At 34.7% G+C, this 72,089-nt stretch overlaps 3 protein-coding genes and 1 pseudogene across 3 annotated transcripts; 1 reads left to right on the forward strand and 3 right to left on the reverse strand.

Annotated features, from left to right (window-relative positions):
- The first annotated feature begins 11,050 nt into the window (after positions 1-11,050).
- Positions 11,051-15,175, forward strand: LOC140883005 (cellulose synthase-like protein D5). Its single transcript, XM_073289293.1, has 3 exons — positions 11,051-12,030; positions 12,274-13,084; positions 13,233-15,175. The coding sequence occupies exons 1-3, from the start codon at positions 11,105-11,107 to the stop codon at positions 15,009-15,011; spliced, it is 3,516 nt and encodes a 1,171-aa protein (XP_073145394.1). The 5' UTR covers positions 11,051-11,104; the 3' UTR covers positions 15,012-15,175.
- A 1,118-nt stretch (positions 15,176-16,293) lies between these two features.
- LOC140883006 (probable galacturonosyltransferase-like 7) lies at positions 16,294-18,061 on the reverse strand. The gene has a single exon (XM_073289294.1). It carries the CDS (start codon positions 17,674-17,676, stop codon positions 16,585-16,587), a length of 1,092 nt encoding a protein of 363 aa, XP_073145395.1. The 5' UTR covers positions 17,677-18,061; the 3' UTR covers positions 16,294-16,584.
- A 15,045-nt stretch (positions 18,062-33,106) lies between these two features.
- LOC140878659 (uncharacterized) lies at positions 33,107-45,709 on the reverse strand (annotated as a pseudogene).
- Positions 45,710-62,943: 17,234 nt separating this feature from the next.
- Positions 62,944-63,881, reverse strand: LOC140885056 (uncharacterized). Its single transcript, XM_073291970.1, has one exon. The coding sequence runs from the start codon at positions 63,549-63,551 to the stop codon at positions 63,105-63,107; it is 447 nt and encodes a 148-aa protein (XP_073148071.1). The 5' UTR covers positions 63,552-63,881; the 3' UTR covers positions 62,944-63,104.
- Positions 63,882-72,089: the final 8,208 nt, after the last annotated feature.

The raw sequence follows: 72,089 nt of genomic DNA on the forward strand, positions 1-72,089 counted from the left end.
GAAATAGCTAGGCCTATGACTATATTGACGCAAAAAGATCGACGTTTTGTGTGGACTGAGGAATGTGAAGCTAGTTTCCATACTTTGAAAAAAAAAAACTGACTACGGCTCCAGTACTAGCATTACCTTCAGGCTCAGGTGGCTTTGTTGTTTGTACAGATGCTTCTTTGAATGGACTGGGTTGTGTTTTGATGCAAAATGGACGCGTTATTGCGTATGCATCTTGTCAATTGAAACCACATGAGACTCGGTATCCAGTTCATGATTTAGAATTGGCTGTCATTATGCATGCATTGAAAATATGGCGTCATTATCTGTACGGTGAACAGTTTGTGATTTATTCCGATCATAAGAGTCTGAAATATTTATTCACACAGTCTGATTTGAATATGAGACAACGTCGATGGTTAGAATTGCTTAAGGATTTTGACTGTGATATTCAATACCAGCCAGGAAATGTGAATCAAGTTGCAGATGCTTTGAGCAGAAAAGTTCATACTAAGATGTTAGCATCTTTAACTATTTCTAAAGTTCATGAGCATTTGGGAACTTCAGGATGGACTTATCGAGCTAAAGGTAATCATTTCATAGTTTCATCTATTCAAGTTGAACCACGAATAATTTCGAAAATCAAAGCAGCACAAAAGACTGATCCATATATTCATCACTTGAAAGAATTAACTCCAGCTGGTCAGTCAGGGAAATTCCTTGTTGCTTCTGATGGATGTTTGCGTTATACTGGTAGACTTGTGGTTCCGAATTTGATAGATTTGAAAGAAGATATACTACGAAAAGCTCATTGTAGTCGACATAGTATACATCCTGGAATTCGAAAGATGTATCATATTTTGAAAGCCCATTATTGGTGGGAAGGTATGAAGAAAGATATTTATGACTTTGTGGCTAAGTGTCTGACGTGTCAACAAGTGAAGGCTGAAAGAATGAGACCAGGTGGTATGTTACTTAGTCTTGAAGTACCACAGTGGAATTGGAAACACATTACTATGGATTTCGTGACACACCTACCTCGATCTAATCGTGGTTGTGATGCCATTTGGGTTATTGTGGATAGATTGTCTAAATCTGCCCATTTTATTCCATATGATCGTACTTGGACATATACAAAAATGGTGAAAATGTACATTGATCAGATAGTGCGATTGCATGGTGTGCCAGTTACTATAGTATCAGACCGTGATCCCAGATTTACTTCTAAGTTTTGGTCTAGTTTGCAATCAGCTTTGGGTTCTAAATTGGCCATGAGTACTGCCTATCATCCACAGACAGATGGTCAATCTGAAAGAACTATTCAGACACTCGAAGATTTATTACGAGCTGTTGTGATGGATTTTAGTCGTGGTTGGCAAAAATCTTTAGCTTTGGTGGAATTCTCTTACAATAATAGTTATCAAGTATCTATCGGGATGGCACCATTTGAAGACTTGTATGGCAGAAAATGTAGATCTCCGATATGTTGGGAAGAAGTAGGAGAACGACAGTTGTCAGGACCAGAGTTTATTCAAGATATGAAAGAAAAAGTTGAACTGATCAGGAAAATAATGAAAGCAGCCCAGGATCGTCAAGCCAGCTATGCTAATAACAGGCGTAGACCTTTAGAATTTCAGGTTGGCGATTTTGTTTTCTTGAAAGTATCACCATTTCGTGGTACTATGAGATTTGGGCGTAAAGGGAAATTAGCTCCTCGTTATATCGGTCCGTACGAGATTGTTGAGAAGATTGGTATTTTGGCGTATCATTTGAACTTGCCGCAGAGTTTGTCTGCGATACATGATGTATTTCACGTATCTATGCTGCGGAAGTATGAACCAGATCCTTCTCATATCTTGAGGGCTGATGATGTGGAGTTGGATAGTTCCCTTAGCTATGTTGAGTATCCAGTGCAAATCCTTGATCGTAAAGAAAAGCAACTTAGGAACAAGACGATTCCTTTGGTTATGGTGGAATGGAGTAGACATGAGAGAGAAGAAGCTACATGAGAATTGGAGTCTAGAATGCGTCAAGAATGGCCTCACTTGTTTGAAAATGTGATGACTTATTCCATGTACTCCGATTTTCCTATGTACTATCAGTGGTAGATGTTTAATCCCTTTGTATATACGTTTGATGTGTGTTTGATTTCGAGGACGAAATCTTGTTTTTAGATGGGGAGAAATGTACCTGAATTTACTATGTTAATTAATTTGTGTGTTACAAATATGTATTAATAAATATCGGTTTTTAGATGATATTAAAATGCATATTTTATTTATAGAGCACACATGAGTTAAAATAACTCGAACCGGGCCAAGTTTTAACCCCGAATAAAATAAAAGAATACACACGATTAAACAAGATATATATTAAATATATATATATCGGATAATCTCTCTCCTCTCTTTAACGTCATCTTCACAGATTCTTCATCTTCATCCGTCGTCTTCTTTCTTTTGTTTTTTAAAACTTTTCCCATCACTTTAAATGCCCGTATCTCCTTTGTTTTTGGCCGGATTTCAAAAGTAAATATAGTTCTGGAATCCTCGCAACGTAAACTTTAATTTGATACTGATATCGTAAGTTTTCTCGCGATCTGTTCGAACTCAACTCCGACCAGCCGCCGTCTTCGCCGCCCCTAGGCGCCGTCCGATCGCCGCCTGAGCGAGGAGGAGTGTTGTTCCGGTTGTTTAGACCTTTAATTCGAAGTCTTGAGGTATATTTCGAGTTTAGGATTTCGAATTTTGGGTATTTCGATTCAATTGACATCCGATAATTGATATTTGATTTATTATTGGTTGTAGGTATTATATTGGATTTGATTGAAGGTATTCGATAATTTTCAGAATTTAATTGGGAATATTTCGAATTTCCATATTTTTATTTATTGGGATTTTTGAATTTTAAGGTTACTTAAATCGCTATTTAGATGTTAAGATGTGTTAGAATTGATATATATACATTTCAGAATTTTTAGGAATTTTCTGGGAAAATTCAGAATCTGAATATGTTGGTATTTCGACTTTTAGAGTCGTTTATTCGATAGTTGGTCATTTATAGGATGATTTAATATGAAATATGGATAATTGGAAATGTTAGTTTGATTTTTAGATTTAGTTTTAATAATATTCAGATTTGTAAACGAAAATAGGAATTGATGTGAAATAAATGGTTTTTCACAGGATTGGAGTATTCGAATATTACTTGAGATATTCTGTGGTAAATTAAGTGTTGGTTGAGGTACGTATGAGCTGTTTATATTACGATGCCTATAATGGCATGTAATGATATTAAGTATTTTTTTTAACGTGTTTTAGGTGCTTATGTGGATTATATGATTGCATTCACTCATTTAATATTTTTTATAGCACGTTGAGCCTTGACTCTTTTGATTGCTATTGATATTGATATCTTGAGATGTATGGAGTCATCATGGAGCGAGTGACATTGTTTAGTGCACTCCTGAGATAGCATGAGTCACGGACAGGTAGCTCTTGTCGCCCTCCGATGCTACGTACGACACTCCTGATGACAGCATGAGGCTGGACGGGTCGCTCCTGTCACCCTCCGATGCTACGTGTATGGATTAGAAGTGATGATTCGAGGTCTGCTGCGTTCCTGGCACGGGTGGCCACTGAGATTATTGTGATACGTTTCGTTTTGACTCCATTTGGTATCCCTTATTTTATTGATACCTGTCACGCATTACATTGCATTTCATTGCATTGTACTTGATTTTATTCATGTCAGTTATATTTGTCGTAATTTTTCTAGTTCGTCGTACTTGGGTCCGACCCCTGTTTTCTTTTTATGTTGTGTTTGTTTGTGATTCCATAGCAGGTTATCCAGGGGGATTTGACGCATCTGGTGGAGCGTCATCTAGTGGTACCCAGTGAGTCGAGCGTGGCGTCGAGTTCCCAGATATATGTATATATCAGTTTAGCGAGTTTTATATTTGCCGGGGTGATGCCCTGTGTACCTGTATCGATAGTTTTGGACTTTGTTTTGGATTTTTATTTGTGTGATCGACCTTGCCGGCTCTGCATGTGTTTAGTCCTGGCCAGTGCGACTATAGGTGTGTAAATTGGTGTTGTGTCTCTATTTTTGAGTATATATTGTTGGTTGTGTTGTACAGATTTTTGGGATGTCCTATTTACGAATAGGTTATGCCGAATTTTCTGTAGGCCCAAAACGCAAATTTTTAACTCGTTTTCGCTGTTTACATTAATTAATCCTGGTTGTTTGATCATTAAATATTAAATCAGGACACGGGCCCTTTCACAAGCGCTATTTTGGAGGCAACCCAAATCTTTTTTTCTTCTTTGCACCTCTGTTTCTTTCGTTTCTTTTGTCATTTTTTTTTTAGTTTTTACTGTACTAATTTTGCTTGACTTGAGAATTGATTTGGTTTTACTTTTCCACAGGTTTTGTCACACAAAATTGGGCAGATTCGATGCCCAGGCGCACGCGCCCCATTCCACTGGGCGCCCGCGCAGCTTCAAAGTCAGAAAACATACTTTTTGCGAAGGCCAGGAGCGGGCGCGCGACTAAACCGCGCGCCCGCGCGATTTCTCATTTCCGAAAAATATAAAAAGACGTCAAGCAGACGCGCGCGCGCCATTATACCGAGCGCCCGCGCGAGTCCTGGGCACCAATTCGTAGAAACTTGATGTGCAAGCGCGCGCCCCACTACACTGAGCGCCCGCGCGATGGGTTTTTAAAGAATCCGAGGATCGATACAACCTTTACTTTCTCATCTATCCTACATTCTAAAGCCCTAAATCCCTAAAACCCTCCCACTCTCACTCAATATTCCTCTCCAAATTGTTTCCTTCTTTGAGAAATTGTCTACTACATCCCACATACCTATCACCAAATTCTTTCCCCAATTTCTCTCAACCCATCGAAGACGCGTGAATTTGGGTCGAGTTGCTCATCTCGTTCGTGGGAATTGTTTGGAGCTTTTCAAAGTCGGACATTGAGTTCTATCTTATATTGGGTAAGTGTTGGCTTTCATCTCCGGGTTTGAAGCTCTTCTTCAAGCCGAAATTAATATTGTGAAGTTGTGAAGTGTGGATTTTGTTGAAGTTTGGGGGGAATATTATTTCTGAATCGTTTGGTTGGTGATTGTGGTGAAGTTGTGCAGTGTGTATTGTTGAAATTTAGAGGGAAGAAAAGAGTGGTATATTGGCATATTTGAATACGTTTACAGGAGTGCACCCCAAGTGTTTGCAAGATGGCGCCCAAGAAGAAAACTAAGTTTGTTGCTTCTTCTTCTTCTGCTCCCGCTCCTACCGAAGCTAATAGGAGTTTCTGGAATGCCCCGGCTGCTGCATATTATCAAGAATGTCTTGGGAAAAACATCCTAGCCGAGCGAGGATTCGACGCATCTGTTGGTTTTGAGCCAAGTGTTTTTACGACGAGTATTGGTCGGGAAATTGTTGCCCGACAATGGCAGGAGTTTGCGAAGCAACCTCAGGACGCAGTTGTTCCTTTGGTTAGAGAGTTCTACGCCAACCTAAAAGTGAAACATGTTCAGTTGAAGGGACTCGTGCATGGGAAGATGGTCCCATTCGACTCTCACTCCATCAATACTCTTTTTAAGATTCTCCCGGTGTATCACGATGAATATCTGGAATTCAAAAACAGTGACATTGATTACGAAGCTGTTATTCGTCGCATCTGTCGACCGGGGGCTGAGTGGCGCTATGGGCGTGATGGTATGCCATCAAAGTTGAAGAAGACTGAACTGCAATATGAGGTCAATCTGTGGTATAACTTTATTTGCGCTCGCCTGAAGCCGACCGACCATGAGCACGAGGTTACACGGGATCGAGCTCTATTGCTCTATTGCATTGTGGAGGGGAAGTCCATTGATTTGGGACTAGTTTGTCAGGAGACTATTCTGCACGTGGTGCAAGGAAAGACGAGTGGTGGTCTTGCCTTGCCTGTTATTATTTCTGACCTTTGTGAGGAGGCCGGGGTGGAATGGAGCCCCACGGAGGAGATTTTGAAGCCCATCGCCGCCATTGCATTTAACTGCAACACCCGCTTGGTAACTCCAGCGGAGCAGCGAGCAAGAGAAGAGAGAGCTACAGCATGTAGAGCACAGGCACCCCAGCATCAGTCGGCTCCTTCTGCGACTGATCGATTGACTAGACTAGAGGAGGAGGTGCGACTGTCACGACAGGAGCAGCAACAGCAAAGAGAGGAGATTCGAGCTATGCAGCAGACGTCTGGTGTCTTTATGAACTATATGATGGACCTCTCTGCAGCTGTTCTCCCGCACTACTTTCCTGATGGTGCCAGCTTCCTACCTCCGCGACCACAGTGGCCTCCGATGTTTGGCCCGACTGACCCTCCTACTGATCCACATCCTAATGGTAATGGTGGTGACCACTGACGGTCATCACCCGAGGTACATGTCCTGTTTCTGTTCTTTTATACTGTCATATCATTGAGGACAATGTATGTACCTAAGTTTGGGGGGAGTTCAGTAGGTTGTTGGATTTTATTGTGTTTGGTCTTGTTTATTTGAGTGTCAGTATGGTTGTTTTTATGTGTCGAGTTAGTTTGTTTGTTTGTTTGCTTGAGTTGTAAGAGTTGCATAACTTTTGAGAAAAAATTAAGAAGTGAAAATATAGCCGATGATGATTTTTAGTTGTGTTAATTGGAAAAAAAATTGACTCCTTGAATATCTGCCTCCCTACAAAAATTGTTTTTGAAACTTTGACCAAGTGGACTTCAAACTCCTATATACTCTGTGAATTTTGTTTGATCCTGAGTTTGAAACAGACAGATATAGATAGGATTGAGGCGTTGTTTGGATCATTTGGGCCTTTACTGATTAATTCATGCAATATCCTTAGTTGCCCTTTGAGCTTTCACATATACATGAGTACATGAGGTGCATTTGCTGAGTATTTTTTGTGCAAAATCACCGTTTACTGTTGGTGATTCTTCTTTTTCTGCACTGGTTGAATTCATGTGAGTTAATTGTGGAGAGATATTAATCTAGAACTAGCTTAAACATCCCTCGAGGCGCAATACGGGTATACTGTGACTTAGGAATGAGATAGGCAATTTTTCTGAATTAGATTGAGCCTTTCAAGCCACCCTTAATGCATTGTGTCCCTAGTATCTCTTTTGAGCCTAATTGAAAGCGAATGGCATGCGTGAAAACGTGTGATAAACCCCCATTCGACATTATTTCAAGGTCCTACAACTACTACCTGCAGCTTAAACACTATTTCCTACCTTTAGGGAGTAATTGCATGTTTGATTTTTATGCTCTTGATTTGAATGCTAATAAATGGATAGTGTGTTGAGAAGTGCAACGAAAAAATCGAAAGAAGTGTAGTAGTGGAGGGGATGAGAAATAAAAGAAAGAAATAGATTGGGTGGAAGGAAGAAATCTGGAAAACAAAAAAAAAAGAAAAAAAAGAAGAGAAAACCGTGAATAAAAGGCGAGTTGAAAATGAAAAAAGAAAAAAAATGGAGTTGAAAGAATGAAAAGGAGTGGATTTGAGGGATAAGATCATATTTTACTCCCTCTTTGAATTCTTTCCTTCGTTTGTAGCCATAAGCCCAGCCTTACATTATAAGCCGAATAAGACCTATAGACCGAGTCACAGTCGCCTAATATACTTGTGGAGAGGGGTTGTGAGAGTTTAGCTTATGGATTGTCGATTGACATTTTTGATGAATATGAATTTTGATCAAAACACGCACACACTATATTCTTTCTTGAGCTAATTTCATTGTGAGTGTTTTTGATTGAATACCCTTCATGTTGATCCCGAGTTACCTTGAAAGTCCTCATGATCTATAGATGTTTGAATTGAGTTTGGGGGAGAATTTTGTGAACGTGAGTTGCGGAGTCTAAAAGTCTATGAGGTTGAGCTATGTTTCTTGCTTAAACAATTTTCCAATGTTAGGAGGATGTGATGTGATTGGATTTGAAAAATTGTGATTTCGTTGCTGAGGCTATTGATACACGATAATTATTGATGATTCTCTTATATTGTGTATACTTATTTTTATTAGGTGTTTTGTTTTGTTCGGGACGAACAAGAGTTCAAGTTTGGGAGAATTTGATAAGTGCATTTTATGCGCTTATATTGCTTAGTATTTAGCTTGAATCTTGTGTTTGATTGGTAGGTATTATGTGATGTTATGTTGTTTTTGTTGGATGAAGGCAAGAAGAGCCTTGGATTTGATTTGATGGATTTAAGCTAGAAAGAATGGAAGAAAAATCAAAGATCAAGACTTGAAAGATGAAGATAAGAAGAAAATACGAAGCGAAGGCGCGCCAGCGCATCAATATCGAGCGCCCGCGCCGCTCTGAATATTGTGAAAAGCGTACATCAGGCGCGCTCGCGCAGTAATACCGAGCATCCGCGCGATGGTCTGTAGCAAACAAGGAATTTATGTGTGGGAGTGGAGCGCCCGCGCAGGAATTTGGCGCGCCCGCGCCACTCTGAAGAATGCAAGATGCAAAGAAGCTGCGCGCCCGCGCCATTCCATTGAGCGCCCGCGCCGTCGTGCGCAGAATTATTTTTGGAAGAGTTTTATGTTTTGGAAACTCTTGTTTTAATTCCGAGGCTTATCTTTGGACGATTTGTTGCCAAGATATAAGTCTTTTATTAAGTTTAAAAAAGAAAAGAAAGAAAAAACGCAGACTTTCAATTGGAGTTGAAGATTTATCTCTTGCAAAGACTAGGTTTTTTCTGAGAATTCTAGAATTCCGTCTTTTATTATTATTTTTATTTTTTTCTTCATGAATTGTGTTGGCTAGTTCTTAATACTTGGTTAAGGAAGACGAAGCCCTTGATTAATTTATTCGTAAGATTTATGTTTTACAGAGCTTGATTATTGTTGAGTATCAATAATTATTCGGAGTGCTATTAACATTTTGGAAGTGTAAATAACATGTTGTTCTAATATAATCTTAGTTGTTTACTAAATTATTTTTTTTTAAAAAAAAGAATATTTATTAAATTTTAAATTTTTTTGCAACCTAAGACAAGTAAAATATCTTTTGTAAACAAGCGTACGTATGATTATAGTCAACAATCTTGAAGACATCTTGTAATCAAAATATATATCATTTTTCTTATTCTTGTAATTAAAACATTTTGAGTACTATATATTTTAATAAATCGAGTCTATGTATCAATATTAAGCAAATACTAACGAGTTGTCCATGAATTTTTTTAAAATATAATATGTTTTAATTTGTCCCAAAAAATATCATTTTGGAGCCATGCTTTAATTAGTCATCGGTTGTTTTATGTCTGCTACAAAGATAATTGTAAGATCAATTAATAATATCAGTTTATTTGGATAACTACAACACTTAAAGCTCATTTGACTAACATCTTATACAGCCAAATCAAATCAGAACAAAATGACTCAAGCTTATCATATTTTTGTACCAATTCAGAGAACAAAATCAGCATTCTTCAATATCAAAAGCTCAGCAGAACAGGCTAGCTCTAGATTCATCATTAGATCATAGCATCAAAATAATATTGATCAATTTGAATCATTAATTGATGAATCAAATGTTTAGATTATTTACAAGTCATAATATATATAATAGAGTTATAATTCAGAAGATCAGATCAGAGAAAACATATCTCAAATAAAGAGCAGCTTGATATATAGCTGACTCATGTCCGTACTCAATGGCTTGTATTAATGTTTATCAGCTATCAGATGAAGATCAACTTATTTATTTGATTTTGAAATATTGTTGTATTTATAAAATAGATTCGAAGCTAAAATTATTTAAAATTGAATCAAATGTTTAGATACAATCTATTCACCTGATCTTGACCATATTTATTGTTTATTCGAACCTAACAATTTTGAATCGAGAAAGCAAGTACTAGAAATTAAATATGAATGTAATGTATACAACTAAAAAATTTATGGAAAAAAAGTAATACTAATGGCAAGAATGTTGTCCTTTTTTCTGCTTTATGGCAGATTTTTACTTTATGAAATACAAATTTTAAGGGGCAAATTGCATTAATCTCCCCTGTGAAAAGTCTAAAAGTCATCAAACCCTCTAAGAAATATTAATAGGCTAATGCATCCTTCAGTTTTTTAAAATGTAGCACATTTCACCCCTATGTTATACAAATTCGGGCACATTTATACCCTCTCATAGGGGTTTTTATGCTAAATTTTTTAAAACATAGGGTCTAACATGCTATTAATTTTACATAGGATGTTTTATGTTTTTTAGACTTTTCACATGGGGTGTGGATGCAATTAGCCCAATTTTAAGTGATGCCTTCAATTATTTAGTTTTGGATGAGGACTAAATATACAATAAACTTAAAATTAAAATATATATATTATTTTTATTTTAAAAAAAATTATATGGAGTTATTATAGATGAAATCTCTAACAAAAGAATGGTAGAAACGAATAATAAAATTAAAATTTCTGTGATTTTAGTTATTGATATTTCTGGTAATCCAAGATTTGCATGGGAATTATTTACTAAGGCATGCGTAATCATATGCATGCAATTTAATTAATTTATAAACGAGATTACAATAATAATTATGTAATAATATGCCCCAAATATTAATCCTATGTTACTTTATGTTATGTTATTTATTCTATTTCAATTCGTATGTTAATTCGACCGTTGAAGTTAATTTTTTATTTTTTTAGAATTATTTATTATTTTCTCTTTGTTTGACTTTGGGCTTAAAAGAAAGTAATTTATAATTATGCCATGCAGGATACAGCAAAAGGGTAAAGGATATTCCAAAATAAAGTAGCTAGGGTCCAATATTGCTTTTACGAAAACTGGCCGTTTTAGATTTAACATCAACGGCCAGATTTCTCCTCATCGACGGATCTCATCACTCGACCGTTAATCCTACACCCTTCATTTAAGAAGCCACCCAAGTTATTCCCTGAAAAATATTTCAAATTTGAAACATCTTCCAGGTTTTTATCTTTCATTCTACAAAATTTATTTCTTTCCATTTCGATTTGTTCTTCCTTTCTTTACCTGGGGAATTTCCTGTTTCAACTTCGATATACTGGGTTTTCTTGTTTCCGATTGAGGAAAAAACTAGCGAACAAGATGGTGAAAATGGCTGCTAATTCACCGGATTCGTCTCCGGTGACGATCACGGTCACTTCCTCTGGTGGATCCAGAAACGTAGGATTAACGAGCCCGAAGCCACGCCACTCGATTTCTCACAACCCCAATTCTCCGCTCAGCGGCGGCAGCCGTGAAAATCGCAGAGCTTCTTCCAGTGGCGGTGGAAGATATCTTTCTTTCTCGAAAGACAGCACCGAAGAATTCGTAGCGTACACAGTCCACATTCCTCCAACCCCAGATCATCGGGTGTTTTCTAACTCACAAAACAGCCCTGTGCTTGAATATAGCAAAAGTAGAGGAAAGAATGGAAAAACCCCTAGTGAAGGGTTCATCAAGGACACGATCTTCACAGGGGGTTTCAAGTCAGAAACGAAAGCTCATGTTAGAAAAAGCTCAGAAGATGAGCATGCGACTGAGAAATCTAAATTGCTTTGCGGAATGGAAGGCTGTGATGAAAAGGCCGTAAATGGAAAATTCAAGAATTATTGCGAGTGTGGATTTAGAATTTGCCCGGATTGTTACTTAGATTGTATGAGAAATGATGGAGGACGTTGCCCCGGATGCAAAGAGACATACAAAGAAGTTAGCGATGGCGAAAGTGAGGACGAACTACAGTCTGAGGAGAAGGATCGGGCAAATCCCCTGCCTTCTTGGAGCAAGGGAGTTAAGCTGGAGAAGAATTTCTCTTTGGTTCAGTCCTTCAAGAATCCGAACCACGATTTTGATCACACGCGGTGGCTGTTTGAGACAAAAGGCACTTATGGATATGGGAATGCGTTGTGGCCAAGGGATTATGAGTTGGGAAGAGGGACTGGGTATGAAAACCCCCCAGATTTTAGTGACAGGAGGAACAAGCCTTTGACAAGGAAAATTGGGGTTTCTGCAGCAATAATTAGCCCATACAGGTATCCAGGTTTATTGTTTTCTTTATTTCTGTTGTTTGGTAACCTTTTCTTGCTGCTATACAGATAGATTTTTATGCATACTGGAATGATGTTATACTCAGTTTGTCAACTCCCTTGCTCACTGTTCTAAGTAGGCCAATATTTAAAGAAATCTGCTAGTTGGTCCTTTAATTTCATGAAAATGATTTATCTTTTAGTAGGCTGTAGAATTATAAGTTGATGGTACGAGCTGTTATTATGCAGATTGCTGATTATTCTTCGTCTTGGAGCTCTTGCTTGCTTCCTAGCATGGAGGATAATGCATCCTAATCATGAAGCTATTTGGTTGTGGTTAATGTCCGTTATTTGTGAATGTTGGTTTGCGTTTTCCTGGCTTCTTGATCAACTTCCTAAGCTTTGCCCGGTGAGAAGGGTGACTGACCTCTCCGTCCTGAAAGAGCGGTTCGAATCCTCTGAACCAAATCTAAGGAACCCCAAAAACTTATCTGATCTGCCGGGAATTGATATCTTTGTTTCCACGGCTGATCCAGAAAAAGAGCCACCACTTGTGACTGCAAATACAATTCTATCTATTCTTGCTGTTGATTATCCAGTTGAAAAGGTGGCATGTTACTTGTCAGATGATGGAGGCTCTCTTGTAACATTTGAAGCCCTGGCTGAGGCTGCTAGTTTTGCAAAAATATGGGTTCCTTTCTGTAGGAAGCATAAGATAGAACCTAGGAATCCCGAGGCATACTTCAGCCAAAAACGCGACCCGCTTAAGAACAAAGTGAGACTTGACTTTGTGAGGGACAGGAGACGGGTTAAGAGAGAATATGATGAATTTAAAGTCAGGATTAATGCCTTGCCTGAATCCATCAGGAGAAGATCAGATGCTTATAATGCTCAAACAGAGCTACGAGCAAAGAAGAAACAGTTCGAACTTGGGATAAATCCAACCGAACCTCTGAAGGTACCGAAGGCTACTTGGATGGCCGATGGAAGCCACTGGCATGGAACTTGGTCGTCAGCAGAGGAAGGCCACTCGAGAGGCGATCATGAGGGCATCATACAGGTACCATTTCCCTCTGAAATCATTTCTTTCAGACTTACCTGTTTAGGCATTATATGATTTATTATTAACTTGAAGAAAACTATACATGGGCTAACTTATGTTGTCTTGGTTCAAGTTTGAGGTCCTAACATCACTTCTGTAAATGCAGATAATGCTAGTCCCCGCAGGTCCAGAACCACTTTTTGGTAATGAAGCCGATGAGGAAAACATGATTGACATGACAGATGTGGACATCAGGATGCCGATGCTAGTTTACGTGTCTCGTGAGAAACGGCCTGGTTTTGATCACAACAAGAAAGCTGGTGCAATGAATGCTTTAGTACGCTCAAGTGCAATAATGTCAAATGGTGCCTTCATTCTAAATCTTGATTGTGACCACTACATCTACAACTCAGTGGCTGTGAGAGAAGGAATGTGCTTTATGCTGGACAGAGGTGGTGACAAAATTTGCTATGTTCAGTTCCCACAGAGGTTTGAAGGCATTGATCCGAATGATCGTTATGCAAACCACAACACCGTGTTCTTTGATGTTAGCATGAGAGCCCTTGATGGATTACAAGGTCCCATGTATGTGGGGACAGGCTGCATTTTCAGGAGAATAGCTCTGTACGGATTTAGTCCCCCTAGAGCCACGGAACATCATGGATGGTTCGGTAGAAATAAGACAAGGAAACTTCTGAGAAAATCCAAGGAGAAAGGGGATCAAATAGATGATGAAATGCTCTTGCCTATCAACGGGGATCAAAACGATGAAGAAGACGATGCTGCCAGAGCCTCACTTGCAAAGCAGTTTGGGAACTCTACTTCTCTTATCGACTCGATTGCTGTAGCTGAATTCGGGGGAAGGCTACTTCATGATCTGAGAGGAAAAAGTTGCCTTGGAAGGCCTGCTGGTTCTCTTGCTGTGCAACGTGAACCATTGGATGCTTCAGCTCTTTCTGAGGCAGTGAGCGTTATTAGTTGTTTCTATGAGGATAGAACCGAGTGGGGAAACAGGGTAGGATGGATATACGGTTCTGTGACAGAAGATGTTGTTACAGGTTACAGGATGCACAATAGAGGTTGGAGATCGGTGTACTGCGTTACTAAGAGAGATGCATTCAGAGGTACAGCTCCCATCAATTTAACCGACAGGCTCAACCAAGTTCTTCGTTGGGCGACTGGTTCAGTTGAGATCTTTTTCTCTCGGAACAATGCTCTATTCGCGAGTCCAAGAATGAAGTTTCTTCAAAGGGTGGCATATTTCAATGTTGGAATGTACCCATTCACTTCGATTTTCCTACTCGTCTACTGCATTCTTCCCGCACTTTCACTCTTCTCAGGAAAGTTCATCGTCCAGTCCTTGGACATCACATTTCTAACATTTTTATTGGCCATCACACTCACTCTCTGCATGCTGGCGGTCCTGGAAATCAAATGGTCAGGGATCACTCTACACGACTGGTGGCGAAACGAGCAGTTCTGGTTGATTGGTGGAACCAGCGCACACCCTGCGGCCGTGGTTCAAGGGTTACTCAAAGTCATAGCAGGCATCGACATCTCATTCACGTTGACATCCAAATCTTCAGCACCAGACGAAGGGGAAGACGAGTTTGCTGAGCTATACGAGTTCAGGTGGACTACTCTGATGATCCCACCAATTACAATCATCATGTTTAATATGCTTGCCATCGGAGTAGCCATCTCCAGGACGGTCTATAGTCCTTTCCCTCAATGGAGCAAGCTACTGGGAGGTGTGTTCTTCAGCTTCTGGGTGCTTTCTCATCTATACCCGTTCGCAAAGGGACTGATGGGGAGAAAAGGAAAGATCCCAACAATCGTGTACTTGTGGTCAGGACTCATCTGCATCGTCATTTCATTGCTAACAGTTTACATATACCCTCCATTGGGAAGCCAAGTAGGCAACTTTAAATTCGAGATACCTTGAAGCGCGGTAGTACTATAAGTTGCAGTTCTTTTTTCCGCCAGGTGAAGTTACCTCCGCTTCATCGCATCGCGCTAAGCAAAATTGTTTCATTTTTAAAACATATGCTGCATTGTTGTGTGATTGATTACATTTTCTTTAAATCCAGTTGGGGTGATGTATTTGTAGCCAAACATGCTTTCTTTCAAGTGAATGTAATATCTTTTTAGTTCTCTCATATTGTTGTCTGAAACATATTATTATAGTAAAGGAGCATCTTCTTATGTTTGTGGGGGTGGGCAGCCACTTTCATCGTCCCATGTGTGTGCATTCAGCTGGATAAAAGGGGGGCTAGTGTTTATTCAGGAATCGGTCCCCTCATCTTTGGCAATTGATGTTTTTGTAGCTGTAAAGTTTGGGCATTTTGGCCTATGCATTTTTCACCTTTTTCCTTTTTTTGTTGCTATCCCCACCCATCCTTCTTCGGGCCCCATTATCATTGAATTTAATTTCTTGAGCGTTAGTTTCACAAAAAAAATCCCGTAAAAATCTACCAATATGCAAAATTTTTAGCTATTTTTGTATAATGGGAACAAAATCAAAGGAAAATGGTGCATTCCACATGAACCACCTACTTATGTAAACCAAACCAACCCATGCCGTCCATTCATCCATCACATTCTTGTATAATAATATATTATTAGTTATTTGAATCTCTCATTTATATGATTAAATTAAATTAAACAAAAAAATGAAACTACTCATGGCCCTCCAAAAATGCCCAACTCGGAACCAATTAATTTTGATTGTTCATTCATTTATAGAGGGGGGAAGAGGTCCCCCCATTTTTCAAAGTATGAACATTTCTGTAAGCAACAATCTAAATCTGGGCCCCTCACTTAATGCCACTCGACATTCATCGATGTATACATCGCAATCCATTTGTTATTTGTTTCAATCAAAACTAATCACGTATCTTTATTATAATCAAAACCAAATTTAGAAAACGGAATCCACACGAGTAAAAATAATCGATCGTAAAAAATAAAAATAATGAAAATTTGAAAATAAAATAAAATAAAATACGCACAAACACGTACCAAGTACTGATAGGACACATGTGGACCGACAACATTGAAACTTGTCCTTATTTCTTTTGTGCTTTCCCCCTCTTCAAAACTTTAAATCGATTTTATTAATTAAAAAACCATTAAACGGAGTATTTAATTTGTAATCCATCAAATCAAATCAAATATACAAAATGCATGCTGTAATATACATGTTTGACTTTGACCCAATATATATTTTTGTTTCCCTCGTTTTATTTTATTTCCAATGGACGAGAATAATAATAAAAAAAGAATACAAATTTCACACACAGACCGTGAGTACTCATCAATCAATCAAAATAAACAGAAGTTTACAAGAGGGAATTAATTAGCAATGAAATAATTATCGACAAAGTAAATTTTTTTAACTAGAAAAAAAAATTTAAGAGAAATGTGGAGAGAAAATAATAGGTAAAAGTAACTTTAAAGGAATTTACCAATGGAGGAAGTGGAGGTGTTGCGGAGGAGGAGATGAAGAGCAAAACTTTTCACGTGGAGTGTTCGTACAAATCGAATGCGGCCCACAAGGAATCTAATGGGCACGGCCGTCTGGAGTCGAGCCGCCGCCACGGTTTCCCGCTGCCGCTCCAGTGGAGGAGGCTCACCGGGCCGGGGTGGAGGTCGCGGCAGCTCCCCCGGACGTTATCCCCTCCTAATCCGTGTTGATTCCACCTATGCTCGATCGGAGCCACGTCTCCGGCGAACACCAGTAAAAACGGTGGCAGCGAGCCCAACTCGTAGATCCGATTGACGCTTGTTTTCTGAATCTCCATCCACTTCTCGATCCGGTGCGTGTACCCGAACTTCCTCCATTTGGCCAGATCCATTACCATCACTCCCGTGTTGAAATAGCAAGGGTTCCGCCCGGAGAACACGCCGGAGAATGAAGGGTCGGACCAGAAATGGGCGGTGAAGTATTTGGTGAAATTGGCGTGGCAGTATTCGGGTGCGCCGATCGTTTTCCTACCTAAGCTAGTTCTCCAGAGCTTCGATATATCATCGACCACTACAAGATCTGAATCCAAGTATATCACTCTCGTCACACAACTCTCCAGAATATCTGCCAAATAATTCCGAGCATAATTCAATGGCTGCTCCAGCGCTTGCCTAACGGAGCTCGATATCAGGCTCCGCACTCTCTCGGGGTCGAAATAATACACTTTAAACTTCAATTCAGGGAAAGTAGAACGAACCAGAGCCTCGAGTCCAGTCTCCGAGACCAGAAAATGGAAAAAAACGCTTTCAGGACACTTGGAATGCTGGAGAACTGAATGCACAGCCGCAACCGAGCCACGCAAATACTCGACATCGAGCGTAATCGCCACATGAACGAGAGACGGGTGGCAGACGCCGGGTTCCTCCAACTTGGAGGAGCGGCAGTCGTCGGCATTGCGGAATGCGGGGGCTTTTCTGAAGGAAAATTCATGGAACGAATGGGTGTCGGTGGGCAATCTGAGATGGGTATCGACGTGAGAGGATCTAATAGCTTCCGCAGGAGGAAATGATTGCAGCGAAGGGGATAACACAATCATCACCATCGCCGCAGAGAAAAAACCAGAGAACTTCATTATCCACAGCATTTTCCTTCCCGGGAAGAAGAATCTATGCCTTGTTTTCCTCGTCGGCTGGCAAGAAGAAATGGAGGAGAGGAGGAACGCTAAGGTTCCTCTGAGTTCCGCCAGAATCACAATTGTTCTAATCCAAAAATCCAATGGCAGATCGAAGATATATATATATATATATATATATAATTTCTCGATCTCTAATGGAAGCTAGAAGAATAAAAGAACGGGGCTCGGCGCTAACATGCGCCGACGTGCGTTGCAGTCAGGCATTCACTCAGCCCTCTCTCTCTCTCTCTCTGTCTCTTTATCTTTGTTTTGGAGAAAGGCTAATAAGGAACACGAGATTCTGGAGATGGAGAGAGATTACATAAATATAAATAAATATTACTGATATTTTTCCCATTTTATTTTACCTTTTTTCCACCAGCGCAGCACGTAAATTTAAATTCCAAGTATTTATTGATATTTATTCTAGTACCAATTAAATGTCACCCTGATATTATGCATTTATTATTTTATTTATATCAATATTATATACTTTTTATTTGTCCCAATTTTATTTTATCTTTCAAAAGTGAAGAATATCTCCTTATTATTTTTATCGGATTTAATAATATTTTTTCTTAGGGTTTTATTAATATATCTCACCAATCACATCTTACAAAATTACAATAAATTTTTCATAAAGAGTCAGCTTAAATATAAGAAGTGTAACTTAAAAAAATGTTTAAATAAATATATTTTTTAAATGATTTTATTATTTTTAAAAAAGTTAAAAAAATAGCAAGATTTATTTATTTATTTTGAAACTGTTTTATAACTAAACATCAATTTGAAGAAAAGTGTTTTTTTTCTTGTAAAAAAAACAAAAGAAAAGTGTTTTTTTTAAAAATAATCATAATAATTATTGTTATTATTATTATTATTTTTATTTTACTTCAATGGCCTCTCAACCAAGTAACGTGCGATTAAGAAAATAGGAAGTTGATTTTACTTTGAAATATGATAAATCTATATATTTAAGGAGGATGGAGTAATGAATATTACAGATCATATCATACTCATTTAATTTAAAATGGAAAATAAAATGGAAGAAGATTAATAATTTAATTTAATTTAATTTAATTAAATTTAAGGAGGAAGGCCAGCTGTCATTGTCTGGTGTCGCCATAAACAATTTACTTCCCACCACGTCCAATGTCTGAAAACTCCCAGAAAGAACCTCACTGTACACATGGTCCCTCTTTTTCTAATTTTATATATATTTGTACATTTCATGTACTGTACTTCATCTGATTAATTTATTTTACTTATATTTTTTCTCCCGATGATTTGATGATGTATAAATGGTGTAGCATAAACTAAATCGCGGTAAAATATATTACAAATAATAAAAAATCATATTTATTGTGAGATGATTTGGCAAGTATTTATTTATATTCAATTTTTATGTATAGAACGAAAAATAATATCTTTTTTATGAATTAAGTTGATTAAGAGATTATCTTATTCACAAAATTAACTCATGATATGTCATATGAGTTTTGTTATCAATTGTTTTTAAATTACATTTTTATTATTTTTCTTTCACAAGTATATAAATAAAATAAAAATAATAAAAGGTCGGAAAGTGAGCAAATGAAATCATGATTTATTTTATTTTTAACATTAAAAAAATCATGATTTGTATTACTATTCAACAAAATTAGATCAAATTATAATTAATATACTATGTTCCAATTTTGTCCGATGTCCCCGAATAGACATTGTAATTTATATACTCGGTAGACCTAAAGATTATCATTGAGTTAAATTTTTATGTGGGATCCAACATAGGGCCTATGTATTTGTGTCAATGACCATTTCATCTATAGTGGTTAAAATTTTATCAGTGGTGTCGATCTAAATAAGAACGACCACATTACAATTTCGATCTTATATTGTAAAATGTGGTTTTAAATTGATTCTAAAAAACGTGAAGCGTGTCGAAACTTGGGAGTCAAGCTTCAAGCTTTTTAAGTTTAAGCGCGATTACTGCGAGCTTAAGCATACACTTAAGCATAAAAAAGATTTTTTAATTGAAACTATAATTTTAGTCATCTCAAACAAATCAAGTGTAATGCATTAATTCTTTGTGAGATTCTAATTCAATTTATTTCATCATTCATTACATATCTCGTGTCATCGAACACAAACTGAATAAATTGGTCTAATTTAAAACATTAGCTCTAAAATTCCTCAATATGTACTGCATTCACATTATCGCTACACTTAGTCATACAATATTATACATTTATAACATTGCTAAATTTATGTTCTATTTTCGTCTTATTAATCAATTTTGGTTTTTTTAAAAAATCACATTTATGCGTATTTAATGACACTTGATATGGTTAACCTATGTCTAACCTTTTTTTTACCGCTTTTGGTTGAAGCGAAGCGTTTTAGATAAGTTTCAAGCTTAAGCGAGATTAAGCGAGACTTAATCAAGCTTTTTAGAACATTGATTTTAATCATGCATCTTCTTAATGTTTTTATATTTTTTTTATCAAGAATGTTGATGGTTGATATGTTCATCGCATGTGAGCATTATGCCGAAAAAAAGACGACTTATACAAAAAACAAGAAAAATAAGTATGATAGTTTACATTGCATAACTCGATCACAAAAGGACAAATATATAAAAGAATAAATTGCAATCTCCCCATTGAAGAACATTTATTCTTTTAATAGAAAGGTATATATTTTTCGCAACCAAGTCCACCCACGATTGTTGAGAGGCTAACATCATGGAACTTCGACTTTCTTATTCATTTAGTAAATAATAATACGTAATGATACGAGATCAATCATTGAAGACCAAATTATATGCAATCATTCTTTATAATAATAATAATAGTAATTATTATTATTATTATTATTATTATTATTATTATTATTATTATTATATTGTTGTTGTTATTATTGTTATTATTATTATTATTTAGATTTGAAAGGAGGTATTTTGTTATAATCGAGTCTCGAACATGAAATCTTATCTTAAATTTGATGTTTTAGTGTCAAATAAACTACGAATCATCGTAAATTATATGTCATCATTCTAAGAGTAAGCGGCAATATCCGATATTTGTGTGAATGAGCAGATTATTTTGATTTGTTTCTCAAGTTTTGGGGGGAAATAATTAGTACAAACAATTTTAAATTAACTTTAAAATTTTAAGTATTGTATGTTTTGTATTATAATCAGTGTTCTAAAAGTCGGCGCTTATGACCGCCTAGGCGCTAGGCGGTTGTCCATCGCCGCGATTTTTAGAAAATTGAAGCTTCAGAAAGTTATTACATTAATTGGTCGTTTAGACCGCCTAATCGTCGCCTAGACGCCTAAAAATCCACCTAGGCGACCCCCTAGATTAACATATAATTTTTTTATATTTTTAATTTTAATTTTTTTTAAAAAAAATTATTGGCATTTTTGTCCATCAATTTGTATCGGATGCAAACGAGAAATATGTCATGTATTTTGAGTTGAATTCGCTAACGATAAATTATTAAAAAAAATTAAGGTGAACAATAATAATTAGATATTTAGACTTAAAAAAACACCACTTAGGCAGGTGAATTAAATTATTGGAGAAATATTAAGATGAATCAGACTATAATAATTAGATATTTAAGCTAAAAAGAAAAAAACACATATGTGGTCGTCTAAGCATCTAGGTGTTAAGTGGTGGGTGACCGCCCGCTTACCGTCTACCGCTTTTTAGAATATTGATTATAACATAAAAATTGGTAAAAAAAATTATTCAAAAATATGGGGAAACGTGTTAACTGTCAATTGATTGAAATAAAAGTGGAATAAAATGACTACTCTCTGATTTTATTTATATTTTATGGAAAAAAATGACGACAAAATAAGGCCAATTCCTTTCGGGCTTGTTTGGTAGGGTCTTCGTAATGAAGGGCCCAATCAAGTTCCAACATGAAAATTCAATATATATTTTACTATAATATTTTGAAAAAGACATTTTAAACGATTTTTGAGTGTACCAATGTTGAAGCATATATGGGATTCGGGAATTAGTTGCACAAGATTCGAATTGGTTCCACCATAAGTGTCTTACTTGTTTAAATACATTTTTTTTCACTTTTTTAATAATCAATTAAAAGATTATATAAATCAAATTATGCTAGTTTTCGGAGTTTCATCTATTCCCAACTTGGTGTAATTCTCCTGGTATTTTAATATCATTGAATAACGTGGGTCTTTATATTTTGTGAAAGTTGACATGATATGCTGATGATCTAAGAACTAAAATGTTAATACATCGTAAGTGTATAAATACTTCAAGTGTGGCGTATAAAAATCATATTTTTTTGTAATAGTGTTGGGATTGACTATAATGTGTGTAGATGGGGACTAAATACACCTTTTTAAAATATTTTGAGATATAATAGTTCGTTCATAAAATGTTCAAAAATGAATCGAACATCGAAGCTTATATTGAATTTGGTTATAAAACCAAGAGCAAGACACTCAACATAACCTTCTAAAAACTGATTAAGCATTTTGAAAATCGTTTGAAAGATTGCAAGTTGAAATAATAAAAAATTTAGTTGAAGCATTTTATCAAACACATGGTAGGCAAGATTTTGGTATTTTAGAAAACACATAAAATGCTTCAACAAATCATTCAAAAACAGTAGCAATACAAAGATTACACATTGTTTAATATATTTGTACAAAGACTCTCACTCAACTATTCCAACTATTCTATGAAATACATATCTCTTTTGTGTGAGTGAGCTCTCTTCAAATGATTTTTTCTTCTATTCTTGAACAAGGAAGAGTGTTCTATAAACTCATTTTGGTATGTATGATTTATCTCTCAAAACTCAACTCTTGTATTTTTTCACACCTCACTGTCTTGAGTTTGCTCTCATTCTAGCTTGTTTTTCTTGTATAATATGTTCATGCTTTAGATCTACATCCAAAAGCTCTTGCTTGATCTTCAAGATGTTGTATTTATAGCCTCCAACAGTGATATAGACGTTAGATACAAAAATATGACCATTGAAAAAGGTTATGTTCTGTTTCTGTCATCAAAACAGTCATATTTGTGTTTCTGTACAGTTGCTGGCCGGTGGAGAAGAAAACAGGTGAAAGCACCAGGTGACAGGTTGAGAGACCAGGTGACAACACCTCGATTGGTTGAATAGTTGTTGTCTGATCCGGTGCTTATAACTCTTGATTTGTTGATTTCTGGGCAACATGTTGAACATGAAAATTGTATCCTTTTGTCTTGTCTTTTCAATGCATCAATAATAACTCAATTTAAAGATCATATGAGAGAGTTATGCTCAAAATACCAAACCGGCTAAAAAAACAGGTGAGTGAACTCTTCACTGGGCGAGGGAATGTTGTCCGATCGAGAGCTTATAGATCTTGATTCATTGATTTCTGAGCAAAGTGATGAACATAATTTATAGACATTTGTCTTGGATTTCCAATGAATCAAGAATCAATCAATTTTGATTTCGTATGAGAAAGTTATGCTCGAAATACTAGGCCTGCTCAAAAACAACCGCGAACAAATGGGCGAGTGAATGTGGTCCGGTCGAGTGATTATATCTCTTGATTCTTCGATTTCTAGGAAAAGTGGGCAACATAAAAGTTGTATATCTTCGTATTTATTTCCACGAAATCAAGAATCACTCAATTTCGAGTATGTATAAGGGATATATGCTCAAAATACCGGACTATGTACAATATTGAGCTCTGTCAGCAACCTGTGCAAAACCAGCAAAGTCAAAGTGATTTATCAGCTTTTTAAGCTCAGATTTAGCTTTTACTTGTGAAGAGAATTTTTAGATCTTCTTTGTAGCTTTGTAACGCATACTGAATCATTCTATTTGGATGCCGGATCAAATAGTTATGACCATTAAACTAGAGTTGGTCTGTCAATATATTTACTGCTACAATTTTGTCCGACTATATCTTGAAATGATGGTTTGACCTTGAAACACATCCGAATAGGTCCACCTGGTCTAAGTATGACTTTAAGTCTCCCTGTGTTGGTTGTTCAACAGTTTGGTGACTGGTCATTTGGATCAACAAGCTATGAGTTATGCTTGAAATAAACAACTGCGCCAGAAGCTAAGTTATGCTGAAATTATATTTCAACACCTTAGCACTTCCAAAATATGATCTATTAATTGCACATTTGAATAAATATATTATAAATACAATAACAAGTTTTATTAACATTAAAATCAAGATTGCTTGCATTTTCGGACCCAAAAATAGTTAATATTAAGTATAACTCTTATTGAAGTCAATCACCATATGTATATGAAAAAAAATACTATAACGCAAATTTTTACAGATATTATCTTGTCATATTTATCTTGATCACAAATCTAACTGTAAAAGTTATCTATAATGCTCTTTCTATGATTTTTACACAAAAATCATCAAAATCTCAATTTCGTAAGATGGATGCATGGAAAATTCATAGGGACTCGAGTGTTGCCTCATTAAAATCTTGACAATATAACAATATAGGAAAAACCTGACTGAAAGAAAAAAAAATGCAATAATAAATACTTCTTTGGACGTCATCCCGATGGATGAATGTGTCTCGTTAAAACCCTACTAAAACAATTCAATGAGCAAAAACCTAGTGAAAGAAAAAGAGTACGATATTTTGCTACTTGTTAACTAGGGGTGGAAGAGGGTCGAGACCCGTCCCGTAACCCTCCTACCCAACTCTCGTTCCGAAAAGAATCGAAAAATTTTTATCTCTCGATCTCATACCCGACACATGTCGGGACCCAAATATTCGGGATCCCGAACATTCGGGATCCCGTCGGTTAGGAAAAGGAAATCTCGATTTTTTTTCAAATTCACTATTTCTTTATAAAAACAAAAAATGTGATTATTTTATAAAAAAAATGTTATTTAGAAACTTATATTTCTAAATAAAAATAAATATTCAACTTAAATCATATAATATTAAAATATTCCGAATATATTCCGGATAATGCTTCAAGGTTTTGCTAAGAAAAAAAAGTGCATCGGATAATTATTAATAAAATATTCGGATACAATTAGTAAATAAATTTTGTTAAATATATAGTCCAATTGATCTCTTGTTCTACATATTTATTCTAAATAAATAATTATAAATATGAATTAATTAAATTATTAATTTATTTTTTTAAAAAAATACACAATAATAAAATGTCATTTCTTGATTTCACGATTCGATCGTTCCAACAATAAAAATTATATCAATTAAATCCATAATTAATTGTTATATGAGTTGAAACATAATAATATTTAGCTTCATATATTAATAAAATTATTAATAAAATATATTATTATATTATTTCGGGACGGGTCGGAATCCCGTCGGGATAAAGTTTTTTTCCCGATCCCTCTCTCGATATTAATCTGGATGAAAAAAATCCCGAAAGTTCGGGTCGGAAAAATGTTTTCCTGCTCTGTCTTCTCTACGATTTTCGGCCGGATTTTTTTTTATTGAAGCGACCTTCGCTTACGGGAAATGATTATTTGAACAGAACAGACACGTGAAATCAATGCAAACGGTAGACGGTTCTCACAGGGGAAGAAAGCAAGCAAAGCAAGTCCCTCCATAAGTACCAAATGCGCGAGCAAGAGCGCCAATCCCAGGCAAGAAAGAGAAAAAGTCCCATTTAGGATTGCTTGCAGTAACCTAGGATATCTTCCAACCCTGACGTGTGACAAGCCTCTCCCTTCCATTTCTGTTACAGAAGACGGTGCTTACTATAGAATACCTTCTTTGTATGGATTTTTTCGGGACGAAAATAGGATGAGATTCGGGAAGGGTTGGGATTTCGGAAATTTTTGTCACCCTTATTTTTAACTGCCTCATTAAAAATTCGATATGAAAAATCGCATGGAGCAAACCATGGACAAGGAAAACAAATTATAACTTTGATTACTCCACATGTTGTAATCATCACGTGGAATTATTCACTCTTCGTATTCCAATCTTATATATTCATTAATTTTCTCAAAGTGGATGCAAGTGATGACTTTGTAAAAAGATCAGTCGCATTATCTTCATTTGTTACTAATCGCTTTATGTAAGTTCATAGTCTCGATCGTTAGTATAATTTGTGATACATGATGATGTATATATGAATTGCCCTTAAAAATTATAATTCAAGATCAAATATTTTTTCATCTTCAAGTAAGCGAAAAAGATATTTTGAATATCAAAATTTTCAATAATTTTCTATCTGAGTAGGTCTATTGTGAGACGGTCTCACAGATCTTTATCCATGAGATGAGTCAATCATGTTCATATTTATTATTTACAATAAAAAGTAATACTTGTAAGCTTGTAGCATCAAAATTAGTATATTATAAATGACTGAGTTAATTAGGAGATCCATCTCATAAAATTTAACTCATGAGACCATCTCACAAGAAATTTTATGTTTATATATATATATATCATCTCAAATCCACACATCCATGACAAATGAAAATATTTTCAAATAATAAGCTTCAAATATTTTGAGAAGATTTGTTAAAGTTATCTATTATTGACCCATGTTATTCATCAATAATTTTTTATTGAAAAATTATACGAATTATAATTCTAAATACTCATCATCTTGTATAATAACAAAAAAAACACAAATTAATTGTTGATAATTATACCATTTCTATCCCAAAATTCACAAGATAAAAAATAATTTGTTGCGATATTATTTTTATATGTTCATTATTCTTCAAGAATAATATCATCTAAATTAGATTCATTGAATTAATTGTGTATTTTATGTTTACTTACAAGTAGAATAATATATGGTCCTACAGAACATCATTTTTTCTTAAAAGAGAACACTCTCTATTATTTTTGACATTTGAGATATTCAATTTTTAGTGATCCTAGTTCCGTTTTGCATGTTTAAAATGACATTAAATGTTAAAAGTGGTAAAAAAAAATTAGTAAAGAGTCATTATTTGAGAAAAAAAACAAGTAAAAAAACCAGCTCCATAACATCCGAAAATGGTCAGTGGTGTCTTAGGGGTCCAAACAGTTCCGAAGTAGCCGAATCGGTTCGGAAGGGGCAGAACCAATTCGAACCATCTAAACCACTTCGGACCCTCCGAACCAATTCGGACCTTCCAGTCTAGTTCGACCGTTCCGAACTCAGCAGAGACAACATGTGTCGATTTGGGTTGGACAAGTGTCAGTTCGGACCTTTGGAACTCGAGGTGAAATGTAGTCACCCGCTCCTGAATCACCTACTTAATGAATAAAAGCATGCAATTAACTTAATATAAACGAAAACAGATAAATCCTGCGGACATTATACCAAAATAACAGTACAACCGGCAGAATAAAACCGACGCTAAAACCCAAGTGATAAAGTTATACAACCAATTCGAAATAGTACGAGAATATCCTCAAATAATACCAAAGAAAAAACATCGATCCTCAAAAACAGCTGCAACCTCAGCCTCAACGACCGCTCTCACTGGATCCATCTAACCTAAGTCATGCCCCGTGTGGTGGGGTGTCCAAACAAAACCGAGGACATGAGCGATAAGAGCGCTCAGTATAGAAATATGAGTATATACATGCTATGAGTGCGTGAATGCAAATGTACAGGGTACCGAAAACCTATCACGGTCAAACTTTTCTCAGTCTGGAAAGACAAAATGGTGTGTAGTACTCTGGGTCGTCGTGGCTAACACACCATAAAGAATATGCGGATATAGATGACATGATCATGTACTAATAGGTCCAACTATCCACCAAAGAATAAGGGACTGAGCGACCCCACTAAAGGCTATAACAAGGCAAATGCTCAACATGATAGCATCATAACGATCATGGCATAATATATGCACATAAGACATGCTAGATAAACATGCGACACATAGAACATGCACACTCAATCAGGATATCTCGGATAGTACGTCCGTACCTCTAAACAGCAACCTAGCAACTCTGGCTCACAAGTCCAAGTCTATAAGCAAGTAATTTAATTAATATATCAATTATTGCTTATTAAAAGCCTTGAATAGACTAATAACTACTCCCAAAATCTATGTAGAGTCTAGACTTATAATTACGTTCGTCGTTAGTCCTTTGAAGTCGAAGACCCCGCCTTTTGGACACAGCTCCACCGCTATTCCGTAAATGCCCCGCTAGTGCCCAAGCCTCAATTGAATGGCTAGAACGCCCAAGAAACCATTGAATATAAGAGAGAAGGGTTGTAAATGAGCAAAGAGAAGTGAACTCGGATGCCATATTATAGGTGTCGATTGGAATCTCTGATCCTTGCATGCATGCCACGTTCTGAATTGTGCACTTTGGAATATCCTATTTCCATTTTGGACCTTCCGATCCAAAGCATGCATCGACATGTCTAAAGCCTCTTGACACATAAGTGGCTGGCTAAGTTCGGACCTTCTGAACCCTAGTTCAGACCTTTCGAACTTCCACATGTCTGTGTATAGTTGACATCTCAAACTCTGCATGGACTAACATAGATCGGACATTACGATCATATTTTGTTTTCCCTAGTCAAGATTTCGAGGATGAAATATCTTAAGGTAGGGAGAATGTAGTAGCCCAATTTCCTAGTTAAGCTAATAAACTGACTGATCATGTTTAATTGGTCAAAACATGGTTATGAGATCCTTTTTTGGGTAATTAGAGTTAATAATCGGATTCAAAACGATAAGAAATAGTACAAAGGAGCCCTAGTGTTGGGACAGTTTGGAAGCTCGAAAGAGCAGTTCGGAAGCTCCGAACATCATCAAAGGAAATGAAAAAGATCGGAAGCACCGAGGAGTTCGGAAGTTTCAAACTACAGATCGGTGGTTTCGAATACTACACTGACAGCTAAGAATGGGCTTCTGGCTGGTTATTTGACAAGGGTGAGTTCAGAAGCTCCGAACCCTCAGTTGAAAAATCTGAACTCTGTCAACAGCTTGTGTTGTCTAATCAAAGACACGCGTTTGGTGGTGAGAGTTCGGAAGGACGATCGAAAGCTCCAAAGTACGTTCGGAAGCTCCGAACTAGAGATCAGAAGTTCCGATCATTGCCTATAAATAAAGGTCAAAATTTCCATTTTCATTTGCCAATTCCCCTTTTCTCTCTCTCTCGTTCTAGTTTTTTTCCGTGGGTTTCGGGCGTAGTTTTGAGAGGCAGGCAGTGACGAAGCGCTACCGGGATTGTGACAAAGTTGTGCCTAGAGTTTGAGGCTATCTTCATCAAAGGGCTGACGACGAGCACATGCATAATGTTATACTCTGATTAGATTCTGTGAATAAATATTAGTCTAGTTGAGACTTTTAATAATCAATAAGTGATATGGTGATTATCTTATTATAGGCTTGAAATTGAGTACCAGTGTTGCTAGGTTGCTTGAATTTCTTGAATAGAGATACTGACGTACTATTCGAGATATCTTGGTTGAGTATGAATGTTCTATCTTTGCATGATTATATGACATGGATTATATGCATATATTATGTCACGATTCTTCATGCATTATCATGTTGAGCTTGTACCTTGATATTACCCATAGTGGGGTTGCTCAACCCCGAGTTATTGAGTGGATGGTTGGACCCATTGGATTACGTGGTCAGGTCACCTATATCCAAAATTTCCTTCTGGTATGTGAGTCACCTCCTGATGCGACGGTCTACTATGTTACATATCATGACACCACTTGACTGAGCAGTGATTCTACCGTGATAGGTTTTTGGTACCCGTTCACTTGCATTAGCATTCATAGAATGTGTATACTCATACTTCTGTACTGAGCGTTATTGCTCACGTACTTGGTATTTTGTTTGGACACCCCATTCCACGGGACATGGCTTAGGTTGGATGGACTAGGTAGTAGAGGTCGTTGAGTTGCAGTTGTCTCGGTGTTGGTGTTGTTCCCATTTCAAGTTTGGATTTGAGGATTCGAAGTAGGCACCCAAACCTCATTTTCAACCATATGTTCCCTGTATTATAAATAGGCATCAAAACCTCATTTTCGAAGTAAAAATTGAGGGATTTTTGATCTATTAAACTAAATTGAGTGTTTTGGGTAATACAGTAGTGGGTCGGGTATTAGCGAGGTCCTACTGGAGTTGTAGCGGGGCGGTGCCTGAATTTTGGGCCTTCGACATCAATGTCTTGACTACGGATGCATGTATAAGTATGGTCTCTTAGTATCTTTGTGGAGTAGCTAGTGATCTAGTTAAGACTTTTAGATAAGTTATAGTGATATGGTATTCACTTGACTTGTAGGCTTGGACTTTAGATAGTTGTACTGCTAGACCAGTGAGTTGAGGTAGGTAAGTACAGACTGAGATAGCCTGCTGAATATGCATGTTTATGTGTTGTATTATTATCTGTTTCATTATTACCTATCATGTGATGCATGATTATAATATTCATGTATGCGGAATTTGCATACCACGTTGCGCCTGTTATCCTTTCAAAATAGCCTGTTGTGCCTAGGGTCACTCACCCTTAGTTTTTCCTTGTACGGTCGGATAACATGTTGACAATAACTGGATCAATAGAACAGTGTAAGCGGTTACCTAGGATGGTGATAGTCCAAGATCAGAGTCAATATGTGTGGCGTCCACTGAATCTTTAGAGCAACGTGCACATACTGGTGGCGCTTACATTCTGAGCATGATTGTTCCAAAGTTTGATCCCTAGTTTCCAGTTCATTCATATATCATGATCGCATGCATTGCATAAAGCTGTATGCTCATTCACATACTGGGCGTTAGTGCTCACGTCCTTGCTTTTAGCTCGAAAATCCTATTCAGCGGGGTAGGTTTGCAGGTTGACCAAGGTTTGGTTCAGATATTGATCGGTGACCAAGGCTTAGGAGCAGAGGTTTTTATGACTTAGTTTAAGTGTATTTGTGGTATTTATTTTATTCGATTGTGTTGTTTAATTTGTTTATTGGGTTTTCAGTTTTGTTCCGATTGTATACTGTTGGGTTAGTATTTTAATCCAGTTTTACGCAGTTTTCTCTGATTATGTATCTGTTTAAGTTAATTGCATGCCTAAGTTTTTTATTAGTAGATGATCTGGGTCGGATCACTACACAATCATTTTTATTTGAAGACGTTATTATTAGGATCAGGAATGTGTTTAGAGCGGAGATGAATAAACACTTTTAAAATTTATCTAAAACACTATCAAATAACTGATCGGTTTTGTTAAGGTTAGATATAAAAAAAAAATCAAATTTATCAAGTCTTAAAAAACGGTCGAATCATAAATAATGTGAAAAAATAGTCCGATATATTTTTACGAATTTTTATACTCAATTCAGGCAATGGAAACAAGATATGAAGAAGCAATAAAGTAAATTACAAAAGATATATGAAAGTTCGAAAGTAAAATCATTCTACGTCTCTCTTTTTCCATTTAAAAAAATGCACTAGAAGATTTTGGCTTATACAACTTCTATATACAACTCACTCCAAATTTTGGACTTATCCACTGCCTAAGTCGAAACTCCTAATTAACACTTGGTTAAGACAACCAAAACAACACAAGTAAGCTAGAAGTGTGAATCCTTAAACAACTCCTCAAATGATCTTTGACAGATACGGTCGAGTAGTTGACAAAAACCATAGAAGATCCATGGTGATCTAATGTAGTTCTTTGAATTGAGGGTTTGTTGAGCAGTAGAAGGTATAAAGCTTTAGAGTTCTCAGAGAGTTCTTTGAGGATGCAAGCTTTGAAAGATTCTTTGCAAGTTTTGAAATATCGAGTGTTCGTTTTTTGGTTTGATCTCTCTCTTGTCATCCATTTTTATAATGCATTTTTCATTGTCTTATTTGAAGCTCGATTGTGGCCTCATTAATTCAAAAGAACTTGTTGGGAATCAGATGCATGTATAGAGAGGGGGTGAATTCACACTATAAAATATTTTGGAGCCAAAATAGCTCGTTCTTGAAATGTTCAAAAATGAACCGAGCAGCGAGAAATTATATCGAGTTTGGTTACAAAACCAAGCAAAAACACTCGAAATAATCCCTCTAAAAACTGATTAAGAGTTTGAGAAATCATTTGAAAAGATTGCAAGTTGAGATGATAAAAACATTTTGGTTGAAGAATTTTATCAAATACTTTGCATGCAAAATTTTGGTATTTTAAAGAACACATAAAATGCTTCAACAAACCATCTAAAAACAGCAACAATAAGTAAATGCGACAAATTAAAGGGGTACAAATTTTTTTATGGATGTTCGGAGATAAAAATCCTACGTCACCCCTTCTTCCACTTGGAAGGATACACTAGAAGACTTTGACTATTATAACGTCTTGTAATACACCCACTCCAACCTTAAGACTTACCCCATCGCCTAAGTCGGAACTCCTAGATTCTCAATCTCTTTCCAGTGACATAACACTGAAGATGCAAAGTTTACATAATTTTTAACGTCTTTGTGCAAAGACAGTTACTCAACTCATCAATACAAATCATCTAACAAATGTATGTGAGTTAGTTAGGGTTGGGTGTAAAGAACTTGACTGTGAAAGCTCAAGAAAACTGTTGTGTTCTTCACACTAGGTGTTAGCTCTTGACTTAGCTTAATAATATGTTTTGACGCCCTCTTTATGTGAAAAAGCTCTAACTAGATGAATAATCTTTTGGTTGTCCACTCTCTGTCCTCCTCAATTTCCAGATCTTGTATTTATATCCTCCAAGAATGATATAGACGTTAGATACAAGAATATGACTGTTGGAAAAGGTTTTGTACTGTTTCTGACAACACAATGGTCATATTTGTGCTTCTGGATAGTTTCTGGCCGGTTGAGAAGAATTCAAACAGGTGAGTACTCAAACGGTTGAGAAGGCACACCAGTCGAGTAGAGCTAAAATAGGTGAGTGAATACTGTTTGTTCAGGTGCTTATAATTCTTGTTGCGTTGATTTATGGGCAATTTTATGAACCTGAAAGTTCTAGCCCTTCATCTTGGCTTTCCAACGCATAAAGAATCACTCAATTCGGAGTTCATATGAAAACGTTCTGCTCGAAATACCAGAGCTGCTCAAAACGGTCGAGGGGACTTTTCACCGATCGAAGAGCTCAACGGTCGAGGGATTGTGGACCGATCGAGCGATTATAGATGTAGCAACCCGGTCCTATTTTACAAGATTAATTGATTAAAAATTATTAAGAATGGATTAAGGTTTTAATTTGGATTAAAATATGAAAATTTAGGATTTTTGGCTCGGTGAGTTTGGATGATCCGAACCCAGTTCGGAAGCTCTGAAGTTATGGAGTTCGGAGGCAGCTAAGCATGTTTGGAAGGGGGACGAGTTCGGATGATCCGAACTTTTGTATGAAATGTTTTAGAATTTCATGTTTAATTCATGTATCAAATTTGTTTAGTCCGGGATCAAGATTTGAAGCTTGAAGATTTGAATAACAGCAAAAAGTAGTAGCAGAGATGCTTAGAAGCACAGCAGGCTACGCCTCTGCGCAAGTGTGCGAGAGCACCCTTGCGCAGAAGCGCAAGGTTGTGTGCCTCTGCGCAAGAGTGCCTCGCACCCTTGCATAGAAACACATAGCTTCTGCGCTTCTGCGCAAGAGTGCGAGGGCACTCTTGCGCAGAAACGCAAGATGTTGCGCCTCTGCGCAAGAGTTTGAGAAGCTCTTGCGCAGAAGCGCAAGGTGATTGCGCAGTTGCACGATCACTGTAGCTTTAAAAAAAATTGTTTTGACTTGGCTCTTGGTTGCTTATTGAATGTATTAATTTCGATTAGATGATTAGAACCGAGGTCCTCACACATCCTCATCAGAAGAGGAACTTCCATCTTCGGACTCCGCGGCAGCAGTACCAAAGGTCTTTGGCCTAGCCACAACCTCAAAGTCTTGATCACCATAATCATCTCTAGAGGAGAAATTTGTGTCGTTTAGCAACGAGCGAGAGGGCCCCCTTTTATTTGGAATCTCTTTGAAGGAGTAGGTAAACTAGGGTGCTTAGTATGTTGTCCAACTTTCTTTTTGTCCCTCATCCTTTTGAGATAATCACCAAACTTTCTGGTAAGCAAGACTATGGATTCATTCCCTAGATCAGAGTCAATGACATCTTGCGTAAATTCAACAGTGATAAATTCATCATGTCAAAACACAAAAAAAAAAAACAGAATCACACTTAGTATCGTCAAGTGAATGTCTCTGATGCCACTTGAAAGGGTTTTGAAAGTTTCGATCAGGAAATACCAACTAATCAATTTCAGAGTAAATGTTTGCTCTTAGTATTTTCAACACTTCAAGACAAACAATGCAGCGGAATGATTAAATAAAAGTAATAACATGAAGATATTCATGCACAAGTACTAAGTACTTGCACGATGCCTAATGGCAAAATAATCACTAGAAAATAAATCAATTTACAAAAACCAACTAGTGCTTGTATATGAAAAACTATTTTTCTCAACAAGTTAAGAAAATAAACAACATCATACAAACTAGTAGAAACTAGAATAGAAAAACCAATATGATGTTGAACACATGTGCCGAAAACAAAAACCAAGGAACCACTCTCGAATCAACACTTCACTCGCGTGATTCTTCAAATGTCTCCAACACTTCACGGCAACACGGTTATTCAGCAACGATCGACGATAAAGCTTCTTCAAGAAAAATCTCGATCAACTCTCAAATATGTTCTGAACTATACTCAGTTGATCTCGCTTCGTTGCTCTCGTCCTTCTCTTCTTTTCTATACGTGCACTAATCCTTATATAGATAATAGATAAATCTTCAAGCCATAATATGATTCCTTAATTAGATTCCTACACAACAAGGAAACCAAGTTAATTAGGAAACAAACTATTTTAAATACAAAGAAATCATATGTTATTAATCAAAGATAATTATAAATCTAGAAAATAACAAGTCTAGAAAGGCAAAACTCATAAATAAAATCTCATTAAAATTAGGAAAATATCATTAAGGAATTTATGTCTTGCAAGGCAAATCATATTCCTTTCAAAATCAATAAAATGAGTCAAAATTTTACCCACAACAATGGTCGTGCACGTACCATAATTATCGTTTTTTTTACAGCCATACCATAATTATCGTTATCCAATATAAAAGATTATATTAATTCACCGAGTTTAACATTATTTTTTCAATTAATGATATTTTTTGGTCTCGCTGTCACGTATTCACACATATACACACACGTATAATATTCAATAGCCTATATAGTTTATCATGGGGCTTCAAATCATTATTCATCATAAACAGTGATAAATAATGGATTATGCTCATTCAAGATCAACAACAATAAATATATTATTTGAATCAATATCAAATCAATATTTTTTTATAATTCTTAGATTTTTAATAATATTCTTTAATGATATTGACAATTTTAGAATTTATATCAATATTATTAATTTTTTTAAAAATGAATTTGCCTATTTGGAAGATTCTCAAAACTCATTGATTAAATTAATATTTTTCCTAGAATATTGCTAAATTGGATCTTATGTTAATATTATTCATGAATTTTATATCTTATCATGAATTTTTTTTTTATATAAATATTTATATAATTTGGTATTAGAGCTATATCTTTCAAGAATATTTATTGATTTTAGATTTCATATTAGATTTTAATCTCTTTAGATTTTCAATATACTAGATCGCATATTAGATTTTAATAATGAATCTCTTATGATTCACAATATATTTTTTTATTGACGTGAGAACCCGCCGCCGCCATTTTTCGATGCGCACTGGATAAACATCGGAGTAACGAAATAGTCTGCTTGCCTACAAACTATGCTAGCCAGGTAAACTGCACAAGGCAAGTCCTGCACGGTAGACTATTTCAAGAAAGTGTTGGTAGGGAGAATCAAATTCCTGACTTCAGGTCAAGTGCCCACTTATTTCACCAATTAAGACACACATTGGAGCTGATTCACAATATATTACATCTTATATCAGATGTTAATCATAATATCTTTATATTTTTTATATAAAATTATGTCGTGCTACTTTGGAGACATCAACATCATCAAATTATCATGGTACTTCGTGAACATCAATGTATAAATAATTGTAATTGTGTTATTTCCAGAGCACCAACGAATACACTATAAAATCAAGTATTGACAACATGTTATGGTACTTTATGATCATCAACAGAATGAGATTTATTTTAATTCTCAATTGATTATTGTATCATGTTGATTATTTGTTTTACATCACAAGAGAAAAGATGGATGGATATAGATAATTCATAAGATTCAATGTTCGAGTGCAAACACAATCACATTATTTATAGGATAAAATTGCAGTAAAAATCTCTATAAATTTTATTTATCATATTTATCTTATCACAAATTTAACTAAACAAAAATAATTAAGCATCGACATCAAAGTTTCTTTTTTTTTCCAAGAAGCATCAAGAAATTATCTATAACATAAATATAATTTTTCAACCACAAAAATTAATAGTGATTTAGAAATAAGTTGTAAAACATAGATGGAGAGGACAACATATTTCGAATTTTAAATTGCATTTTTTTTTCATTTTTTAAATTATTATCGGTTAATTCTCAGTTAAGTCCACTAGCTTGCACATTTTTTTTAAAAAAATATTTTGGTCATTTTATATCAGAACGATGACGTAGCATCAGAAAATGGTGACATGATATCGAATATTGCTGGTGTGTTCCCTGATATTGCTGACATGCCGGTGACATGTCAGCATTTTGATTAAAAATAATCAAAATTGAAAAATGTGAATTAATATACTAAAACTAAGAATTTATCAATAACAAGACAAAAAAATAAAAAATATTCAAATTACATGACTAAAAATATCATTGTTCTTATCAAAATGACTTTTTTCCCCCACAAAATTCTGTAAAATGTGGTGTTTGTTGATCCTAAAGGTAAAGTCGAACGCTTATATTATTAATTTTTTGGAAATAGGTGTTTGTTGATCCTAAAGGTAAAGTCGAACGCTTGCCTATATCGTAACTCAAGCGTTCTATTGCTAGTGGGTCTGTTGTTGTTCTTCAATAATCTCGTAAATAATTGCATTATTTTGTAATTGAAACTATCCAAATGCACTTATTATATTCTACTTAAAATTTTAATCGCTTGCAGCGTTATATTAATAAAAATTTTAAAACAATTTAAAAAATTGTGTTTCGACCATCTTACCAACTGTATTGTCGTGCACGTGCACATGTTGCGTTCTTGTAAAGTTCATTTTTTTAAGAAAAAAAATTGTACAATAAAAAAAAAAATTATAGTGTTTTCGTAAATAAATTGTCACAAAAACCCACAAATAATCAATTTTACATATGAGTGACATTTTGATAAATAAAAAGACACTAAGGTCACATAGTTAATGTCAATTTGGTAAATAAAAAAAATCTAATGGCTAACAAAAGATAATATCATATAAAATGACTAATTTATCTAGTAATTTTGGTTTTGTTGTAAATTAAATTAAGATATAATTATAATTTTATCTCAAGTTTTATCAATAGTTAAATAGTTTCTACTATAATATATATATATATATATATATGTATATATATATATGTATTTATTATAAGATGAGGATAATTTTATTGTCGGTAATGAAAGGGAAAAAAAACTGTAATGGAAAAGCATGAAAAAATTATAGGAATCCAGGCTTAGGGATGTAAACGAGTCGAGCCGAGTCGAGCTTCTGAATATTCAAGCTCGGTTCATTTATAACCAAGCCGAGCCCGATCTTATTTAACGAATATATTCATGGCTCACGAGCTTATTCGAGCTTTTATCGAGCCTAAACGAGCTTAATATATTTAAACTATAAATTTAAATATTCATTAAATTAATTAAAAAATAAATTATATATTTGAAAAAAATATAATATTATTATTAAAATTTGTAATTTTATTCTAATAAATTAATTTTTATAGATTTTTCAATATTTTTCATAAGTAAAGTGTAAATTTATAAATTAAATATCAAGACTATTATTTTTTCGTCTAAGAGATGACTTACGAGCTTGTTAACGAGTCTGTTCATGAGCTAACGAACCTGTTAACGAGCATGTTCACGAGCTAACGAGCCGAATATTGTAAAGCTCGAACTTGGTTCGTTTGCCTTAACGAGCCTCGTTAAACGAGCTCGAACGAGATTTTAATGAACCGAAATCTAAACAGCTCGCGAACTGTTCGGCTCATTTTTATCCCACTCCTTGCTGCTTTTGGATCAGAGATATGAAGATTTGAAAGCCCCATTAAAATTCGTGGGCCGGCCCCACCACTTCTCACCCATCAGTTTTTACCATTTCTACTTATTTTGTTTGCTGTAAATTGGAATTGAACAGGTTCGTCAAAGCAGTCAAATGTATTCTCAACTACTTCAGTACTTTCAGCCAATCAAAGTTGTGCTTCTGAGAAACAAATTATTTATTTTCTTAAATTTTCTCACAAAAAGGATACTTGAAATGATATTTCATCATAAAAAATCATAAAAACTCTGATGAATTTAATTATTTATTACCACTTTGAAATCTGTACCTGTACTTGGTACGTCACAACGATTTCAAGTTGGGTAGGGGGGAAAATAGGCACATGCAACCAAAGGTGGTGACCGTGAGATGACCCCCATGGATGCATATCGAAATTTTATATATATGACACGATTCAATCGGTTAATGAAAAGTAATAATTTTGGTATAAAAAATGAGTTGAGTCAAATTGGAGATCTATGTTGCAAAATGATTTGTGAGACGATCTCATGAAAAATTTTTGTGTCGAGAGAATTACTATCTTTTCACTTTTTTCACTCATGGATAGCTTTTGTGATACGGATTTCCTAATTGGATCACTCATTAAATATTATCCTCGTTCTGCATAACGTATGGATTTTCTCTTCCTCCATGAGAATATTATCCTGGTTCTACATAAAACTTTAATATTTACTTTTGTATGCAAAACTATTCTGTGTGATTATAGAAAGAAAGACATTACCCTGGCTATAGCCCGGATGCACATTTGTTTTTTCTATTTTTCATACATTAAATTTATATCAATTTCCCAATAGCCTCGTGGTTTAAGTTTAAAAATAAAAAATTCACATCTCAACTCTTTTTTTTTTTTGAAAAATACATCTCAACTCTTTTAAGAAGAAAGAAATTAGAAAATTCTAATCTGGACAACAATAAAAACCTAGCAATTAGTACATCAACCTACTCAAAACGTACCTACCACCAAATTCAAATATTATTATTGATTATAATGGTCATGTTATATATATATATATACACGGTTATACGTAGTTTTTTAAATTATAAAATTATTCTGAACATACTAATGGAAAGATCTCTTCATTGAGATAATTTTATAATTTTAAAGATAATATATGTAATCGTGTATGTAATCTTGTGTGTAATATATAAGGAAAACATTGTTTTAAATCCACAAGATCAAACATACTTTTGCATTCAATTCTTGTCGGAAAAAAAATATGTATGAGATCTCATATCCGTACAAAAACTTTTTTTCATTATCTGAGCCCACATGTTTTTAGGGGTGAAAATCAGTACAAAACATTTAAATATGACATTAATGTATGATATTTGAGCACTAACTGATTTATATATGATACAAAAGATAAAATTTTGAGTAAAATTTTTTAGCAACTTTATTAACATCAACACTTGTAAGTTGCAACCATGTTTGGATACTCAATAATCATATATTAGCACCACATCTAAAATAATTGGTACTCCAATATCATATATTTATACCATATTTTCAATGTATTATAACGTTATTCAATCAAAAATAGACAAATATGTAATTAATATCAATATTTGCATACATATTTGAGTTTTTAAAAATCATATATATTAGTACCAAATTTAAAACAATTTGCGCTCAAATATCACGAATTTCAATATTTTATACTTTGTACCTACTTTCATCCGAAAAAATATGTGGACCCAAGGAGTGCAGAAATATTTTTTTTATTGATCAAGAAGTTCAAACATATTTTTTCTTATTGTGAACCAATACAAAGTTATATTTTGATTTAAAAATTTATATTAAATTTAATCTATATATAACATATTCTAATTTATTATATGTATGTCAATGTTAGGGAGCTTTTATGATCCACCGAGTGAAATTCACCCGGTAGATCTGGGCTATTCATGGCTCAGGCCCCACATCCAGGGGACGGGCCCCACACACAATTGTGTGGGCATCGAGCCCCATGAATGGTGAATGCTGCACCAGGTGAATTTCACTCGATGTAGCAGAGAATGACCCGTCAATGTTATGTCATATCTCAAAAAAAAAAATGTTATGTCGTATCCAACTTCCAGATAGACGAGAACAGGTGCAGTGCAGGCGGTACGGAGGGCATTAAATTCGAGTTCGAAGTCCGGCTAGATTTGGGGCTTAACGGAAGTTGGACCCCCAAATCAAATAAAATGGAGTGAATCTATGTGGGAATCCAATGTTATATCAAATGTAACTTATTGTCGTTTTTGTAAAAATAAAAAAATATTTTCCATCTTTGCATCATATAAAATCTCACTCTTTTTTAGCTGATATATATTTTATTACACATCTTGTTTCTTGTATTATTGAATCACTTAACTTTAGTGAACCTTTTGTTACCATGGTTAAGTTTTTTATTTTGATATAATTTATAGATTATCAATATCACACACACACCCCACCCAATAACAATAAAAGCATAGTTTGCAAGCTATTGCGTTAGTCCGGAGATTTAGATTTCTTGATTAAGATTGATTAACCAAGGTATCACTAGAACTTTGTCTTGGCCTTCATGGCTCTAAGTAAGTCGATACAACAATAAGACAATCACCACGTCTCTTGGCCTTGAGGGCTCCAAGGATAGCCTCACAACAACTCGAAACACTTGGCCTTAAGGGCTCCAAGGATAGCCACAACAACTCTATAAACTCGGTTTCACACTCGAGCATACACAACTACAATTTTCTAGCACTTATACAACTCGATACAAAAATATATATTGAGAAACTTTGAAATGGGCTTGAAATGCTTGAATAATTGCACAAAAGATACTTGAATACTTGAGAGAGTTGGAAGTGTGAGTTGTGTTTGAAATGACCTCGGAATGACTCTATTTATAGTGTTGAATTGGGTGAGATTGGACCGTCCGATCTGGACTTCGGAGCCTCCGAACTGTGCTGATTCAAATCCAAAAATATGCGGCTGTGGCACTGTTTGGACCGTCCGAACTGAGATCGGATCGTCCGATCGGCTGCATTAAATTCACTGTTAGAAAAAAGTATTCGGACAAGATCTATAATCGCCGTAAAGAGATCGGACCGTCCGATCTGGTCTTCGGATCCTCCGAACATGGACTTTGTGGCCTTCGAACTTGACTCCGAAGAATAAAATAATTGATGAAATTCATCGAACAGTCCGAACTACTTGACTTCGAAACATCCGAAATAGCCTCCGAATAATAAAATATTCAAGGAAATACTTCGGACCATCCAATCCTGGATTGGATCGTCTGAACTCTGCCTTCACAACATCCGAACTAGCTTCCGAAATTTTTAAATAATTCATAGAAAATCTTCGGACCATCCGAACCTTCTTCGGACCATCCGAACTCTGCAATTTCGAACACTTCAAATTCTTCTTCAATTTTTAGCTATCGGTACTTGCTTCCAATATTTTTCTTTGACGATAATTTTTAATATCTGCAAATTTATCACTTTAAAATATTAGTAACAATTAACCTAGTTTTTAATCATCAAAACATAATATTGGAGACTTGTTAATCATTAAAAACATTAATCTCACAACACGAGATTTGTATGCGTTTAAGACGTAACAATCTCCACCTTTTTTATGATCACAAAACTTGATTAAATAGGAGAAATAAATATGCATTAAAATAAATATCATAAAAATTTAAATAAACATTTAAATAACTCCCCCTTAAATAAACAACGTGTTTTAATTTAATCAATTTTATTATTTAACCAATTTTATTCTCCCCTTTTTGCGATAATCAAAAAGACTAATAATTTAACAGAGAGAAATAAAACATAAACTAATTTCATTAAAAAACTTAAAAAAAATTACATTGAAATTTAAAAAATTACAACTTAAATGAAAAAATAAAATCTAAAAGTCGTCTTCATTCCGCGGCGGAGGATGAGCTATGAAGTGGTCAAATCGAGACTCCAACAGAGCAACTCGAGAAGTCAAAGCATCGATAGACGCTGTAGAAGTGGCAAAGTGGTTGGCCATGCTACCCTCAATGCAGTTAACATTCGACTCAATACGATGTAGAGTTTAAAAGAGACGATCAGAAGGAAATTCGTTTTGAGGAGTTGGGGGAACTTCAGAAGGAAGAAAAGGAAGATCACCAATATTAGGTGGACTATGGTGATGACCAGAATAAGAAGGAACTTCTTCAGGAGGAGGTCCAGAAGAAAATTGATATGAATCTTATGTATGAAAGGCAACACGATTTTAACGAATCGCACCTCAATTCGATAACAAAAGAATTCAATAATGTTGTCCCGACTTTGAAACAAGTAACAAATGTTGGAATCTCTACCTCTAGTTGAACCTGTAACTAGCAACAGAGAATTCACGATAGAAAACAATCAAAAATTCAATTAGACCTTCAAAGGAACCTGTCTTTGACAACCCAATTAAAAATCGATTGACAAACGCCACAAAGCTATGAAACTTTGATAAGTTTGATTTTGGGTAAAGCAAAAGCTTTGATAAAATTCTAAAGAGAATTTTGTATTGAATAATCCATAATCTGAAAATCTTAGTTATCATTAAAATAATGAATGTTGTAGTATTTATATTACAACCCAAAATATTAAAAGATAACGCAAAATAAATCAAAAAGATATCAAAGATATCTCCTAAAGTTTCCTAGTAGGAATAAAAAACCTAAAATAAACAAAATAAATCCAAAATATTAAAAATCCCGAACACACACACAAACACCTTTGGTGCGTGTAAAAGGACATGGCGTGGGCGCGTTAGAGAGAGGCACGGGCGCGCCGAAGTTGCGCAGACAATGGCGCGAGCGCGCAATAAGGTAGCGCGGGCGCGCCGAGAGCTCGCAAAACATCGTCAATTTGGCATCCGTAAGCGCGGGCGCGCTTCTTCTTCGCAAAATAATGGCACGGGCGCGCAAGTCTGGGGCGCGGGCGTGCCTTGGCTTCGAGCAGGGTCTTCAATGTCTTCACTTTCTTGACCTCTTTTGACCTCAATAAGATTATAACGTCCTCCAAATTGAATATCAAGAAATCCAACGCCCTCTTGTGTCTTCAACAATAAATATTGAAGTGCTTCCTTAAACTTCTGAGCTCGGCCTCTCGTAACCGGTGCTCGTGGTATCTCCAACAGATCCTTAGTCACTTGATCAGCATGCGAGCCATCCATGATCGCATCATCCTTCCCTTCTTGAAAAGGATTTGTCCTCAAATCTTGATCATCACCTACATCAAACGGAGATAAATCAGAAACATTAAAAATAGCACTGACATTATACTCACCCGGCAAATCTAATTTGTAAGCATTGTCGTTGATGCGCTCCAATACTTGAAACGGTCCATCGCCTCTAGGTAGAAGCTTTGAGCGCCGTTTTTCAGGAAACCGCTCTTTCCTCAAATGCAACCACACCCAATCTCCTGGTTCAAACACAACTCTCTTCTTTCCCTTATTTGCTTGCTTTGTATACTGCAAATTCTTTTTCTCAATGTTCGCCTTCACTTTTTCATGCAAATTTCTCACAAATTCCGCCTTCTTCTGACCATCCATGTTAATCCTTCGTGATAGAGCATCCGCTACCATATTTTCCTTCCCTTGCTTGTATTTGATAACGTAGAAAAAAGTTTCCACAAACGCCACCCACTTAGCATGCCTCTTGTTTAGCTTTTGTTGTCCTTTGAGATGCTTCAATGATTCATGATCCGTATGAATCACAAATTCCTTTGGCCTCAAATAGTGTTGCCATGTCTCAAGTACCCTTAACAACGCATAAAACTCCTTGTCGTAGGTAGGATAATTCAAGGATGCCCCACTAAGCTTCTCACTGAAGTAAGCAATCGGTCGCCCACCTTGCATCAAGACACCTCCAATTCCTACACCTGACGCATCACATTCAATTTCAAAAGTGTTAGTAAAATCAGGTAATACAAGTAAAGGAGCATTAATTAATTTATGCTTGACAATATTAAAAGACTTCTCTTGCTCCTCGCCCCAATGAAATGGAACGTTCTTCTTGATCACTGCAGTCATAGGTGCCGCCAAAGTACTGAAATCTTTCACAAATCTCCTATAAAAACTTGCAAGACCATGAAAACTTCGAACTTGACCAATAGAAGTAGGCGTTGGCCAATCTCGAATGGCACTTACCTTGTCCTCATCAACTCTGACACCTTGGGAACTCACAACAAAACCAAGAAACACAAGTTCTTTTGTACAAAACACACACTTCTTCAAGTTAGCATACAATTGTTCAGCTTTTAGTGTGATTAGCACAATTCTCAAATGTTCGACATGCTCATCCAAATTTTTGCTATATACCAAGATATTATCAAAATATACCACAACAAATTTTCCAATATAAGCACGCAACACATGATTCATCAATCTCATAAAAGTGCTAGGTGCATTAGTTAGTCCAAAGGGCATAACCAACCACTCATACAAGCCGTATTTGATTTTAAAAGCATTTTTCCACTCATCACCTTCTCTCATTCTAATTTGATGGTAACCATTTTTTAAATCAATTTTACTAAAGATGCTAGAACCATGCAACTCATCCAACATATCATCTAGTCTAGGAATAGGATGCCTATACTTGATGGTAATGTTATTAATGGCTCTACAATCCACACACATTCTCCATGAATCGTCTTTTTTAGGAACTAACAAAACAGGCACAGCACACGGTGACATGGACTCACGCACAAAACCTTTATCTAAAAGTTCACTTACCTGTCTTTGCATCTCTTTTGTTTCCTCCGGGTTGCTTCTATACGCTGGACGGTTTGGCAACGCACTTCCGGGCACAAAATCAATTTGATGTTCAATTCCCCTCAAAGGTGGTAAGCCTTGAGGCAAATCCTCCGGAAATAAATCTTCAAATTCCTGCAAAAAAGAAACAACAGTGCTCGGAAGATTTTCGGCTATATCACTTGTGTTAAGGAGAAACTCCTTATAGAAAATCAACACAAGTGGAGTATGCACATGTAAAATCTCTCGCAACTCACTCTTTTGGGCCATAAATATTTTTTATCGGCCTCTTTCCTCTCAATTTTTTTTTCATTTTTTTTTCTCTCAATATTTTTTTCTAAGGCCATCTCGCTTTTTTGTTCACTCTTTTTTTCGGTCTCTTCTTTCTTTTTATTTTTCAAATGGTCCTCCAACACTTGCTTTGGAGTCATCGATAACAATACAATAGACTCCTTTTTCAAGGTAAAAGAATAACAATTTTTAAAACCGTCATGTATCACCTTTCTATCAAATTGCCACGGCCTACCCAACAAAATATGACAAGCTTGCATAGGCACCACATCACACAACACTTCATCTACATATTTACCAATGGAAAACGGTACTACCACCTGCTTATGCACTCTCACCTCCGAGCTATCATTAAACCACTGCAATTTATAAGGTTGAGGATGCTTTATAACAGGCAAACTCAACTTTTGCACCAGCTCATAACTCGCTACATTAGTGCAACTCCCACTATCAATAATAACACTACATACTTTGTTATTCACAAAGCATCTAGTATGGAATAAATTCTCCCTTTGAGTTTCTTCCTCCTCCTTTTGTTGTACATTCAACACTCTCCTGGTCACTAACAATTCTCCAACCACCGTATCATATCCCTCTTCATCAGGATCCTCCAACGCAGGCATACTATCATATTTCTCATCCTCACTCTCTGAATCAATCTCACCACCAGCATTCATAATCATAATTTTTTTATTAGGACACTGACTGACAATATGACCAAGTCCTTGACATCTAAAACATTTAATATCCCTAGAACGAGTATTAGTAGTTTCAGGTATACCTTTACCCACTTGTTTTGGTGCCTCCAATTTGGTGTCAAATTTTGGCTTGGACACCGACTTGTTGTCCTCCCGTTTTGCAACGCTTGGATGCCAAGGAGTTGACGATCCTCCACCGGTAGGAAGTCGATCAGCTCCTCTCCTCTTGAGCTGCTGCTCCACCTTCATGGCTGTCTGCACCATCTCATCCAAATCAAAACAGTGGCGAAGCTCCACTTGATCTTGGATTTCTCTATTCAAACCGCACAAAAATCTGGCCATTGTAGCTTCATTATCCTCCTCAATGTTGGCCCGGATCATCGTGGTTTCCAACTCCTTGTAGTAATCCTCCACGCTTCTTGGACCTTGCTTCAGAGTTTGTAATCGCCTGTACATGTCACGATAATAATAGTTAGGCACAAACCGCTTCTTCATGACACGCTTCATCTCCTCCCACGTCTCAATAGGCGGCTCTCCACACCTTCTTCTAGTGGTCACTAATTGATCCCACCAGATTAACGCATAGTCTACAAACTCAACCACTGCCAACCTCACTTTCTTAAGGTCAGAATAGTGATGGCAATCAAACACAAACTCCACACGCTTCTCCCATTCCAAATATGCCTCAGGGTCAGACTTCCCATGAAACGCTGGAATTTTCATCTTAATACTACTAATATTTCCATCCTCCTTACTGCACTCCGTATGTTTTCCTCGTACTGCTTCTCGCCTATGTCTAACCTCATGTACTCTTCTCCCTCCATCCAAATTCTCATCAAAACTCTCCTCATCTTCTTCAAAATTATTCCCCTTCCTATCTTTATTTTTTTTTCCACTACCACTGCTCTCCTCCAATCTACTCATCCGCTCATGAAGAAGTTACAACTCCGACCTCATCACCCTAGTAAATTGACCCATCAACGCATCCATTTGAACCTTGGAAATTCCTTGGTTCACACTTTCACTAGCATCTTTATTAGGATTCATGGTACCTGCAAGAAAAAGGTTAGTAGTAAAATTCCTCACACAAGTTCTCACAGATCACTCCAAACGAATCACTCCAACACTCTTTTTCTTTCCACTCAATTTATGTAGGCTTTTTCTTTGTGTAAAAGTGAATCAAACTCTCAAGTTCATACTTTTAGACGCTTGAAGATCGACTCTCGAAGATCGACAAAAACAAGAAGAAGAAATTTATGGATGCTCGAATTTTAACTTGCACCCAAGGATGAATAAGAACGAAAATTGTCCACAAGTTATCTTGCTTCTTTTTTTTTTTGACGCTTTTCGAGATAACTTAAGAAGAACGAAGAACGTGAAGAACACGAAGAACAGATAGTCACAAAGATGTGAAAACTTACTTGTTTCAAACCTTTGCTCTGATACCAAATGATATGAATCTTATGTATGAAAGGCAACACGATTTCAACGAATCGCACCTCAATTCGATAACAAAAAAATTCAATAATGTTGTCCCGACTTTGAAACAAGTAACAGATTTTGGAATCTCCACCTCTAGTTGAACCTGTAACTAGCAACAGAGAATTCACGATAAAAAACAATCAAAGATTCAATTAGACCTTCAAAGGAACCTGTCTTTGATAACCCAATTGAAAATCGATTGACAAACGCCACAAAGATATGAAACTTTGATAAGTTTGATTTTGGGTAAAGCAAAAGCTTTGATAAAATTCTAAAGAGAATTTTGTATTGAATAATCAATAATCTGAAAATCTTAGTTATCATTAAAATAATGAATGTTGTAGTATTTATATTACAACCCAAAATATTAAAAGATAACGCAAAATAAATCAAAAAAATATCAAAGATATCTCCTAAAGTTTCCTAGTAGGAATAAAAAACCTAAAATAAACAAAATAAATCCAAAATATTAAAAATCCCGAACACACACACAAACACCTTAGGTGCATGTAAAAGGACATGGCGCGGGTGCGCTAGAGAGAGGCGCGGGCGTGCCGAAGTTGCGCAGACAATGGCGCGGGCACGCGATAAGGTAGCGCGGGCGCGCCGAGAGCTCGCAAAACATCGTCAATTTGGTATCCGTAAGCGCGGGCGCGCTTTTTATTCACAAAATAATGGCGCGGGCGCGCCTTGGCTTCGAGCAGGGTCTTCAATGTCTTCACTTTCTTGACCTCTTTTGACCTCAATAAGATTATAACGTCCTCCAAATTGAATATCAATAAATCCAACGCCCTCTTGTGTCTTCAACAACAAAGATTGAAGTGCTTCATTAAACTTCTGAGCTCGGCCTCTCGTAACCGGTCCTCGTGGTATCTCCAACAGATCCTTAGTCACTTGATCAGCATGCGAGCCATCCATGATTGCATAAAAAATCCCTTTAACTAAACAGAGGGACGAAGACTCGAATAAGAAATGAAAAAATCTCTAACATGATGGAATTTAGAAAATGCGCGAGTTAGGTCATCAACCCAACGAGAGAAATCAAGATTCCAAGATATATCCATCTTAGTGATAGTGACATGGTTGAAAATGTTAGAATCAAGAATGGGTAAATGTTCCACGCCATCAAAAGAAATATCGAAGTGAGTTAAAATTCGATTGATGAAGCGAGAAAAAGGAAGAATCACTCACTTCAAAGATTTAGTCGTGTTATGCATAACTTGCATAACAAAGCAAGGAAGTTTGAAAGGACGAGAGGACACGATATGAAAAAGAACATAAAGATCGAGATATTTGCAGGTGGAGGTGTCTCCACTGCGAGGAATGATAGAAGTAGTAATAAGTTTTTGGACAATTTGAAAATCAGGACATAGATGTTTGAGAAGAAGACGATCTTTTGCAACAGTGGTAGGACGACCAAGAATAGTAGATAAGACTTCATCACGATCAAAATTAGGATCGCCTTGAGGCCATCGCTGAGAGAAGAAAAGACTTGGTCAGTTCCTAATAAGGTCGAACCAATCAGCGAGATTGGCAGAAGAAAAGCGAATGTGCCGACCCTGAAAAATTGTGACAAAATGAAGATCATTGCCCAATTCGAGTTCAAGGTTGGTATAGAACTAAAAAATAAGTGAGAGAAAGATAATATCTGGAATGAAGGGTAAGAAAAATGATTCCCAATAGTGAAAGGTGATAAAAGTCAGCAATAGGAGATGGGATTGGGCCAGGTAGTCGGTATCTAGAATTCGGCCAGGGAGAATTGGGCGAGATGGGTAGTTGTCGGGTATAGGATGCGATATGACGGGTTGGTTTGGATCGTAAGGTTGGGCTTCAAGTCGGGGTCAAATATTACGACTCGATCTGCCAACTTCCATATTACGACGAGGCATTTTTAGAGGGTTTTTTTGAGTAAAAAGTAAAAAGTAATGAGAGATTGGTGTGAATAAAATTGGGAGATCCGAAGCCTATTTATAGGCAAGGGTTTGGACGGTCCGATCTTAGATCGGACGGTCAGATCCTAATTACTAAGAGATAAGTTTTTATTAGATTGGAGGATCCGAAGTAGTTCGGATCGTTCGATCCCTGATGGCTCTTCCGAAACCCTAGAAAATTTAATAACTTTGATTGAATTGGATAAGGTTTAGGAGATCGAAGCGTCCGAAGGGGTTCGGAGCATCCAAAGGTTGGGTGGTGGATTCGAAATACGAGGGATAAAAAATTTAATTTAACCGCGAAAGGCTTCGGATGGTCTGAAGGGTGTTCGAACTATGCGATCCGATTTTTTGGAGGAAAAAATTCAAAATTTTTAACTGAATGGGAGGTAAATAGTTCGGAGGATCCGAACTGCTCAAGTTCAGAATTACGAAAATGACCCTTAGCTTTTTAAATTGCATTTAAGTCCTTAACAATTAATTCATATAAAATGTGAGCTTATAATTTTGAATAAATACAATTAATCTGTATTATCCAATATTAAATTTCTCAAAATTATTATTAAGATCCCCCTTAATATGACATTAAATTTATTTTATGTCTAAAAGTTATTACAACTCAATCATGCCAAGTTCACCACGCAAACGAATAAAAGTATTTTCATCTAGTGGTTTTGTGAAAATATCAGCAAGCTGATTTTTGGTGTCAACATATTGAAGTTCAACTTTATTTCGTTCGATGTGATCACGAATAAAATGATGTCGAATATCAATATGTTTAGTGCGAGAATGTTGAATCGGATTCTTTGTAAGACATATGACGCTAGTGTTATAACAAAAAATAGGAATTTTTGAAAAAGATACACCATAGTCAAGCAATTGATGCTTCATCCAAAGAATTTGCGCCCAAAAACTACCAGCATCCATGTATTCGGCTTCGGTCGTTGACAACGCAACACAATTTTGTTTCTTTGAAAACCAAGATACTAAACAATTTCCCAAAAAGAAACAAGTTCCACTAGTACTCTTTCTATCCAGCTTATATCCATCAGAGTCGGCATCCCAGTAAGCTTTTAAGTCAAAAAAGGAATATTTGGAATACCATAAGTCGAGATTTGGAGTATTTGAAAGATATTTGAAAATGCGTTTTAAGGAGAATAAATGTGATTCCTTTAGACATGATTGAAATCGTGCACACAAGCAAACACTAAACATAATGTCAGGTCTACTAGCATTTTCATAAATTAAGGAGCCAATCATTCTACGAAAAAATTGTTGATCTACAGTTTTACCATTCTCATCCTTGTCGAGTCTGATTGATGTGCTCATAGGTGTAGATGATTCTTTTGAGTTATCCATGCCAAATTTCTTGAGAATCTCCTTAATGTATTTTCCTTGGTTGATAAAGAACCCATTTTGCATTGCTTGATTTTCAATCCAAGGAAATAATTAAGTTCCCCCATCATGCTCATCTCAAAGTGGTCCTGCATAAGCTTGGAGAATTCTCGGCAAAGAGTTTCATTAGTAGAACCAAAAATAAAATCATCAACATAAATTTACACAATCAATAACTCATCATTTTTAGTCAAGGTAAACAATGTAATATCAACAACACCTCTATAAAAGCCATTAGAGATAAGAAACGAAGACATTTTTTCATACCAAGCTCGAGGAGCTTGTTTCAATCCATACAAGGCTTTATCAAGTTTGTAAACATGATCAGGGAAATGGGGATCAATAAAGCCAGATGGTTGATCAACATAAACTTCTTCTTTCAAATCACCATTCAAGAATGCACTTTTAACATCCATTTGAAATAACTTAAAATTTCTAAAACAAGAAAAAGCAAGTAGCATGCGAATGGATTCTAGTCTAGCAACAGGCGCATAACTCTCATCGTAATAAATGCCTTCTTCTTGACCATAACCCTTAGCTACATGTCTATCTTTATTTCTAGTGATAGTACCATGCTCATTAAGTTTATTTCTAAACACCCATTTAGTACCTATAACAGGTTTATCATCAGGTCTAGGAACAAGATGCCATATATTATTTCGTTTAAATTCATTCAACTCATCTTGCATAGCAACAATTCATGAATCATCTAATAATGCATCATCTATAGATTTAGGTTCAACATGAGAAATAAATTCAAGATGATTACACAAGTTATTAAGACATGAACGAGTAGATACTCTCTTTGATGGACTTCCAATGATGAGATCTATAGGACGGTCTTTGTGAAGTTTCCATTATTTTGGAAAGGATGTGTCCTCACTCGCATCATTGTTATCATTCAAGCTTGAGGAGGCCATCTCTTCTTCGAGTAATTCTACATTGTCATTGTTAGTGCACGAAGATATAGAAACAGTTTCATCAAATACAACATGCATTGATTCTTCTACAAGTAAAGTGTGTTTATTAAAAAACTCTATATGCCTTACTTGAAGTAGAATAACCTAAGAAAATACCTTTGTCGGACTTAGCATCAAACTTGCCAAGATTGTCTTTACCATTATTGCGAATGAAGCACTTAGATCCGAATGCTCGAAAATATGAAATGTTAGACTTTCTACCCCTCCATAACTCGTATGGAGTTTTCTTGAGAATTGACTTTATTGATACGCAATTGATGATGTAACAAGCAATGTTCATTGCTTCAGCACAAAAATATTTTGGTAGAGAATTCTCACATAACATGGTCCTCGCAATCTCTACAAGTGTTCTATTTTACCACCCAGAATAGATAGATTTCACAGGAAGTGTTTACAATGCAAGGTTGAGATTTGTGTACTCCCTCTCAGTGTTGTGTTTAATAATATCCAGATATTGTAAGTGATGGAATTCAATTTCAAAAGCAAGAAAGTGATTCTTGTGGAGTGCTAATTTAGTTCTGTTTACTCAGAATTGGGGTGTACAAGATATTTGATTTCATAATTCATTGATTGATGCAGTGAGTCAATGATTAATCGTATAAGATGGTTTTTTGGGATAATTCCCAATTTGGTCCCTTATTTTAGACCTCGTTCCTAATTTGGTCCTCCATTTTTACATCGACCCAATTTAGTCCCTCGATTTTTGTCGTTTTTCCGCAATTGGTCCATTTGTTTACTTAAACGTCAAAACGAACGGAATGACCTGTTAAGCCGAGGGACTAAATTGGGTCGATGTAAGAACGGAGGACCAAATCAGGAATGAGGTCTAAAATGAGGGACCAAATTGGGAATTATCCCCCCATTCTAGCATTACTTTTGACTAAATGATTTTTTATAAGTTATATTTATAAAAATATTGTTTACCTAAATAAAAATATTTTATAAAAATTCAACACATGCCATATTAATATTATTTTTTAAAATTTAAACAAATAATAAAAATTCTCGTTTATATATAATTAAAATGCGAAAGTTTAATTTAAAATTTAAAGTATACTTAGTAAAAATAAATAAATATTTGTTAACAAAAATCAAAATTTTACAAAATAAATATTTAATGATGACAATATGTTTTAAATATACATTTTTTTCAAACATAAAATATTTTCGGAATGAACTCATCTAGGTTTGTTAATATAATTGAAAAACCTTCATAAAAAATAATAAAAAAATATTTTTATTTATGTTAACCAATATTTTTATAAATATAACTGATCAAAAAAATTTCATTTAATGACTTTTCTTTTTTATTTTCGTCTCCTTAATAATTTTTTTGATGGACATAAAAAACAAAATTTAAAATTAAAATTTATCAATTTTGAGAAACAAAATTTCACATTTATAATAAATAAATTATAAGTTTATAAAAATATTTTGTGGATTTTTTTATATCAAAATTGATAAATTTTAATTTTAATTTTCGATTTTGATGTCCATTTTAAAAATTATTAAGGAGACGGAAATAAGAAAAGTAGAGTCATTAAATGAAATTTTTTTGATCAGTTATATAAATATTTATAAAAATATTGCTTAACATAAATAAAAATATATTATTATTTTTTTATTTTATTTTTTATAAATTTTATTTTTTAATTACAAAGTTGTTATATCAGTTGTTGACTTATTTTAATTTGTTTGGATTTATGAAAGTTTTTCAATTATATTAACAAACCTAGATGAGTTCATTCGAAAAATATTTTATGTTTGAAAAAAAAATGTATATTTAAAACATATTGTCATCATTAATATTTATTTAATTTTGATTTTTGTTAACAAATATTTATTTATTTTTACTAAGTATACTTTAAATTTTTAAAATTAAACTTTCACATTTTAATTATATATAAACGAGATTTTTTATTATGTGTTTAAATTTTAAAAAAATAATATTAATATGGTATGTGTTGAATTCTTATAAAATATTTTTATTTAGGTAAACAATATTTTTTATAAATATAACTGATAAAAAAAATTATTTAGTCAAAGTAATGCTAGAATGGGGGATAATTCCCAATTTGGTCTCTTATTTTAGACCTCATTCCTGATTTGGTCCTCCGTTCTTACATCGACCCAATTTAGTCCCTCGGCTTAGCAGGTCATTCCGTTCGTTTTGACGTTTAATTAAACGGATGGACCAATTGCGGAAAAACGACGAAAATCGAGGGACTAAATTGGGTCGATGTAAGAACGGAGGACCAAATCAAGAATGTGGTCTAAAATGAGGGACCAAATTGAGAATTATCCCATGGTTTTTTATATCAACAATTACCTTTTAGTTATCTGGATCATCGGTAGATTGGAACGGTGATACTTTGGAGTTGTATCTTAATCTTAATCAAATACCGATGACATAGAAGGTTGTCTCCAAATTTTCAGATTCTTGGTTGGAGTAGTAATTAAACTTTTTAGATGTGAGACTTGTTTGTCTTGTATTCAGGAATGATTTAGTGCTATGAGAGTTGTAGTAGGTCAACCCTTCAAGTTAGCATTACTCAGTGTGATCAAGTTTCCAATTTGATTGAGAATCTTGTTTGTGCTTTCGAGTATGAGTTTAATTGTTTGGAATATTAGCTGAAACCGTTATTGGAAGAGATTTCCCCTCGCGGGGTTGGAACGGCTTGTCAACATGTGTTGGACAATTAATCAGAACATGAGTAACATTGAGGGTTAGAAGATGATGAGCATTCAGAAAAGTTTATCTAGTACATTGAAAATTTTGTTAAGAACTATTATGGTAAATTTTTTCAGAGGGTGATTGTGTCCAGTGTATAAAATAGATACCGACGTGATCTCGGGATAAATATTTTGAAGCCTTGTATAAAACTATCGTGTTCAACTCCCCGGATGTTGAGATCTGTTTGTATCTAGTTTACCGATTGGTTTGTCCCGCAGAAATTTTAACGTAATAGTATGTGACATATAAATTTTATACTTGATTAAAGCCTAGTTTGGTACCGACTTTGATTACGTCAAAAGCTTATTAGTAAAGATGAGTCAGACATTTCATGTATTATGAGATAAGAGTTTCCGTCTGATTTACTCAAGTGATAAGTAAAATGATGCTTGACTGTTGATGGTTTGGGAAGTAATTCCTTGTATCTTTAACTCTTAATATTGTTAACCGTATGTTTCACATAAGTATGTCATGAGAATACGTGTCTGATAAAGTCTTTTATATATATATTCGAGACATGGGTAATGAAGATTATACCTATGTAGGAAGGTTCATGGGTATCTTAAATGGATGGTTCAGTTTTCAAAATAATATTGTTCACTTGATTTATTCTAGTGACGGATAGTTGATGCTTATCAGTTTAAAGTCTATTTGCAGCTAAGAGTGAGTTAATTTGTGCAGTACGTAGGAGCTTTAGTCCAAGGAAGTAGAGATTATTACATTCTCAAGGGTAACTTAGACCTGATTTCGAGGACGAAATCTCTAAATGTTGGGAGAATTTAGTAACCCGAAATCTCATTTTACGCAATTAAATGGTTAAACATGTTTATAATAAGTAAAACATGATTAATGTATTTAATTATGATTAAACCAAGTGAAAAATCGAATCCGGAATGTTCATAAATGGCACGTAGGAGAAAGTGGGTTTGGGTGATTCGGAGCCACCGAACTTGTACTAGGACAGATCAGAATATTCGAACTGATCGGAGGGACCGAGTGAGTTTGGAAGCAAAAGGTCGAGTTCGGAACTTCCGAACATGAGATCGGAGCTTTTGAGGGTTAGGTCATGCATATTTTTGAGATGTCAAGTGTGTGTAAACACGTGGAGGTTCATGCAGATTGGAACATCCGAATTTTGGGATCAAAATGTCTGATCATGATCGGAGCTTCCAAAGATTAAATCGAAGCTCTTGATCAGAGGCAGTTTTAGATGTGGCAAGCATGAGAGATCAAACCTTCCAAACTCCGTCTATAAATAGGCCAAAGATTTCTCACAATTGGTGTGTGTTTGGAGGTGTTTGAGTATGTATCATTTTATATTATTAGGGTTTAGTCATCTACTCAAGGGTCAGACGATAGCGAGGTGCTATGGGATTTGTAGCGGAGCTGTGCTTGGGTTAGGATCTTTGACATCAGCGGCTGATGACGGACGTGAGTATAGTCTAGAATCCCTAGTACTATTATGGAGTATCTATTAGCTTAGTTAAGATTTTTATATCAGTGTAAGTGATATGGTATTATCTTGATACACAGTGTTGGACTTTAGATGCTTGTTGAGATAGACTAGTTTTTGAGGTATAGACGTATTATCCGAGATATCTTGGTTGAATATGCATGTTCTATGTGTTGCATTTTTAACTGGCATGTTTTATGTGTATATATTAAGTCGTGATTATTTTGATGCATGCATTATCATGTCGAACCTATACCTTGTTATAGTCTCTACTGGGGTTACTCTACCCCTTATTCTTTAATGGATGATTGGACCCGCTAGTACGAGTCAAATCATATATATCCATAGTTCTTTCTAGTATGTGTGCCACCTCCTGTTGCGACGACCCAGTGTGCTACACACCATGACGTCTTTCTAGATTAAGCAGAGTTTGACCGTGATAGGTTTTTGGTACCCTGTATATTTTCATTCACTCACTCAGAGTGTGAAACCCACAATTACATACACATTTCAAAAATAAGAATCCCTTGTGTATCAGATTTGTTGTTTGAATTTTGGAAGGCAAAGGTAAATGCTTCAATTGACCAATTGATACCACCTTCCAAAGCAGACTTGTAACAACCCATTCATAGGAAATTATGACATTAAAATGAGTTGTAATGGCCTTAAAAACGTGACCATTCAGCTGATCCAAGCGCCTATAAATACCCCCAATGGTTGAGAGGAAGACCACACCAAAAACACTCCAAAATTTTGAGTGAGATAAAGAAACAAGGAACTGCATATTTCGAGTTTCAGCCGCTATTCGGGGTCAATATTCTGCCTCATTTCCAAGCCAAAGGTGTGCACCTCAAGCAAGAAGTCGAGCTAGAAGGTTCTGCCCAAAATACAGTCCGAATTGCTTCTCTATTTCAAGAAAATATCCTCTTTTTCGTTTGATTCCAAGTAAGTGGAATTATATATATATATATATATATATATATATATATATATATATATATATATATTTAAAATGACCATGTTCACGTTTTTGAAAATTCAATCGTACACTACATGTCTCATGCTCCCTTGATTTCGTACATGTTTTGTTCTGCATTATTCCGTGTTATACCATGAATTCTAAAAATGCACTGTTATGATTCAAATTAAGAAGTGGTAAGGAAATTTACGAAAAAATGATAAGATATGATAAGGCCCTGATGTGGTAGATTATAATAATCGCTTAAGGCCTCGACTCCTTATAGGAGTAACAATTAAGGACTGATCAGTATACCATGATTAACGAGATGAATAACAGTGTCATGTATAAGTTTTGCTTCAGTCATGATATGTCTTGATGCTTTGTTAAGATTTCTGTTTGTCTCCTATCTTGACTCCTGTTGCGACATGTTTTGTCTCCTTTTGAATTGGTATCATGTATATATATTCAATATTTGTATGTACGATTGGCCCCCACTTTCAGAGTGTTTCCCAAAACACTCACCCACTTACTTCTCTCCCCCAGATACGGGCAAAGATCGGTTGGAATATGATGAACAACACACATTTTAGGGTTGGTGACCAAGTTCAAGATATGGAAATTCAAGTAATTATTTCAGTTTTATTTTCTATTATGTTATCGCTTTCGCATTTGTGTTTTTCACTATAAAAACTATCATGGCTTATGTAAAAGACTGGTTTTTGGCTATTTTTATACTACGTGGCTTGTTGTTTCACGATTTCGAATTGTTAAACAACGCCGATGACGCGTCTCAATTTCGAAACGTGACACAAAGTATGTGTATACTCGTATTATTCGTGTTGAGCGTTGTTATCGCTCACGTCCTCGATTGTTTTGTGGACATACCATTCGACGGGACAGTTGCAGGTTTCTCAGAAGTTGGACCTTTGCGTACTAGGTGACCAAGGCTTGGATGCAGAAGTTACCATCAACTTAGTTTAGGTGGGATCTTGTTGTTGTACTGTTCAATTTGGGTTATATAATTATTGCTTTGGGTTCTTTTGTTATCGGTTGTATTTATGTCGGGTTGGTTATTACCTTAAGTTTCCACAATTACCTCTGATTTTATTTTCATTTAGGATAATGTTATATGTACATATAGTCTTACATAGAAAGTTACACACCCTATTAAATTAGAAAAGTATCTCAATTTTTTTTTAAAATTTATTTCTTTTCAATCTATAATTCTTTGTCTTGCTCAAAAAATCTTTTAACAAAAATATTATTATTTTTTATTACTTACTTATAGAATAAATTTTACTGAGTTCAACAAAAATAAATATTTTATAAAATTTTAAAATATAATTATGAAAATATAATTATTTACTGAGTTCAACAAAAATAATAATTGTTTATTATTTTCTAGTAAATATATTTTAAAATTTTTAAATTAAACTTTCAAATTTACATCATATATAATCGAGATTTTATTATTATGTATTTAAATTAAAATATATTTATTATTATTATGTGTAATAATTAATTATTTTTTTAAAAAGAACAAAATAAAAAATCAAATCATGTAGGTTTGGGTTGATTGGGTTAGTCGACTTAGAGTAGGTCGCTATTCATTTATTCGGATTTGGTTTGAGATATTTTTAAAAAAGTTTTTTACTTATAGAATTAAGAAATATTTAATATATTTTTATATATTGTATGTTTGAAAAAAAATTATTGTATATTGTATCATAGATTTTCAACATGTAATAATTATTTTGTAAAATATTGATTTTTAAAAATATTTTTTTATTTTGTGTATTAAGTATATTTTAAACTTTGTACACTGAATTTTCAAATTTAAATTATATAGAATTATATAATTGAGATTTTGTTATTATGTATTTAAATCAAAATATATTGATTATTATTATGTGTATTTAATTATTTTGTTAAAAATTTTAAAAAAATCAAATATTTCGTGTCTAACCTGAACCCCAAAACCTTCACCTTAATCCGATAATTATATGTCAACTGGTGTTGGGTTCAATTTTGACACCCCTAATACTATACAATAAATAATAAAATAAATAATAATAATTTTTTTGTTAAGAGTTTTTTTGAACAAGACAAATAATTGTAGGATGAAAATAAATATATTTTAAAAGATTTTTGATATACTTTCCTAATTTAATAGAGCGTGTAAGGCCCTTTGTAAGAATCGATATACACATAGCATTATCCTTCTATTTAAATTTAATTGATTGTTTAAGTCTTTGTTTAGTAGGTGATCCTAACAAATCACTACAACGTTGGTCTTTAGACTTATTCATTTTTAATTTGTAATAAAACAAGATTTCCTTTTATCTTGGTCGTCTCTATTAAAAATAAAATCATTCTAAACAGAGAATGAAAATTTTATTTAAAAAAAACCATTGTTTTTACTAAATATGATGTGTTCTTTTATATTAAATTGCGTCTAATTTGTTTTCTTGTGACATGAAAAGATGCTATTTTATCACGATATGCCAAGGCGTGGACCAAATATAAATAACAAAAACCAAACAAGACAAAAAAATCAGAATCTCCAAAAGTATTGTACCTCAGTTGTATTTCGGAATGAAATAACTTTAAAGGGGAAGAATGTAATAATCTGACATTTTTAAAAAAACGGAGTTTCTGAACCTAATTCAGATCTTTTGAAGACAGATCAGATCTCAAGAAGTTAGATCGGAACATCCAACATCAGTTCGGATCTTGCGAACTAAACTAGCCAGCAAGACATCGTACACGCCCAACACATAGCAGTTTCGACCATCTAAACCCAAGACCGGAATTTCTGAACTTGCGCTCCAGTTAGAGGAAAACTTGAACATGACACGTTGCAGCGAGAGGAGTACTTCGGACCACCAAATCGGAGTTCAGAACTTCCAAGCTTAGCCTATCAATAGGTCATTCAAAATTCAAATTTTGGCAAGAAATTTAAGGAATTTCTCTGGACTGAAATCGATATTTTAGGTTTTTCTAAGTCATTTTATAGCTGATTCAAGTTGTGGAGTGCTTTAGATGAATGCAACATCTCAAGGACAGACGAGTAGAGCAAACGTGCCCAAAGAGCTAACAACAGACGAAAATATAACTGTGAAACCTAGTTTTTTTGTTTGGGTTTGATAATATCATAAAAAAATATATATGATCAGTTAGTAACACCATTATGTTTTGTTATAGTGTCAAAGACCACAAATTAGTGATTCTCTAACCAGAGTTAGATATACGTAATGTACTGAGTTAGATTGCCAGCACATTATATCCTCTTATATGTGTATACTTGTCACATGATTATCATCAGTGTTCTAAAAAGCTCGCTTAAGTGACGTTTAATATCGTTTAAGTATTAATACGCTTAAGCTCGATTAAGCGACCATTTTTTTAGAACGAAAGATTTCATTTATTTTTTAAAATAAAAACATTTTTATAAATATATATTTATAGTTTAGAACTTTAATTATTTTTTAAATCATATATTTATGGTTAATATAACATTTTATTTAATGTTTGTCTTAAAATAATTAAAATTATAGTAAAAATTAAAAACGTTTTTTCACGCTTAAGCTCGTTCTAAGCTCGCTTAAGCTTGACCTCCACGCTTCGACGAGCTTCACGCTTTTTAGAACCTTGATTATTATACATGTCCACGATTTATATGTTGCATTATATATCATTTTGAGTCTCTTATCCTCCGAGATAGTCGTGTGAGTATGACCAGTTAGGAGAGGAGGTTTATTTATTAATATCTTAGTTTTTCAGTTGAGACATTCGATTTGGTTGTATAAACGGTTAAGCTTATTATTATTCTAGATTTGATGAGGTTGTTACTCTTGTGAAATATCGAGATTGTTGAAATTAAACCCCTTCATTAATTACTATTAACTCGTAGTGTTTTCAAGTTTTAAGCGCACGTACCTTCAAAACACATCCATATATACAAGAGTGTACGTACTTAAGATTGGAAATATATGGAGATGTATTTGCTAAAGATTTGAAATGATGAAGAGAGTTAATAGATCAACTTTTTTTTCCATGGAGAATTTTTAACAATATTGAGATTTAAATTAAAATAAATAATGTATAAAATTAACTCTTTTGTTTATCCAATAAACAAAAAAAAAAAAAAATTGAAATTCATTGTCTCAAACCTAGCTATCACTTCAAACCCAAATTCAGCCAACAAATTCCGTGTTGGTGCCACTGACTTAAACTCTTACTTGCATGAATTTCATTCTTTTGTACGTACGTTTGACACATAAAATCAGTCGGCACCTAATTTATTTATATAGATACATAAATTTAAAACTATATTACAGTCAAGAGATTGAATGTTGAAGAACCCTTAAATGCAACCATCACACATCTTATTTATAAGCAGGGTCTTGGTTGATCTTAGCATCTAATTTCCCACAACTTGCATACATATGAAATATATATAATTTTTTCTATCATGCATATGATCAAACGCTGAGTGTATTGAAATATAAAACTATAACTAATCCGTACGTCCTCTATAAGTTCGAGGATTTGTTCGAACCAGCAGTGAGGAGATCACCCCCAATTGCAATGCCTAAAAATGGATGCCACGTGTTTTATCATGTGGGTCTATATATACTATCATGTGTCAAAAAATATATTGGAGTAAGAACTCGATTCGAAACTCAATGTCAAAAAATACATTTGATGAAGAACTCGATTCGAAACTCAAAAATTTTAAAATTTTTGGTTCGAATTCGACTCGAAATATTAGAACATATTCGCGAACTATTCGAACTATTACTCGAACATTAAAGTTCGATAGAAGCTCGAAATATCTGAAGACTCGAAATATACATATATTTAACACAAAAACTCTCGTAAGACGGTCTCGCGGATTAATTTAATTTGTGAGACTGATATCTTATTTGGGTCATCTATACAAATTAAAAGTACTAATTTTTATGTCAAAATATTTATTTTTATTGTAAATATGAGTAAAATAAAGATCTGTGAGATGGTTTCAGAAGAGACCTATTCTTTATTTAATATATACTTTTATTAGTAAAATATTTAGGCTCAAAGAATCATCGAAAAAATAATTTTAACTTGAATTCGGATCGACATGTTCGAATTTGATAAATTCAAATACAAATCAAATATTATCGAGTCAACTCGAAAAACTCAAAACGACTCTATTCATTTACCACTTTAATTTCAACAATCATGACCGAACTTATTAGAGTGGGGAAAGAAAGATGTATAAGAGCATGTACAAAGATGTGAGGAAGTTGGTGTGATCAAGTTGATAACTTGATCGCATGATGATGTCAGCGTTGATAACTTCATTGTGTGTTCCTACAATTGTGTGATGATGTTGTAGTGGTGATGTTGAAATAATATTTTTTAATCAATTAAATAATTCTTTTAAAACATGATAAAAATACAAATAAATATAACAAATTAAAAATAAACATAATTAAAATTAAAAAAACTACATTAAAAAAATGCACATAAATATAAAAAATAATATTTTTTTAAAACATAATTTTTTTTAAAGCATACATAATATTCCAAAATAAAAAACAAACATGAAAAAAAAGACACATGAATTAAACTTGACATAAGTAAATAAAAAAATTAATTGATTTTGAAAAATATAGTCATTGACATTTTTAAATATTTTTATTAACTATTCTTAAATTTTTTGATTTTTTTTTACAAGTTATTTAATTTATTTTTAATTAAAATTATTTTTATAAATTAATATAATAGATCAACTAAGATCAACTCACGTCCATGTTTAAAAAAAAATTTAAAAAAAAAAAGAAAAAACAAAAGATTAGCAGGACCCGCGCATAAAAAAGAATTCAAAAAAAAAAAACAAGATTTGTGCTCTCCGCGCGATGAAGCCCACAAATCGAAAACTTTCGCGTGCAATTTCATTGCCCCTTGAATGAACAATGATTAAATGGGGCAATCAAGTTAGGCGATTGCTCTAAACATATCCTACCATCTTAGGACACCACACCCTTTTGAACTTCACTAGCGTATAAAATGTAAAATAGGAGAATGGGTATGGTCCCTGCTTCACGAGTTCATCAACATCAATGCATCATCACTACTCACCCCTAACTACCGCTGAAGCAAAACCCACATGACATTGATTATCAATACAATCTTATCCGAACTTGTACGTTCATGTATTCTACTTCAACTTTTTTTCGTTTTTTGAGTTCTAATTTATTTTTTAAAAAACACAAGAGATATTATTATATGAGAAAATTTCAATCGAGGCACAGACCCTTGAAACTTGAATTCAACAACCAACATATATTATATATACATTTTATTTATGTTATTATAATTGTCTCCGAGACATGAAATATACACTAACAAGTAGTTTAGGTGTTTAATTTATAATAATCAATCAATATCTTATGGCCAACCCAACTTGGGTTTGGGAGCCAACTCCGATTGCGACGACATAACGATAGACTTGTAGATCTCTAATATCATCCTCTCGTCGTACTCCTTCAACGGCCTCATCCCGAACCCGCCGACTCCGTTTCCGGCCACCGCACCGCCGAATCCGCTGTTAATCACACTCGTGTTGGCGATCTTCAACATCATGTTGACATACGCATCTCGCAAGCCCAGCAACAGCTTCTTCGGAGAGAAGGCGCGGAGCCTGAGATTCAGCCGCGGCGTCAGCTTGATCCGCCAGAATCTCCGCCGCCGGACGGAACCATCGACGGAGGCGGAACCCAGCTCCACCACCCTCATCTTCCTTTTTCTGCGGGCACCACCGTTAAACCGCTGGTAGCCTTTCCTCCGCCAGTAGCTTCTGATCCCATTGCACACTGCACCCGAAATACCTTCCATTGAAAGAAAATTAAAGAAATGGGTTTTGTTTTAATATATCTGAATCTGAATCTGAATGGATTTTAGAGATTAAAAGAAGAAATGGGGATTAATAAATGGGGCGGGGGTGGGTGCAATATTCATGCCAGGAGAGGAGAAGGCGTTAGGTGGGAAATGAATCCAAAGGACCAAAACCAATTATGCGCTTGAAATGATATATCAAGCACACCACTATATATATATCCTTTTAAACATGCAATGTTTCCCATGAAAGAAAATAAATTTGGAAGCTCTAAAAAAAAAGAATATAATCAAAGAAAAACAAAATATTCTTGAAATTGTCGTGTCTCATCATACAGGTCAAACAGAGAATATGCGATGGAAATGAATTGCTAAATTATTATATTTATTACGAATCGAAAGTCGACTTATCCCTACAATACAATATTGGTAAGTGCTACCCCAACTTTGGCTTGGAAACACAAAAAGTTTTGGAATAAATATATATTTTCACAATATTTTTATAAGAATATTTTATAACTTAAAAATTATGTTTTGATTTTTGTCGTTATCTTTATTTTTATTGAAAAAAAACACATCTTAATTTTTCTTTAACAACTATATTTTGACAATATTTTTTAAAAAGTATTTTTCACAAATGTTTAACAAATATCTTATACAAAACTTATTTTAATATTTTTTTCATGCGAAAAACATTTTTCAAATTTGTGCGAACTTAACTGAATCAAACCAGTACTAATGTATATTTCATTTTTGAAATCAAACACAATCCCTATGTTATAAAAATTCAGACAAAATTTTCCTTTTCATAAGAGCCTGATTTTTAAAAAAACACAAGGTCTCACATACTATTAAATTTAGATAAAATATAATTTTATTTTTTGATTTTACATAAAAGATATTGATTCAATTAATCAAGTAATTATTAGTAACGCCAAAGGGATAAGTACTACATTAGCATTAAAGGGTGTGATTTATTTTGGAATTAATATATTGGAATGTGTTATATGCGGAAAAAGTACAGTTTTAGTCCTTATACTTTCATATCAAAACATTTTTAGTCCTTAAACATTTCAAAGTAACACTTTTAGTCCTTAAACTTTACAAATTGCAACACAATTAGTCCTTATAGTTTTTTTATGATTAAATATATTTTTGGGGACTAATTTATTATATATTTAAATTATAGTGACCTAAATAAAATAAACATGAAAAATAAAGATCATAAATAATCACATATCTACAACATAAACAATTTTTTTAGTAACATATTTATTCTTTTTTATAATGTTATTATATGTAAATAAAATTTATTACGGTTTTTTTATTTAAACAAAAAATATCTACTTTAGAATATGGAGTTTTTGCATAAAAATCATCGAATATATTTTTAAAATTAAAATATCCTATAAATATTTTAATAAGCACATTTCTTAATGTGTTTTCTAATTATTTTTTAAAATAAAAATTTATTCAATATCTTTGATACTAAATAACTGATTTGATATCAAATATGATTAATTATTTACTTTTATTTAATGATAAGATATGAACTAGATAAAGTTTATTAAAATATCAAATATAAATATGTAATATATACAATTATGTTTGTAAATATTAAAAATTAATAATAAATTACAAAAAATAAAAAATACATATGGTAAAAATTAATCTTGAATATCATCATTAGAAGTTTAATCATCCACTAATTCATTCTTACTGGTTAAATAGGTGTGAATAAATTCTACTGGCAAGCGTACCAGGTCAAGTAATAGTAAAATGATTAAAATCAGATATCGTACCCACAGGGACTGTATAATTATGAATACCAGAATATGATTATTTCTACTTAATCTAGACTAATCAAAAAGAGTGATTTTAGAATTTAACTACGAAACTAAATTGCAATTAAATTTTAACTCAATAAAGATGCAGCAGAAAATTTTTAGATTAAACTTCAAATTGGAAAAATTTCGATCAAGAACACACGTAGGTACCAAGCAATTCATGTAACAAGCAGTCGATTTAAGACTCAGACTTAATCTTAATTCACGGGAATTTTCCTAGATTATTCAAAGGACTATTTTTAGCACAATCAAACCTATTCAAATATTGATGGATTAATCTTTCGTAATTCTAATCAAATTTGAATGCATGACGAACTGTGAAAATTTAGTTTACACCAAAACCGCATAATGAAACCAAATTCTATTTTTAGTTGGTTTTACAATATGTTAATTATCAAAGTGATCGAAATCGAAACCTCCTCTGTCGAATTGGAATCAATTAACATGCAAGCAAATAACTGGCCAGAAAATTCACAAGACAAATATAAATTCGATAATCAATAAATTAAAATCAACTCTGAAAATCTCAAATAAACAATCAAGTTTTCTACATAAATTGTCTGGCCCAATCACGTGGCCTTGATTGAAAAAGAAAAACTACTACTCACTAATAAACATAATTAATAAAAACAAAGTATAAAGCCATAAACTAGAAAATACGAGAATAGAAGAAAAACTAAAGAAGTATTCAAGAGCAGCCTTCAGCCTTCGCGTCCAAAAATCCAAAAGTCAAAAAGCTCCCAAAAAGATCATAAAACTTCTATTTATAGAGTCCGCGCCAACTAGATTCCTTTTCAACCTAGGAATTCACAAATAAACAGCTTCCCGAACTCGCACCCGTGCCTGGAATGAGTCTCGCATGCGCGCAAGTCTTCAAGTCAGAGTCTCGAACATCCTCTCATGCGCATGCAAGATAGGAGCTCGCTCGCGCGCGAACTAGATTCAATGTTGCTGGAAATTCCTTACGCGCGAAAGCGAGGAATAGGTCCGCCCGCGCGCGTGTTTTTTTCTTCTAAAAGCTCCATTAACCTACAAAAATCAACCAGGAGAGTAGAATGCATACACAATAAATAAAATACAAATAAAACGCACGACGTAAAACAAATGAATACGAAATAACCACAAAAATAACACAAAATAATGCACACACAATACACTTATCACACTCTCATCAGCAAAAAGAACAGGGATGGCATCTCAAGAGGGTGCCACAGAGCTTGGTTGGCCTTTGGGTCGTTCCACCAACTCGAAACCTTCATTCGCATTGTCATCACTAGAGGAATACTCTGCTTCCACCAAAGAGGATGGTGATGACTGGCCCTTGCTGCAAAATCTCTTTGAAGCGGTGTAGTGGGGATTGTATCCAGCTTGTCGCTTCATCGATGAGTCAGAGGCTTCGAAGGAACAACTTGTTTATGAGTAAAATTTCTGGAATATTTTCAACATCCAGTGCGTTCTCTGGTTCTCCTGGTGCAATCATATCCAAGGGACCAGGTTGCACAACAACAGGAACAATAGTCTGCACAATTTCTGGGTGTGGTGACGGAGGTGTTGGCACATCCTCCTCAACATCTAGATTGTAGCCCATCTTAGTGCGAATATCGTGAAAATCAAAGCCCTTTTCTGCCATTAAATTTGTGATAGAGAAAAATAGAGTATCGATTAAGGAAGAAAGAAGGGGGCTGAAAACAAACAATGAGAATGGAAAGTAGGAGATTAGAAATTTAAAAAAGTGATATAGATATTCTGAAGATATGATCACAATTAAGTAGAAAATCTATACTCCTTCACCTTCCAAACTCTCGGCCGAAGTGACTGCACTCTAATGGTAATAAACCCCAACGGAAAAAAAAATCCAATTTAATTTTGGTAACATATTTCCGAAAGAAGGTAATAAATCAGTCCAATTAATTTCACAAGAAAATTACATAAATAAACTACTCATCGAAATTTTCAACACCACTGGAACAAAATCAATCACCTTAAAATTCAAAAAGTCAGTGAATAGGGCAAATCACTAAATTTTGATTATTTCGAACTGCTAACCTTTCAGCAAAATATATTCAAACCAAAAATAATTATGCATGTTCTAAATATGTCTAAAACAGAGTGTATCAGAAAGTAAAATTCTTGCACAAGTATGACAAATGTTTGACAAGTGAAGTGTTGTCGACGATGTTGGCAACATCTTGCAGTAACACTCAAGATTTCCAGAAATTTTTAATGAACAGACAACCATATAGAATTATTGCAACAGAAGTGATAGCCTGCATACTAAAAGAACGGTCTTCAAAGGACTCCTTTAGGTAGTTTTTTTCCATTTTCTTTTGGTTTTCCATTAAGCTTGATGATCAAATGAATTGTCATTGAGAATTTCATCAAGTTGAGATTCTGAATTTGCGAAATCACTGTTCACATGGGACAAGATCATGAAATACATGAACATCCTTCAACTACTTAGTGATTTATTCAGAACTCTAGTTAAATTATTAGGCTATAAAAACAATTTTGCACATAAAATCATGAGTGTGGGTTGGTCGATGGTTACAAAGTATCAAACACTTCACAAAACAGTATAAATGCATGAATGCATAATATCTAAAGATCCCTAAAAATGAACATGCATGTTAGGTGTTGTCTCAGGTGTTGGAAACACTCGAGACAACATCTATGTATGTTTACAATGCACACATGAAAATCTCTTGAAATCCAATTCTTTAGTGAATATATCAGCTAATTGGTTATTCGTTACAATAAACTCAATGCAGATCATGTTTTTCTCGACCAAATCTCGAATAAAGTGATGTCTAATGTCAATGTGTTTGGTTCGAGAGTGTTGTATTTGATTTTTTGAAATATCAATAGCACTTGAATTATCACAGTACACATTCGGAGTTTCACTTTTTATGCCATAATCATTCAACATTTGATTCATCTATAGGAGTTGTGAAAAACAGCTTCGAACTGTTACATATTTAGATTCAGCAGTGGATAAAGAGACACAATTTTGTTTTCTACTATACCAAGATACTAAATTATTACCCAAGTAAAAAAAAACCCCGTAGTGCTCATTCTCTCATCTAAATCTCTCGCCCAGTCAGCATCACTAAATCTTACCAAATTTTTGTTGGTTTCTTTAGTGTAACATAAACCCAAATTCAAAATCTCTGCCACGTATTTTAGTATTCTTTTCACCGCCTTAAAGTGGGAAACTTTTGGGTTAGACCGGTGGTATCTATCACACAAACAAACACTGAACAGTATATCAGGTCTAGTAGCACTTAAATACAACAAGCTTCCAATGATGTTGCGGTAGACGGTGTTGTCAACATCCTCGGAAACATCATCCTTAGACAATTTTTCACTAGACCCCATAGGTGTGCGCATGTGTTTAGTGTTGTCATTCAAAAACTTTTTCACCAAATTTCTAGCATACTTACTCTGACACAGAAATATCCCATCATGCATTTATTTGACTTTCAATCCCAAGAAATAAATCAACTCATCAATCATACTCGTCTCGAAAGTAGAAGACATACATTTGACAAATTCAGCAACAAGTTTTTCACAAGAAGCACAAAAAATTATGTCATCTACATAAACTTGGCAAATGAGAATATTACCTTGAGATTTTTGAACAAAAAGTGTCTTATCTATCTCACCTTTTTTGAAGCCAAGATCGAGTAAGAACTCTGTAAGTTTTCCTTACCAAGAACGAGGTGCTTGCTTCAATCCATATAAAACCTTTTTCAACTTGTAAACATGACCTAGGTGATGTGGATCCTCAAACCCCTTGGGTTGTCTCACATGCACCTCTTCATTCAACACACCATTCAAAAAAGCACTTTTTACATCCATTTGAAAAAGTTTCATTCCCATATGACATGAAATTGCAAGCAAAAGTCGGACAGACTCAATGCGGGCTACAGGAACAAAGATTTCATCAAAATCCACCCTCTCAACCTGTGTATACCCTTGAGCTACCAACCTTGCTTTGTTTCTTATGATGTTTCCTGATTCATTAGTCTTATTTTTAAAAATTCATTTTGTTCCTATTACATTACCATGATCAGGATAAGGTACCAAGTACCAAACATCATTTCTAACAAACTGTTCTAGCTCATCATGCATAGTATTGACAAAAAATTCATCTTTCAAAGCTTCTAATACATTTTTGGGTTCAATGTTTGAGACAAACACGAAAATCTTACCTGTGAGAATGTGGAGCTCATGCAAATTAGTCCAGCCATCTTCCTATAATCCACATTTTCTTTCCTTCGAGTTTGCATATCTCCATGTATATCTCTAATGACTTGTGAGATTGGATGGTTCTTTTGAATTTTTCTATGAATATTCTTACCAACTTCATTTACTTCACTGTCCTCCTTCTCATCATCATTAGTGGACTGGTCAATTTTTGTTTCTGGAGATTCTGATGGAGATTTTGTCATAGATGTTGTAACATCTGGGACACAGACCATCAAATTCGTCTTCGATAGTCTTCTTCGTCAGATCTGCAAAGTCATCAAAAACAACATTAATATACTAAAAAATTGTTCTAGTTCTTAAGTTAAACATTCTATAAGGTCGATTATTTGAAGCATATCCTAAGAATAAACATTTATCACTCTTTGCATCAAACTTAGCAAGATGGTCTCTATCATTTAAAACATAACATACGCAGCCAAATACATGAAAGTACTTAAGGTTTTGGCCTCTTTTCCATGAGTATTTCATAAGAATTCATAGTGGAACCATTCCTCAAGTATACTCTATTCAAAATGTGACAAGCTGTGTTTAAGGCTTCTGCCCAAAAATGTTTTGAAATATTTTTAGAACTCAACATCACTCTAGTCATCCCTTGCAAAGTTCTATTCTTCCTTCAGTAATTCCATTTTGTTTTGGAGTTTTAGGAGCAGAGAGTTCATGAGAAATACCTTTATTGTCAAACAAATTTGCAAAAAAAGAGTTTTCAAACTCCTTACCATAATTAGTGCGAATTCTGACAACCTTCAATTTGTGTAGATTAACAATCCTTGTGAGAAATTTCTTAAAAACGTCAAATGTATCTGATTTTTATCTCAGAAAACTTAACCAAGTATATCTTGAAAAATCATCAACAAAACAAAAGAGTATTTCTTACCTCCGAAGATTTTCACATCTATTGGACCCATCAAGTCCATATGTACAAGCTCAAGACACCGTGTTGTCTCAGATGTTGACAACATCTGGTGCGACACCCTAGTTTGCTTTCTTTTTTTACATGCCTCACACACAAATAGAATTCCAGATTTTAAATTAGGCAAACCTCTAACAACATCAAGCTTACTTAAGTTCTTTAAAGTCTTGAAGTTTTCATGACCCAAATTTTGATGTCAAAGTTTAAATTCATCTAACTTTGTATTCCTACAAGTCATCTCCTCTCCAATTTGATAGCAATGATCAGATGACCTAGTGCCTGTCATCACACACATATTAGAACTATAAAAACTTTACGAAATTTCTTGTCAAACTGCACGTGCAAATTGTCATCACAAAGCTGGCTAATGTTTATTAGATTTGCAGTTTGTCCTTCAATATGGAGTACGTTGCGAAGTTTAGCAACCCAACATCATCTAGTGTGCCTTTTCCAATGATATTTTCCTTTGAACCTCCTCCATAAGTCACTTTCTCACTCTTCTATTAAACATAATATGTGAGAAACTTCCTAGAACCTGTCATATGGCGAGAGCTACCACTATCAAAGTACCAAGAACCTGAAACATTAGTTCTCAAAGCAATATAGATCATATAAAAATGAATATCAGCTTTTGGTACCTAAATCTTTCTTACAGTAGATCTGTTTCTGGAGATGTTGTGGGAGATATTGGGCAACATCTTAGGCAACACCTTAGAAGCATACCTCTATTTGTAGTCTTCCTGCAGCTTATAACAGAAGGGATTGATATGACCTGGTCTATGACAGTAGTGACAGACATACTTACGTCTTTTTCCAAGATTTTTAGGAACATAAGGTTGTGACTTTAATTAGGTAGATCAGTCGATGTGACCTTTTTGAGTGAACTCATTGTACAACTACTTTCCTTGACAAACACATGAGCTTTTGATGTTTCATCAACTTCAAACTTACTGTTTACAAAGCCTAATCCTGCTTTATCATCTCTTCTCATCATGAGTAAAGAATCAAGCTTGTGTGTTCTTGAGTTGAATTTGGCTAGTGTGGCCTTAGATTTCTCAAGTTCTTCCTTTACCTGACATAATTTCAGGTCTTTCTTACTCTGCACTACTTCAAGTTTTGACACAACAACCTTCAAGTCAATATTTTCTTTTGAAAGAATAGTATTCGTCTTATTTTTTTCAATCTAGTCAGCATACAGCTCTTCATATAGCATACACACATCTTCCATAGATATTCTTTCATCACCTGCATCAGTATCACATAAATTATTAACAGTGGAAGAAGTCAAACATACTGACCTCTGAGAGATATTGCGAACAGGTGTGGCAACACATAAGGGATTGACTTGAAACATCTTCTTTCTTTCCAACAAAGCTGATAGGCCTGTGTGACTTTCTTCATCATCATGTTCATCATCTTCTTCAGATTTTTCATCACTCAAGGATGTGTTCATCCTTTTTCGAAGCATTTTTGCACACTAATTTGCATAATGCCCATAACTAGGAGTGGGCG

Source organism: Henckelia pumila, chromosome 2 (assembly GCF_033568475.1).
Source record: "Henckelia pumila isolate YLH828 chromosome 2, ASM3356847v2, whole genome shotgun sequence".
NCBI lineage: Eukaryota > Viridiplantae > Streptophyta > Magnoliopsida > Lamiales > Gesneriaceae > Henckelia > Henckelia pumila.

Coding starts and splice junctions, on each gene's coding strand:
- LOC140883005 (XM_073289293.1), top strand. CDS start 11,105: ATGGTGAAAATGGCTGCTAATTCACCGGATTCGTCTCCGGTGACGATC. Junction 12,031..12,273: donor GCAATAATTAGCCCATACAG/GTATCCAGGTTT, acceptor GTTATTATGCAG/ATTGCTGATTATTCTTCGTC. Junction 13,085..13,232: donor ATCATGAGGGCATCATACAG/GTACCATTTCCC, acceptor CTGTAAATGCAG/ATAATGCTAGTCCCCGCAGG.
- LOC140883006 (XM_073289294.1), bottom strand. CDS start 17,676: ATGCTGTGGATAATGAAGTTCTCTGGTTTTTTCTCTGCGGCGATGGTG.
- LOC140885056 (XM_073291970.1), bottom strand. CDS start 63,551: ATGGAAGGTATTTCGGGTGCAGTGTGCAATGGGATCAGAAGCTACTGG.